Here is a 72,089-nt window from a genome sequence, read left to right on the forward strand (position 1 = left end):
TGTGTGTGTGTGTGTGTGTATGGACTCAGCAGTGTGTATGTGTGTGTGGACTCAGCAGTCTATGTTTGTGTGTGTATGGACTCAGCAGTCTGTGTATGGACTCAGCAGTATGTGTGTGTGTGTGTGTGTGTGTGTATGGGCTCAGTAGTCTGTGTGTTTGTGTATGGACTCAGTCAGCATTCTGTGTGTGTGTAAGGACTCAGCAGTCTGTGTGTGTGGCTGTGTGTGTGTGTGTATGTACTCAGCAGTCTGTCTGTGTTTGTGTGTGTGTGTGTGTGTGTGTATGGACTCAGCAGTCCGTGTGTGTGTGTGTGTGTATGAACTCATCAGTCTGTGTGTGTATGGACTCCGCAGTCTGTGTGTTTGTGTGTTTGTGTGTGTGTGTGTGTATGGACTCAGCAGTCTGTGTGTGTGTGAGTATGAACTCAGCTGTCTGTGTGTGTGTATGGACTCCGCAGTCTCTGTGTGTGTATGGACTCAGCAGTCTGTGTGTCTGTGGGTGTATGGACGTGTATGGACTCAGCAGTCTGTGTGTATGTGTGTGTGTGTATGGACTCAGCAGTGTGTATTTGTGTGTGGACTCAGCAGTCTTATGTGTGTGTGTGTATGGACTCAGCAGTCTGTGTGTGTATGGACTCAGCAGTCTGTGTGTCTGTGTGTGTGTGTGTGTATGGGCTCAGGAGTCTGTGTGTGTGTGTGTGTGTGTATGAACTCAGCAGTCTGTGTGTGTGTGTGGGCTCCGCAGTCTCTGTGTGTGTGTGTGTATGGACTCAGCAGTCTGTGTGTGTGTGTGTGTGAGTATGGACTCAGGAGTCTGTGTGTGTGTGTGTGTGTGTGTATGAACTCAGCAGTCTGTGTGTGTGTGTGGGCTCCGCAGTCTCTGTGTGTGTATGGACTCAGCAGTCTGTGTGTCTGTGGGTGTATGGACGTGTATGGACTCAGTGTGTATGTGTGTGTTTGTGTGTGTGTATGGACTCAGCAGTGTGTATGTGTGTGTGGACTCAGCAGTCTATGTTTGTGTGTGTATGGACTCAGCAGTCTGTGTATGGACTCAGCAGTATGTGTGTGTGTGTGTGTGTGTGTATGGGCTCAGTAGTCTGTGTGTTTGTGTATGGACTCAGTCAGCATTCTGTGTGTGTGTAAGGACTCAGCAGTCTGTGTGTGTGGCTGTGTGTGTGTGTGTATGTACTCAGCAGTCTGTATGTGTTTGTGTGTGTGTGTGTGTGTGTGTATGGACTCAGCAGTCCGTGTGTGTGTGTGTGTGTATGAACTCATCAGTCTGTGTGTGTATGGACTCCGCAGTCTGTGTGTTTGTGTGTTTGTGTGTGTGTGTGTGTATGGACTCAGCAGTCTGTGTGTGTGTGAGTATGAACTCAGCTGTCTGTGTGTGTGTATGGACTCCGCAGTCTCTGTGTGTGTATGGACTCAGCAGTCTGTGTGTCTGTGGGTGTATGGACGTGTATGGACTCAGCAGTCTGTGTGTATGTGTGTGTGTGTATGTCTGTGTGTATGTGTGTGTGTGTGTATGGACTCAGCAGTGTGTATTTGTGTGTGGACTCAGCAGTCTTATGTGTATTTGTGTATGGACTCAGCAGTCTGTGTGTGTATGGACTCAGCAGTCTGTGTGTCTGTGTGTGTGTGTGTGTATGGGCTCAGTAATCTGTGTGTGTGTCTGTGTGTGTATGGATTCAGCAGTCTGTGTGTGTGTATGGATTGAGCAGTCTGCATGTGTGTATGGACTCAGCAGTCTGTGTGTGTGTGTGTGTCTGTGTGTGTATGGACTCAGCAGTTTGTGTGTGTATATGGACTCAGCAGTATGTGTGTGTGTGTGTGTGTGTGTATGGACTCCGCATAGGATAAATTTGGAGGAATTTATGTATTTGCACGCCTTGCAAGAACCACATTTGTGGGTGCCCTTCGTCTGTGATAACCAACATGGCAGAGTGGTGGGAGATTCCAGATGGCTATGGACAAGGGCATCTCTTAGGTTTTTGGGTCTTCGTGCCGTAAGGCTGGAGTAGGGAGTAATATTATATTGTAGTTCCTTATCATGTACCAGAATTGGCCAGTGGCTGGTGAGAATTTCTCTCACGGGTTCCCAATACTGGTCAAAAGTGCCGATGCATCTTATAGTCTGTTTAGGTGGTTTGGGTCTAGAGGAACAAAGGCAGGTGGATCTATCCATATTGCTAACCTTTTGGTAGGCACTTTTTAGAATTCTATTAGGGTAACCCTATTCTTTGAATCTTGATTTAATGTCTTTCGCTTCTTTCTGGAAGGCAATTTCACTGGAACAATTTCTCCGGGCCCTTAAGTATTGGCCATAGGGTATGCCAGCCTTGAGTTTAAAAGGATGGTGACTCTGCCAGTGCAGCAGGCTGTTGGTAGCCGTGGCCTTTCTATGTAGTTCAGTGGATATTATACCGTCGATATCAAGTATAATTTTAAGGTCCAGGAATTCTAATGTCTTCTCATTAATGACCGATGTAAATTGTAAGCCAATGTCATTGTCGTTTAGGATATTGACCAGTTGTTGAAATTTCGGGATGGATTCTGTCCAAAAGAGAAGCACATCATTGATGTATCTGTGCCAATTCAGTATGAATTGGCTGTGCTCATATCCAATTTTAGACAATATTGTTTCCTCCCACCAGCCTAGATACAAGTTGGCATAGCTGGGGGCACAAGCCGTCCCCATAGCAGTGCCCATCATTTGTAAGTAATATGTTCCGTTAAATATAAAGTAATTAAGTGTCAGTACAAAAGTTAGTAGATCCAGTAGAAATTGTTGATGTTGTGCAGAGAATTTGTTGGACTTCTCTAAAAAGTCAGATGTGGCTTTGATGCGTATATTGTGGGGAATGTTGTTGTATAGTGATACCACATCTAGACTGGCGAGAAGTGTGTAGGGCGGGACTGTGAGGTTTTCTAATGTAAGTAAAGTCTGTTTAGTGTTGTGGCAAACCTAGCCACTAGTGGACTAATATATAAGAAAGGTTGTCTGTAGGCTGCACTGTGGGTTTACATGCATTTTTACTGTGTATTTAGGCTATGGTAATTCGCATGCTGGCAGCCGTAAGCTACCAGCATGCAAGTACTTCGTTCGACGAACAGCGGCTATCCGGGCCGTTCGTGGAACGAATGCGGGCTCCCCTGATAGACCACACACTTAGAGGCGTGTGGCACTTGTTAACCGATTGCAACAATGTTGCAATCGGTAATTAGAAGCACTCCTAGGTGGCCGTCGTTCGGCTACCGACCATGCGGCGGTCGGCCATCTTGGATTCGCTATTCTTCAGCGGTGTTTGGTCATCGAGCGCCTGGAACTGAAAACAGCTACTCGACGACATGAACACTGCTGGACTTCCAGACTGTTCGGTAGGATCGTTCCCCTAAGTGTAATCGACAGTTTGAGGGGAACTTCAATGTAAACTGTATTTGTTGCGGCGTTCGGTCATTTCAGCTGGGATCTGAGCGGTATTCGCACAAAAGATGCGCTCAGACCCCAGCTATCTACCGAACGTTCAGTTATGTCAATGTACCGTACAAAACTTATAAAAAGGATTTTAAGGTGAATTGTCGGTTTTGCTACACGAGGGGATAATCCACTTAATCGTCCATTTTGGTGGGAGTATCCCTCTCGTGTAGCAATGCACCCTGGGAGAATTACACTGCATTATGGGAGAAATCCCCTGAAACTTCTGTCAGGAAACCCCTTGCATGGGGAACTGTATAAATTTACAAGCCTGTGAATAAAGCCAGTTAGTTGACTCCCAAACTGTGTTTCATCCGGTTATTGGGAGGATTTGGGGATATTGCCTTACTTTTCAGCGCTGACTGTGGATTTACCTGTAAGACCAGCGGAGATCGTGGATTCTAATATTGCACTCCGCTACAAGTGTCTTGTAGAAAGGAAGCTAAGTTGGTGACGAATGGATGTAATAGATTTTCAAGAAACCTGCTGGCATTTTCTGTTAGACATTGATTCCCAGAAATGATGGGTCTGCCTGGTGGATGGGTAAGGTTTTTGTGCACCTTAGGCAGACAATAGAAGGTCGCAATGGTAGGTGAGTTCTTAGGCAGAATGTATCTTAATTCGTCTATAGTTATAATGTTATTGGTCAAAGCATTATCTAGTAGAGTACGAAGGGAATTGAAGTAGAAAGGGGTGGGATCCCCCTCAAGTTTGCTATAACACAAGGAATTATTTAAGTGTGACAAACACATGGCAATGTAGTTGTCCCTTTCCATTAGGACCACATTGCCTCCCTTATCGGATGGTTTAATAATGATGTTCTTATTTTGGCTCAATTCTTTGAGTGCATTTTGTTCCCCCCTAGAGAGATTATTCTGTTGAATTGTGGGTATGGGCAGGGATTCGATTATATCGGTGGTCATTTTGACAAATAGGTCCACATTTATATCATCCCTCAAATTTGGAGTAAACCAACTCAATGGTTTAAAGTTGGTAAGTGGGGGTGTGGTCTCTTGTTCAGTAAGGAGCTGCACTAGAGTTTGAAGATGTGTGAAATCTTTGTTTGCAAGCCCCAGTTCCTTGGCTTCATTATTATTTTTTTTATTATGTAGTGAACATAGAGCCAATTTACGGCCAAATAAATTGACATCCTTCAGCCATTCAAACTTGTCCGCACTAGGTGTGGGTACAAATAAGAGCCCTTTGTTTAATATGTGGTCAGATTGAAGTTTAAAATTAGAGAGATTAATGACTTTCATGTTGGTTGTGTCAAACTGATCTAGTTTCTGGAGTTACTGCAATTGGATTTGTAACCCCATCTCTGTCGGTCTCTGTGGCAGAACCAACCTCACCACTGTGGACTGGAGAATCCTGGTTGCTAGCCTCTTGCCCAGGGATTATGGTCCCTGGGAGATATTGCCCTTTAAGGGACTGAATTGGGGCTCATGGACTGCTACCATAATGTACTGACCCTTTAAGAATGTCAGGATTCACACCGTGATCTCCAGACTGCCAGAAGGGGTCGCCCCTTTATTGCCCGAAGAGGGATTTGAACCTGTGTACTCTGCAGTTCTGGACATGCTCTCTAACCGCTGAGCCATTTCAGGACTTTGGATAACTCCCGTCTATACTTTAATTGCCTGCAGCACTAGGGGGCTGGACTTCACCTGGCTCAGACCTGTCAGTAACTCTCCAGCTGTATCTAATACCTAATTAACAAGGTATAAGACACTGCTCCTCCCTAAGGGCAGTGTCAGTTCAATGACTCTGGTTAGAGAATTGCTATTCCAGTATTGTCCTGACCTTGGATTGCTACTCGTTTGTACCCTGACCTCTGGCATCCCTTGACCTCGGCTATTTACTCGTATCTCCTGATTTTTGGCATCCTCTGACCATTGGCTTACCTACGACTATTCTCCTGGATTTCCTTTTCTGTACTGCGACTTCAAGCATTCACCTGCACAGCCCCCGTGCACAGATTCACAGGCCAGGTGAGTTCTACCTTGACCACCTTGGCCTGTGTCTAATTGCAAGGGTGAGCATTTATCTCTGCATATTGGACTCCCAGCAAGGTAAGCCTGACAAAGAACTACTTTTGGGCATGTGAATTGTATAATACTGTTCCTAGCCCTTTAAATACTTTGGGGAAAGATTGGTACTTTAAATGGGCACTTCGGACCCAGTCGAAGCAGTCGAAGCTGTCGAAGCAGTCGAAGCTGTCGAAGCTGTCGAAGTGCCGAAGTTACCGAAGTTGTCGAAGTGGGCGGTATCGGACAAAGGACCACGTGGCGGCGGCCATTTTAACGTCGAACACCGCCGACCCTTACCATCGACTCCACTTCGACACTTCGACTAAAGTCGAAGTACCGGTGGCACTTCGAACGGGACTTAGCCGTTTTTATGCCAGAAATTGACCGACCGCACAGCCCAAATCCATGGAACTGTTTTGGGCAGGAAAATGTGCTTGCGGTCGGTCATAAAGGGACCTCCAGCTAACTATTGATCTACTGGAGGGATTTGAACAATTTTTGAGAGTGTTCCTAATTGAAGTATGCTGAGTAAGAAAATGTATGTTTATTTGTGACATGTATATTTTAGAAGTTACAAATATTGTGTAAAAAGTATATTTTAAACTGTATGAATAATGGGATTATGTGTTACACTAAGGGGAGGGGATGTGTGGGTTGCACCCGTGATACTATTGCTTATTTTATGCTTCCCCCTGGGTGTGGCCTGTATGTGTACACTTGTAATAAAAGCCAGGCTGGATGTGCCAGTCCAGAGTTCCTGCTTAACCCTCAAAGTGAAGTGTCGTCTCATTATTGGGGGAGGATTCATTGTATGCTGTTCCAGTTTGACTGCTAGGAGTGCAAACCTTATCGTATGGTTCCTATTCAACTGTTTACAGCATTCAGAGGCTTGAGAGGATTCATATGCTTCTCAGATCCGGTGATTGTGCTTGGAGTCCTCAGGAAACACTAGGAGCATCCTTTAACGGAGGAACCCAGTCGGGGTGCCAGGCGATCCGTTACAGTCTCGGAGGCGTCCCCTCTGTGGTAGGGGCCAAGCTTGATCTAAAAATTAAGTGGAGCCCGATGAGGATGCTGTAGTAGATAGGGGAGGAGTATCCAGAAAAGCAACAGTTTTGTTTAAATCTTTTAGTAGTCCCCTTTTTGAAGGGTGGGGATTTCTTGAGGGGCCTGAGGATGAGTTTTTGCTTGAGCCTGAATCTGTATCTGACCATTCTGTATCTAATTGCTACTTTTTCTATTAAACCGTGTGTTAGGTCTTCTGGTTTGTCTGAATATTTTGCCTTCCTTGAAATCGTTGAAATCTCTTTGAAATTGAAAGTGTTTCTTTTCTTTTATATGTACTGTAAAGTGGTCTATATTGCTTTGAAGTTTATTTTCCATTAAGGTGTACTCTGAGTTTGTCTGAAATTCTTTGACCTTGGTAATTTAGTTTTGCAATTCTTTATTTACCTTTTCAAAATTCTCCTCCTCTAGTTTAACGAGGAACTGCATTAATCTGTAAGAGCAGTTGATAAGTATATCGTTCCACTCTTTAAGTTTATCCTCCGTATTAACTTTATCGGGTGTGGAAATCTCCGGTCTAAGGCCTCTTGGTACCAACTTTTGGTCCAAATAGTGGCGTAGACTGGTCACTTCCCAATACCCTTTTATTTGTAGCTTGTATAGTTGCTGAATGGAAAAGAAAGTATTATTGATATCATTGGGATTACTTAATCCCAAGGGTTCCAAAGAAAAGACATTATTTATGTCATTGGGTAGTGCTGTTTGTAACGGATCGCCTGGCACCCCGACCGGGTACCTCCGTTAATGGATGCTCCTAGTGCTTCCTGAGGACTCCAAGCCCTCTGGCAGACACCACAATCACCGTATCGGAGAAGCATATGAATCTTCTCAAGCCTCTGAATGCTGTAGACAGTTGAATAGGAACCATACGAATAGGTTTTCAATCCTAGCAGTCAAACTGGAACAGCATACAATAAATCCTCCCCACATAATGAGACGACACTTCACTTTTTAGGGTTAAGCAGGAACTCAGGTCTGGAACACCCAGCCTGGTTTTTATTACGGTTGTGCACATACAGGACACACCCAGGGGGAGGCATAAAACAACCAATCAAGTAACAGTACAACCCACACATCCCCTCCCCTCAGATAAGCAATTAACATAATTACTACATACAGTAAAAATACAGTTTCCACACATACTCTGTAACTTTAAAACCATACATCACATTCACATAAAAATGCATATCCACAATCAATCCATTCAGGGGAACAACATATTAAAAAATGGCATGAATCAGACCAGGGGTTCAAAAGTTAGTAAAAGTATCTTTTGTTCCCCCTGGCTTGCAGTATTTTAATCAAACAGTAAAACAGCAAACAGTAAAAGTAAAAACATCCCCACAATGCACCCTGGCTTCCTCCCTTCTGCCCTGGAGATAATTGGAGAAGTAATCCAATTATCTCCCAGGTCAAAGACAAAACTCCATTACACATGTGGGGACCTAAATACAGGATTATGTTTTAAAATATATAAAGTCACTTTTATACATTAAACACAGACATGTAACATATCCCCAGATAGCTCAGGTCTGCGTGCACATTATTAGGTGAATGGCACGCAGACCACACAAATACAGTTTAATTGCCATGGAGCCAAAGTCTTTCCCATAGTCTTTCATTATATGAATAGGCTCTATGGCATAGCTATCTGGGGGTATCACCGCTCACACAGGGCAAGTACCGAATGGCCCCACTGTGTTTAAAGGGCCAAAATGAGTGACATACGTTTTGTAAAAGGGCCCAATCTCCCAGGGCCATAGTCCAAAGGCAAGAGGCGGGCAAGCAGCCCCCTCCAAGGACACGTGGCGAGGTCGGCTTCACCACACTTCTCCCCTTTACCCCCCAGACTAACAGGGTATCTGACCTCCTGCCGGTCAGTGCCCTGGTTAGTCCAGCAACCCACCCACAAAACAGAAACAGCAGTACAGCCCACCCACAATAACTGGTTACTACACCTGGGTAGAGGAGAACTTTGTCCAGGTCCAGGTGTCTCACCACGGCTGTGTGGGGGACTGGTAGTCTGCCTTGGTGGGTTGCTGAGTGGGCAGAGACCAGCAGTACTCTGCCCTGGTGCCAGCACTACCACTGAAGTAGCCTGATTGGAGCCTGGTTGTGGGAGGGGGAGACCGACCGTCTCACCTCTGGGTACACAGCTCTGGGGCTGGGGGACAGGACCGACCGTCCCTACCCCTTGGGCTGTAAGTGCAGAGACTACGGTCCCATCTGCACAGTTGCAGGGCTCAACATCTCCCCTTGGTGGGTTAGGCTGCCGCTGGAGAGAGGGTGTAACAAGCTCCTCTCTCTGGACTGTCAACTGCCGCTGGGGAGAGGGGTTAACAGGCTCCTCTCCGTGACACTCTCTCTGCTGGTGGAGAGGGGGACCAGCTGTCTCCCCTTTCATTATTTTGTCCTGCTGCTGGGGTGTGAGACTGACGGTCTCTGCTCCCTGCAGGACACACTGCCGCTGGGGAGGAAGGACGACACCTTCAGCTCCCTGGGGTACACACTGTCGCTGGGGAGGAAGGATTGCACCCTCAGCTCCCTCGGGTACATACTGCTGCCGGGGAGGAAGGATTGCACCCTCAGCTCCCTGGGGTACACACTGCCGCTGGGGAGGAAGGACGACACCTTCGGCTCCCTGGGTTACACACTGCCGCTGGGGAGGACGGACGACACCATCAGCTCCCTGGGGTACACACTGCCGCTGGTGAGGAAGGATTGCACCTTCAGCTCCCTGGGATACACACTGCCGCTGGGGAGAAAGGATTGCACCTTCAGCTCCCTGGGGTACACACTGCCGCTGGGGAGGAAGGACGGCACCTTCAGCTCCCTGGGGTACACACTGCCGCTGGGGAGGAAGGACGGCACCTTCAGCTCCCTGGGATACACACTGCCGCTGGGGAGGAAGGATTGCACCTTCAGCTCCCTGGGGTACACACTGCCGCTGGGGAGGAAGGACGACACCTTCAGCTCCCTGGGGTACACACTGCCGCTGGGGAGGAAGGACGACACCTTCAGCTCCCTGGGGTACACACTGCCGCTGGGGAGGAAGGATTGCACCTTCAGCTCCCTGGGATACACACTGCCGCTGGGGAGGAAGGACGGCACCATCAGCTCCCTGGGATACACACTGCCGCTGGGGAGGAAGGATTGCACCTTCAGCTCCCTGGGGTACACACTGCCGCTGGGGAGGAAGGACGACACCTTCAGCTCCCTGGGACACACACTGCCGCTGGGGAGGAAGGCTTGCACCTTCAGCTCCCTGGGACACACATGCTGCTGGGGAGGAAGGACGGCACCTTCAGCTCCCTGTGATACAATCTGCTGCTGGGGAGGAAGGACGGCACCTTTTGCTCCCTGGGACTTACTCTGCCGCTGGGGAGGAAGGACGGCACCTTTAGCTCCCTGGGACTTACTCTGCCGCTGGGGAGGAAGGACGGCACCTTTAGCTCCCTGGGTTAAACACTGCCGCCTCAGGGGAAGGCGGCTAACCTCCTCGGATGCAGCCTCTACTCTGCTGCTGTAACACTCTTTCCGCTGAGTATACTCTCCGTCCATCCTTGATTTTCGCTTAGCCATGACTTGGTTCCAGATCCCCTGGAATATCTCCATGGATACATAACCCCCATACTGGGCCACTCGCTGCCTCACCTCGGCCAGCCCATAATCCTCAGTGTCAGAGCCTTCCATACTTGTCTGCTCCAAGTCGCTGGATACCTCTGCTGCCAGGGGCGCTGCACGAGTGCTAATGTTGCCCTCAATTTGTAACTCCAAGGAATTGGTGTTGTCTGTAGCTGTCCTTCTGGCAGTAGGAACGATCCCGCCGCTTGCCACCAATTGTAACGGACCGTTTCACTTACAAGAGGATAAAACCCAGTTTAGGCGATATCCCCCTTTTCCATAGACCAGCAGCTACTGCAAGCACCAATCTTCCGAACTGCAAACTGTACAAATCTTCCAACTCCCGAACTGGAAACACACGAACCCTGGAATAGCTGAACAGGAAAAGCATATAATCCGCTTACACTCCTGGCAGTCAGCATACAATCCAATTCCCCCAAAAACGAGACGACACATCGGTTTGAGGGTCAAGCAGAATCTCTGGTCTGGAACACCCAGCCTGGTTTTTATTACGGTTGTGCACATACAGGACACACCCAGGGGGAGGCATAAAACAACCAATCAAGTAACAGTACAACCCACACATCCCCTCCCCTCAAATAAGCAATTAACATAATTACTACATACAGTAAAAATACAGTTTCCACACATACTCTGTAACTTTAAAACCATACATCACATTCACATAAAAATACATATCCACAATCAATCCATTCAGGGGAACAACATATTAAAAAATGGCATGAATCAGACCAGGGGTTCAAAAGTTAGTAAAAGTATCTTTTGTCCCCCCTGGCTTGCAGTATTTTAATCAAACAGTAAAACAGCAAACAGTAAAAGTAAAAACATCCCCACAATGCACCCTGGCTTCCTCCCTTCTGCCCTGGAGATAATTGGAGAAGTAATCCAATTATCTCCCAGGTCAAAGACAAAACTCCATTACACATGTGGGGACCTAAAATATATAAAGTCACTTTTATACATTAAACACAGACATGTAACATATCCCCAGATAGCTCAGGTCTGCGTGCACATTATTAGGTGAATGGCACGCAGACCACACAAATACAGTTTAATTGCCATGGAGCCAAAGTCTTTCCCATAGTCTTTCATGATATGAATAGGCTCCATGGCATAGCTATCTGGGGGTATCACCGCTCACACAGGGCAAGTACCGAATGGCCCCACTGTGTTTAAAGGGCCAAAATGAGTGACATACGTTTTGTAAAAGGGCCCAATCTCCTAGGGCCATAGTTCAAAGGCAAGAGGCGGGCAAGCAGCCCCCTCCAAGGACACGTGGCGAGGTCGGTTTCGCCACACTGTTGGATCAGCAACCCCAGCTAGTAATGTTGTCATTAGGATTGGGAGGATAAGGAGAATAGGAATGGGTACTAAAACCCTGGGTTTAAATGTCAAAAAAGGGGGGGGAGGGGGGGATATATAAGTGGATTTCTCCTACTTGGGGGTTAACCCCTAGTGAAATAAATTCACCAAAAACACAAAATAATAGAAGGAACGTAGAGAGAAAGGACAGGAAAAATAAGTAGAAATAATCCTGATAGAGTGGGTTTCCCTCAATCTGGAGGGAAACTAAAGTGGGAAAAAGCAGGTAGCTAATTCCTAACAATAAAACTTAGCTTTTAATTATAACTAAAAATAAAAGTAGCGGTTGGTATAGTGACCCACCAAAACACAAATATAAATATATATATATAAAAATGTGGCAACACCAGGAGACAGTGGAGCAAAACAGTGAGCCACTGTGACTTACTAAGTCGAAAGGGTTATACTGTTAATGATACAAAGCCACCAAAGTGTATACAGCGGTGTAAGCTGCTAACTAAATTCCTGCTACTGAGTATATATAGCCGAGCGTCTGTTCAAGCGGTATGATCATTAGATAGATGAGCTTGCCGTTTTTAAAACACTATTTAGAGACATTATAGCGGTAAAGTAGCTGTATGGGTATAATTGACAGATTTACAAAACACTTATGTCAGATATTTTGTAGAGCGTGGTGCAAGCGGTCTGTAATGAAATAAGCTTGCCGTTTTTAATGCACATATATACAGACGTTTAGGTAGTAAGTAGCTGAGTCGGTATATTAGCCAAATTGACCAAACAACTTTTGGCAGATTCTCAGACTGCTAAACCAAGGTTCTGAGAGAAACCGGTAAATTTGCAGTATTTAAATCGCTAATACTGGTAAAGCGTGAAAGGATGACTGAGCTCCTGAAAAGCTCAAATGCAAAACTGATAATCAAAAGGGGAGGGGGAGAAACTGCAGATAATATGGTGTATAGTAAAGGAGACTATCTGCCTGTCACTAGTGACCCTAGCAACTCGTGCCTTCGAGGGCACCCCTTAGCGCAAAGCCTGATTTCTCCTGATCACTAGTGCAGTGATATAAAGTCCCAAACTCCCAGCAGAAAGCCATGACAGGTGTATAGTCGCCATTTGGGCAGTCGGAATCCAGGACAAACCACCCCCATATCCTAACCCAATAACACACAGACACTAAGTAATATGGGGAAATTTGTCCACAGCTTTATTAACCAATAATTAATAATAATATTAATAATAATAATAATAATAATAATAATAATAATAACGATAATAAATTAACAGATAAACATGGGTCATTGCCCCCCATACTCCGCCCCCTCGCATCCTGTTCCTTCGGCTACCATACAAAAGGCAATGACCCCCATATAATAACACATATACATATTTATAACATACACCAACATTCCAAGTGCCAACCATCCATTAACCACGGCAGGGGTATACCCGGATACCCCTGCCCCACCAGGTTCTGAGCCACCTCCAGGACTCGAAACCTCTCAACCACCGATGACCACAATCTGTTTATTCCACCTCACGTTCATCCAGGGAAGCCTATTTCCTCTCCTTCAGCTCCCCGTCCCACCACAAGCTCAGACCTTGACCCCTTAAGCTGTCTGAGCTCCGCCACCCCGAAGAAACAGAGCCATCCGTATACCATCCTGCCAACCCAAGTTGAGCAGGTCCAAACACACATCCGAGAGGTGAACACCATCCGAGCGGTAGTATCCCGGCAACCCTTCCTCCAGCTCAAGGTGCCTTACCACCACACCCCCTACCTTCTGGACAAAGCTTGCCATCAAGCTATTCACTTTATTTCTGCACCTATCCATAGCCACCGGATCCCAAGCGTGCCGCCACCGGCGCCTCGGGACAATCTCCGACCAGACCAACATGACCCCCGGAAGCAGGCCCCTCAACTTATTGATGTCCTGCTTCATCCACTTCACCAGCCGGCGTTGCGGCGTAAGGCCCAGGTCATTACCCCCAATATGTAGGACCAGTAAGTCTGGCGTGCATCCCGTCGCCAGCATCCCAAACAGTGTACCACAAACATCCCCCCAGCAAAAACCCCGATACCCAAACCAGCGAACTGCCAACTGGCCTCTCGGAAAACCCAGCTGCTGGCCTTGCGCTCGAGCTGCGGCCCTCCTCTCGGCCCAGAAGACAAACGAATGGCCCACGATCCATGCTTCACGCCCTGGGGGGGAAAAAACAAATGATGAGGGAAGTCCGACAGAGACCCCCACCCCAGCCCAAACAACACAGTGAACCATTTCAGTACAGCCAGTTACAAGTCTATTATTCCCTTTTTTTTTTTTTTGCATAAAACGGTCCCCAAGTCCATTACTCCAACAGACCCAACCGGACATAGGAACGGAATCTTACCGATTCCCACCTCCCGATCCGCTTCACCACCTCGTCCCCCAATCCCAACCGAGCCGCCTCCGTGGCCGCCCCAATACTGAACGAGTGCGTTCCAAATCGTTCAGCACGAAGCCCTAACTTGCCCAAGCCCAACCGAAAAACTTTAGTGAACTGGAACCGAGAGAGGGACGATCCGTCGGCATGTACCAACAAGGAACCCCCCATCGCTGGCCTCCGCGCCAGGTACTCTGCCGTAGCAGCCAACGGGCACAAAGCCGAGCCCGGCAAGGCCCCCAGTGCCACGTCCCGGCCCACGCCGCGGACGTCCGTTTTGGATCTGCCAAGGTGCACCACCACCTTCCCATCCAAGACACGAACCCCCGAAAATTGCAGGCCCCCCTGCACCATCTTATTAGCGCTCACCAATTCCCCAATTCGGAATGCCCCAAAAAACGCCAAAAGAAACGCCACCTTGAACAGCGAAGCCTCGAACCCATCGAAACAGATCTCAGGCAATAAACCCACCAAATCCCCCAGTAGCTGAACCGACACCGGGCGCCTGGTATCCGGCGACCTGCGTCCCTCGCGATAACCCTTCAGGGCTTGCCTGATGACGAAGGTCTTGGTAAAGTCCTCCTTCCCATGCCACCTAAACCAAAATGCCATCGCCGCCATGGACCTGTCTACCATGGCAGGCGACGCCCCTTTTGCCAGCAACTGACAGGTGTACCACAGGAAAGCATCCCGCAGGGCATCCCCGTCGTCCATGGCCAACCCGTCCAGCGACCGCTCCCACAAGCCCCAAACCTTACTGTACGAGGCCCAAGTGGCCGGTGCCAGAGAAGCCTTCACAAGTCCTCCAAGCAGGATGCTCCCAGCTGCCAAATCGCGTCCGGGCAAGCCTGCCCTTCCTCCGATGCCCCGGCGCCACCAGCCAGAATCGGGACCACTGAAAACGAGACAGAGCATCAGCCACCTCATTCAAATAGCCGGGAACATGGCGCGAGCGAAAAACAACATTCCGAGACATACACAGCAATACCAGTCGCCTAAGCAGCTTCACCACCGGCCTCGAGGCCGCAGACTGACGATTCATCGCGTGAACCACTGCCATGTTATCCGAGAAAAAGACTACTTTCCGATCGCGCAGCCTGTCGCCCCACAGTGCCATCGCAACAACCAACGAGAACAACTCAAGGAAATCCAAGTTGCGCATAAGAGGGCTCGAACCCCAAGAGTCCGGCCACCTCTCCGCACACCAGCAGCCACCAAAATATGCCCCAAAGCCCACACTGCACGATGCATCCGTGAAAAGCTCAAGCTCGGCCGACGACTGGCCCTCCTGTCGGAACAACACCGTCCCATTAAAGTCCCGCAAGAAGGCATCCCAGATGCCCAAGTCCGCTCTCATGGCCGCCGACACCCGGATGAAATGGTGCGGGGACCGAACCCCCGCGGTAGCGGCCGACAAACTGCGACTGAAGACCCTTCCCATTGGAATGACCCGACACGCAAAATTGAGCAGCCCAATCAAAGACTGGAGCTGCCGCAGAGTAACCTTGCGCGCCCCGGCCACAGCAGCCACCGCCCCTCGAAGCCTGTCCAGCTTATCCCGGGGCAGCCGACATTCGCCCAACCCAGAGTCAATCTCCAGACCCAGGAAACTCAGACACGTGGTCGGGCCTTCAGTTTTATCCGCCGCGAGCGGAACCCCGAAGTGGCCCGCCACCCACTCAACCGTCCGCAGCAGGCGCAGGCAATCCAAGGAATCAGCCGGCCCCACACACAGAAAATCATCCAGATAATGCACAATAAAACGATTCCCCGCTTCCACCCGTACCACCCATTCGAGAAAAGTGCTACATTTCTCAAAATAGGAGCACGAAATGGAACAACCCATGGGCAGGCACAAGTCAACGAAGTAGGCCCCTTCGAAGAAACACCCCAGTAGGTGATGACAGTCCCGGTGGACCGGCAGCAGCCGAAACGCGGCCTCAATGTCCACTTTCGCCATCAGAGCCCCACGCCCGGCCCGCCGGACCAGATCGACCGCCCGGTCGAAAGATGCATATGACACCGAGCACAAGTCCTTATGAATACCGTCATTCACCGACTAACGGGTGAGGGACTGCCGCTACTACTCCCAGAACCCGGGCCCCCCCGCTGCCCAACCACTACGGAGGATCCCAGTCCCCGGCCTCCCCTATTCCTCTGCCTAACTGCCTCCGGAACCCCCTTTCCCGCACCCACCGCCACTGCCCCCTTACCTTTTCCCCCATGCTTACCAGACCCCGTCGGCCCAGACCTACCCACCACCCCTTCGGGGGACCCGCTCTCTGACCTGGCCGCATCCCGAGAACCCCCACCGCCCTTGGAACTCACTCCTTTCGAACCACATTTACGCTTAGGGGCCCCAGGACCCTCCCCCCTTGCGACTATGGCCTGGGCGCCCCCCACCGGCCTACTCCCGCCCCCCTCCATGGCAGAGCTCCCCCTAGCGACCTTCCCGCCAAGAGGGCCCCGGCCGGAGCCCTCTGCACTTGCCTGTTGCCTCCTAGGCCGGCCATGCGGTCTCCCGGATCCAGCCTCATCATCATCGTCACTCTCCGATGGGGGGAAGCCCTCCTAGACCTCCCCTCCGTGGGTCCCGCACCACCAGGGGGCCGCCCGGCCACCTCGGACCCGAAAGCAGCAGCACCCCCGTCCACGACATCCTTCTGCCGCCGAGTGCTCATCCGAGGCTCCGGCCGCACGCGGGGAGGCAAGGCCTCGACCACGCGGCTACCGGGCCTGCTGCCGGCCGCAACCGAAACTCCACTGCTTCCGGGGACAATTTCACCGGGCCCCGCGCCCGGGCTTAGCCTCCTCGGGGGCCTCCGGGCCCGGACCGGTCTCCCGCCATCACCGTCCCGATCCGCCGCCTCCGCCAGGGCAGGGCCTAGCTGTGCCCGTAGCCAGTCCACACCCTGATGTCGTGCTGCCAACCTGATCCCCTCCAGCAAACGCTCCACATCGTCCATTGGCCCTGCAGAGGAGACAAAAGAAATCCAACCAAGCAAGTCCGCGCACACCGAGGTGAACACAAACTCAACCAGGTAGAAAGTTAGAATGACACCTAAAATGGCTGCTCATTTAAATAGCCAATCCTACTTACCCATAATTCCAACCCTTGCTTACTTCCTCCTAAGCCCACCTCCTAACCCCTGTCAAGGCCTTTTTCCGCTTAGCTGCGCTCTAGCTACATGGGGCTACAAAACAGGCTAGAGAGAAATTTAGCTGAACTTGCTTCTAGATAGAGCAGATGAGTCAGTGTTGCCGTGTGTCTAGTCCTGTTAGAAAATCTTGACAGGGACAGAATGTGACACTGATGATGCAGTGTGCTGGATAACGCCAGGTGAGAGCCCCTGATGTACGTTTCGCCACTCTGGCTCTTCAGAGGGGAACTGAGCTCCTGTTCAAGTTCAGTTTAAATAGGAGGAAGGGTTGGATCTCATTGGTCCAGTAAAAAATTAGTGGGTCAATGAGAAGTCCCAAATGATTAAGGTGGGAGGGGTAAAGGATTTAACCCTTTGAGTGCTGTTTTTGGATTTAACCCTTTGAGTGCTATTTTTGGTAAAATTCAACCAATGTCTTTTAAAAATTAGAAATAGAGAGACTTAGAGATTGCTAAATGACTAGCGTTATCCATACATGGAGGAGAAGTGGAGATTGGTAAATTGCCAAGTGAATTTAAATACCAAGATTGCTTAGATACATTAGAATATGGAGAGCATTGACAATTTTGCTTAGAGTGTACTAAACAGTGTATGGACTCAGCAGTCTGTGTGTCTGTGCGTGTGTATGGACTCAGCAGTCTGTGTGTCTGTGGGTGTATGGACGTGTATGGACTCCGCAGTCTGTGTGTATGCGTGTAGTGTGTATGTGTGTATGGACTCAGCAGTCTGTGTGTGTATGGACTCAGCAGTCTGTGTGTCTGTGTGTGTGTGTGTATGGAATCAGCAGTGTGTGTGTGTGTGTGTGTGTGTGTGTGGGGGCTCAGTAGTCTGTGTGTGTGTCTGTGTGTGTGTATGGACTCAGCAGTCTGTATGTGTGTATGGACTCAGCAGTGTGTGTGTGTGTGTATGGATTCAGCAGTCTGCATGTGTGTATGGACTCAACAGTCTGTGTGTGTGTGTGTATGGACTCAGCAGTCTGTGTGTGTGTGTGTATGGACTCAGCAGTCTGTGTGTGTGTGTGTGTGTATGGACTCAGCAGTCTGTGTGTGTGTGTGTGTGTGTGTGTGTGTGTATGGACTCAGCAGTCTGTGTGTGTCTGTGTGTGTATGGACTCAGCAGTTTGTGTGTATGGATTCAGCAGTGTGTGTGTGTGTGTGTGTGTATGGACTCAGCAGTCTCTGTGTGTGTGTGGACTCAGCAGTTTCTGTGTGTGTGTGTGTGTGTATATGGACTCAGCAGTTTGTGTGTGTGTATGGATTCAGCAGTGTGTGTGTGTGTGTATGGATTCAGCAGTGTGTGTGTGTGTATGGACTCAGCAGTCTGTGTGTGTGTGTGTGTATGGACTCAGCAGTCTGTGTGTGTGTATGGATTCAGCAGTCTGTGTGTGTGTGTGTGTGTATGGACTCAGCAGTCTCTGTGTGTGTGTGTGTATATGGACTTAGCAGTCTGTGTGTGTATATGGACTTAGCAGTCGGTGTGTGTGTATGGGCTCAGCAGTCTGTGTGTGTGTGTGTGTATGGACTCCGCAGTCTCTGCGTGTGTATGGACTCAGCAGTCTGTGTATCTGTGCATGTGTATGGACTCAGCAGTCTGTTTGTCTGTGGGTGTATGTGTGTGTATGGACTCAGCAGTGTATATGTGTGTGTGGACTCAGCAGTCTATGTGTGTGTGTGTGTATGGACTCAGCAGTCTGTGTGTCTGTGTGTGTGTATGGAATCAGTAGTATGTGTGTGTGTGTGTGTGTGTGTGTATGGGCTCAGTAGTCTGTGTGTGTGTCTGTGTGTGTATGGACTCACCAGTCTGTATGTGTGTATGGACTCACCAGTATGTATGTGTGTATGGACTCAGCAGTCTGTGTGTGTGTATGGATTCAGCAGTCTGTGTGTGTGTGTGTGTGTATGGACTCAGCAGTCTCTCTGTGTGTGTGTGTGTGTATATATATGGACTTAGCAGTCTGTGTGTGTGTATGGACTCAGCAGTCTGTATGTCTGTGTGTGTGTATGGACTCAGCAGTCTGTGTGTGTCTGTGTGTATGGACTCAGCAGTTTGTGTGTGTATGTGTGTGTAAGGACTCAGCAGTCTGTTTGTCTGTGGATGTATGGACGTGTATGGACTCAGCAGTTTGTGTGTGTGTATATGGACTCAGCAGTCTGTGTGTATGTGTGTGTGTGTGTTTGTGTATGGACTCAGCAGTGTGTATGTGTGTGTGGACTAAGCAGTCTATGTGTGTGTGTATGGACTCAGCAGTCTGTGTGTGTATGGACTCAGCAGTCTGTGTGTCTGTGTCTGTGTGTATGGAATCAGTAGTATGTGTGTGTGTGTGTGTGTGTGTGTGTATGGGCTCAGTAGTGATGTCGCGAACACAACATTTTCGGTTCGCGAACGGCGAACGGGAACTTCCGCAAACGTTCGCGATCCGGGCGAACCGCCATTGACTTCAATGGGCAGGCGAATGTTAAAACCCACAGGGACTGTTTCTGGCCACAAAAGTGATGGAAAAGTTGTTTCAAGGGGACTAACACCTGGACTGTGGCATGCCGGAGGGGGATCCATGGCAAAACTCCCATGGAAAATTACACAGTTGATGCAGAGTCTGGTTTTAATCCATAAAGGGCATAAATCACCTAACATTCCTAAATTGTTTGGAATTGTGGTGGAATCTCGGTAAAAATAAATTTAGTAGGCCGAGATTACCACGTGGCATGTGTACGTGCATATGCTGACGTATCGATCAGTTAGTTGCACGTGGCAAGATACGATCAGTAGTGTACGGAGCATGTGCAAGAATACAGGATATAGTATTCCCCCTCCTCCATTGTGCTGGACAAGCCATGCGGTCAAACAGGAAGTTAATTCTTATTTGGGTTGATTGGTTAAGAGAATGTGCGGGTGGAGCTTAATATGGGAGGAGTTATATGCCTATATAAGGAGCCTGCACTATTGTCCGGGGCTCAGAACTTGCTGTATTTTGGTGACATTAGTCCCTCTGAGTCCCGATCGGTGATCCAATAAAGAATCTCTTCCTTCCTGAAGAAACCTGTGTCCATCTCTCTGTGCTTGGCTTCCGTCAGTTTCTCCGGTATCATTTGGTGCATTGGCCGGGAAGCTCATCGTTCAACGGTAGCTGAGAGGCAGAGGCGTGAGACGGTCTATCTTTGCCCACGTTCTCTACGGCTGCACCCCTGAACTTCTGCGTGGACCTCCCTTCGTCTCGGCGCCACTGGTCTGTTGTCCAGGAGATCATCGGCCTCTACGTGAGAAGTGCTGGGGTGTCCCCGTCGATGAGTGTGAACTCAGGTTCAGGAACGAGGAGGTAAGACAACTGCTGTTTTAGACGGCAGGACCCGCTAGGGGTATACCGATTGTAACGGATCACCTGGCACCCCGACTTGGTACCTCCGTTAATGGATGCTCCTAGTGCTTCCTGAGGACTCCAAGCACTCTGGCAGACACCATAATCACCGAACCGATGCAGCATATGAACCTCCTCAAGCGTATGAATGCTGTATACAGCCGAATAGGACAAACCATGCAAATAGGTCTCCACTCCTAGCAGTCAAACTGGAACAGCATACAATAAATCCTTCCCCCAATAATGAGACGACACATCACTTTGAGGTTAAAACAGGAACTCTGGACTGGCTCATCCAGCCTGGCTTTTATTACAATACTGCACAAACAGTCCCCACCCAGGGGGAGGCATAAAACACCCAATCACACACATGGTTCAGCCCACACATCTCCTCCCCTTAGATAATACTTAACCCAATTATATAGTACACACTTTTCCCCAATTCCTGGATGTACCCCAAATACATATGATACAACCCTAAAACAGGTATCCCCTGATAGCCCTGATCTGGGTGGGCAACATACTCAAAAATCACCCAGATCGGACCAGGGGTTCGGGAGTTATGAGCAGGCAAAGTTTTGACCGACCGCATGGGTAAAGTATCCGAAAACAGTTCCATGCATTTTGGCCCTGCGGTCGGTCACAAACAGGTGAATGAAACACACGAATTACTGGTGTTATAGAGACTAAGGGGGATTCGTATGAATCCCCTAGTTCGTACGTTTCTTTCTACCGAACGGCGGGTCATTCGGTAGTTTCCCCACGAAATCCTGGAAGTCTGGAGGTCTCAGCGGTGTTTGCCTAGTCGAGTGTCCGATTTCAGTTCCAGACACTCGACGGCAAAACACCGCTGTTCGGCAGTTAAAGATGGCCGCCGCCACGTGGTGGTTTTCCTGAATGGCGGCCACCCAGAGGACACAGCACACATTACATGATTGCCAATTACCCGTTTGCAACATTGTTGCAAACGGTAATTGGAGGCACACTTATTCCTGGGTGGTCTGGTTGTTCGGTAGTTTCCTCAATACAATGAATGGAGTGATTCTACCGAACAATCAGATGAATGCTGCATACAAATCACCCAGGTTAAACTTAACACATATATAAATACATATATAATATTACAGGCTGTACACTAGGATATGCTTCACAGTCTTAAAGGGACAGTAGTCCCAAAAGTCCCAATGTGTCCATAGATGCTGTTAAAAGGGCCAGTAGCAGCAATATACAGTATAACAAGCCCAAATATAAATCTTTAAATGTACCAGTTTTCCAGGGGCCATAGTCAGCGGGTAAGAGGCAGGCAGCCAGGCCCCTCCAATGTCCAGTGGCGAGGTGGGTTCCGCCACATTTCTCCCCTTTCCCATTTAGACTATCCAGACTCCAGACCTCCAGTCGGTCTGGGGCTCTGATAGTCGGCTGGCTGTCCTTACAGGGGGTAGTTGTCCAGATGGCCCCCTGCCACTCGTGTCCAGTTGTAAGTCCAAGGCTTGGGGAAAAAGTAACCAGGGTGTCCTCTCTCCTGGTTGAACACAGCTGTGGTTGGGGAAAAACGACTGTCTCCCCTTCCGATATTTTGTCTGGCTGTTGTGGACTAGGACCGACTGTCCCTATCCCCAGTGGTGTAGGTGCAGAGACTACGGTCCCATCTGCACGGTTGTGGGGTTTACTGTCTCCCCTTGGTGTGCTAAGCTGCCGCTGGGGAGAAGGGGTAACAGGCTCCTCTCCCTGTGATGACCTCTCTTGTAGTAGGGGAAAACAACCTGCCTTCTCTTCCAATACATTGTCCTGTTGTTGGGGGCCAGGACAGACTGTCCATATCTCCAGTGGTGCAGGTGCAGAGACTACTGTCCCATCTGCGCTGTTGTGGGGTTTACTGTCTCCCCTTGGTGGGCCAGGCTGCCGCTGGGGAGAGGGGGTAATAAACTCCTCTCCCTTACCCACTTCCAGCCGCTGGGGAGAGGAAACAACAAACCCCTCTCCCTGAACCGTAGACGGCCGCTGGGGAGCAAGAACATCTCCTTCAGCTCCCGGTAGCTTGGGCACAGAGACCACGGTCCCATCTGTGCTGGTGTGGGGCTTACTGTCTCCCCTTGGTGTGTTAGGCTGCCGCTGGGGAGCAAGGATGGCACCTTCAGCCCCCTGTAATACACACTGCCGCTGGGGATCTGGGCCAACTGCCCAGCCTCCCTGTAGGGCCGGCAGAGAGACCACGGTCCCATCTCCACCTGCCATCTGTGGGTCTTCCCAGGACCAGTCGATAAGGTCCCCCATTTCTGGGGCTGGTTGGGCAGTAGGAGGTACTAAATGCAGGTCTCCTACTGGCGGGCTTAGTTGTTGGGGAGGGGGAACAAAACTCACCGCTCCCAATGGTGTACAGTCCAGAAGCCCCATCAGGTTAGAGACAGGCGGTGTCACTGGATCATATAAGTCCGCATAATTCTGTTCGATCTCCCACTGCTCTGGTGGTACTTGTGGGGTATATGGTAACTGACTGGCGCTGAACAGGTGTTGGTAATCCTGCTCCAGCTCCCATTCCTGGACAGCCAGTTCAGTCAAGTCTGGCCTTAGGTCCTCGGCCATAGGGAGATCCAGCACGGCTTCTCTGTAGTCAAATATGTCCCAAAGCCGTGACTCTGCCGCACTCCCAAATTCTGGTTCTGCAAATGTCCCCCATAATAAGCCAGGGCCATTATAATCCTCGCCCTCGGGTTTGCCAAATTTGGCCATTCCAGGCACCCGCTGAACCGCGTACCAACGTAGCGCTTGGTATGCGTCCTCGAGACCCAGTTCTCTCCATGCCAGTGAATCAAGTTGCATCACCCATTCCTCCTGAGCCTGTTCTCCCAGCATAGGTATCCGTAGGGCCACTCTATCTTGTAACCGCTGCTCCTTGCTGGGAAGACGCTCCCCTCGCCAACGCTGGACACCCTCTAGGGTTTCTTCCCACATCTCTTGTCGTGCGCTGTCACTGCAGTCCAACCTGGTTGCCTCTACTATTGGCTTTACCAGTGGTGCTAAGAGGTTCTGTAACCTCCGGTTAAACTCCTCTTCCACCTGGAGCACTGTCCAGGGACTCGCTGGTTCTATGCCACTCCATAATAATTCCTGTGTCTCCAGGGTGTTGTTCCTCTCACACCAGGACGCCATCCCACCGCTTGCCACCAATGTAACGGATCACCTGGCACCCCGACTTGGTACCTCCGTTAATGGATGCTCCTAGTGCTTCCTGAGGACTCCAAGCACTCTGGCAGACACCATAATCACCAAACCGATGCAGCATATGAACCTCCTCAAGCGTATGAATGCTGTATACAGCCGAATAGGACAAACCATGCAAATAGGTCTCCACTCCTAGCAGTCAAACTGGAACAGCATACAATAAATCCTTCCCCCAATAATGAGACGACACATCACTTTGAGGTTAAAACAGGAACTCTGGACTGGCTCATCCAGCCTGGCTTTTATTACAATACTGCACAAACAGTCCCCACCCAGGGGGAGGCATAAAACACCCAATCACACACATGGTTCAGCCCACACATCTCCTCCCCTTAGATAATACTTAACCCAATTATATAGTACACACTTTTCCCCAATTCCTGGATGTACCCCAAATACATATGATACAACCCTAAAACAGGTATCCCCTGATAGCCCTGATCTGGGTGGGCAACATACTCAAAAATCACCCAGATCGGACCAGGGGTTCGGGAGTTATGAGCAGGCAAAGTTTTGACCGACCGCATGGGTAAAGTATCCGAAAACAGTTCCATGCATTTTGGCCCTGCGGTCGGTCACAAACAGGTGAATGAAACACACGAATTACTGGTGTTATAGAGACTAAGGGGGATTCGTATGAATCCCCTAGTTCGTACGTTTCTTTCTACCGAACGGCGGGTCATTCGGTAGTTTCCCCACGAAATCCTGGAAGTCTGGAGGTCTCAGCGGTGTTTGCCTAGTCGAGTGTCCGATTTCAGTTCCAGACACTCGACGGCAAAACACCGCTGTTCGGCAGTTAAAGATGGCCGCCGCCACGTGGTGGTTTTCCTGAATGGCGGCCACCCAGAGGACACAGCACACATTACATGATTGCCAATTACCCGTTTGCAACATTGTTGCAAACGGTAATTGGAGGCACACTTATTCCTGGGTGGTCTGGTTGTTCGGTAGTTTCCTCAATACAATGAATGGAGTGATTCTACCGAACAATCAGATGAATGCTGCATACAAATCACCCAGGTTAAACTTAACACATATATAAATACATATATAATATTACAGGCTGTACACTAGGATATGCTTCACAGTCTTAAAGGGACAGTAGTCCCAAAAGTCCCAATGTGTCCATAGATGCTGTTAAAAGGGCCAGTAGCAGCAATATACAGTATAACAAGCCCAAATATAAATCTTTAAATGTACCAGTTTTCCAGGGGCCATAGTCAGCGGGTAAGAGGCAGGCAGCCAGGCCCCTCCAATGTCCAGTGGCGAGGTGGGTTCCGCCACACCGATTGTGCGGTAGGCCCAAAGGGGTTTTTGAATCTGTATCTGCCCCCTCTGTCGGAGGGAAGGAGCGAAGGCGCACCGCTCGATCGAACGCTCTTTAGTCAGACCGTTTGATTTGGTTAGTCAGGCGGGGTCCTGGTGTAAATAGCCCTAGCCGGACACCGGTGTCTTGTCTAGACTAGCGTTCTAGGGTGTATATTTTGTTCGCTAGGTCGGAGGGACCGGGAGACTAAGCGGCGTCTGTGTAAATCCGGTTCGCTAGTTCTCATCCTATCTGGGCTAAGTGGGAAGGCGTGTAAATTTGGAACCCACTAGACTTTTGATAGTACGACTAAGAGGCGTCTGTGTAAATTCGGTCCTCTAGCTCGTTGTATAGTGCGACTAAGAGGCGTCTGTGTAAATTCGGTTCTCTAGCTCGCTATATATGTGGTGATTGGGCAGTGTGGCTAACCAAAACGTATGTAGATTGTTTTTAGGTAGTCCATTCAAGGTACTGGCCAATAGTTTAGTTGGGAATTGTAAATGTGTTAGCGATTGTTTAGTAAGGTGTATATCTTGTTAGATAGCGCGAGCTCAGCCGTCTAGCGAGAGTGTTAATAGTGTGTTGCTGTATTATAGTGCACGGTACCATAACCCTGTATATTTACTGACATTGTATAATAAGTACTAATCATTGTCGTCCATTGCATGTTTAACACCATAACCACTAATAATTGTATTGTGACCTTAACTTGTGCTTTGACCTATGCTAACCGTACTGTAACCGCTATTTGTAAAAGACGATGTTACTGGGGTGTGTTATAGACGGGTAATTCGTATATAGAGAATTATAGCGTGGGTGACTGTATAGTTACGCCAAAGGGCATAATATTGATTATATAGTGACTGGTGTAACAGCTGTGTGTGTACGGGAATTCCCTGAGTGTTTATTGTTATTGTGTACGTTTCACTTGGTAACCGTACCACGTGGTGCTGTTGCCAGAGGAAACGGGTGTGACTGTTGAATAGTACGCGTGTATAGTATTCGTTGTCGACGACGTTCCATTGTTTAATATGGGTGCGTCGCAGTCAACAATTCCGGATCCCTTAGGATGTATGGTTAAGAATTTTAAAAAGGGATTCAAAGTTTGTGATTTTGGGGTAAAGATGTCTCCTGTACGTTTGGTCACTTTGTGTACTAGGGAGTGGCCTACTTTGGTTGCGGCATGGCCGCCACGTGGCAGTTTGGATCCAACTCTGGTACAGCGCTTACACGTGGCTGTATCAGGTAGGCCTGAACTTTACGGCCAGTTTCCTTATATTGACTGTTGGAGACAGGCCGTAAATGACTCGCCAAAATGGCTCCAGACATGCCACGAGGAGCAGTGTCGCCTCATGGTAGCTAGGACTTGTTCGTCCACTAGGACTGGTGTTAGGCCCATTTTGGACACGCCCCCTGAGTCCGAGATCCCTTTGCCGCCCCCTTACTTTCCGTTAAGAAGAAGTGACGCAAACGCAGGAAGTCCTGCACCCCTCCCCTCATTACCCTCATCCACTTCCGCTTCCTCCTCCAGTACAGGATCCACCCCCCCTCGTACTAAATCTCCCCTTCCGGAACCAGAACCCACCCCCATTAAAAACGAATATCCTGATTTGGCGCCACTTCAGACTTCCGGTCAAGCTTCATCTAGCTCGGCTCGAAGTGTTTTATTTACGACCTTTTCACAAAACCAACCTCCCACATCCCCATACCCTATCTCTCCCCGACCGGAACCCATGACTGACGCCTCTCTACGTAGCCCTATCCAAACCCGACAGTTGACTGGTGCCCAACAATTAAAGCACTATCAGATGCCTCTTCGCCTAAACCCCGGGTCAGCTTATATCGATGCCGCAGGTCAAATGGCACACGCTGACCCAGTCTTCGTATATGTCCCATTTACCACTACCGACCTTTTAAACTGGAAGACCCATAATTCCTCGTATACTGAGAAACCACAAGCCATGACTGATCTGTTCACCTCAATAGTACAGACGCATAATCCGACATGGGCTGATTGCCAGCAGTTACTAATGACTTTATTTAACAATGAGGAAAGGACAAGAATAAATCAAGCAGCCATTAAAGCATTAGAAGATAGAGCCCGTGCTTTGAACCAAGCTAATCCAGCAGCATGGGCCGCAACACACTATCCCAACACTGATCCCGATTGGAACGTAAATGGTGCTGATATGGTTCAACTCAGAGCCTATAGAGACGCTATAATTGCTGGCATGAAAGCAGGAGGAAAGAAAGCCATTAACATGTCGAAGACAGTTGAGGTGATTCAGAAAAGCGATGAAGCGCCCAGTGTCTTTTATGACCGATTATTGGAGGCGTACCGCTTGTACACCCCCTTTAATCCGGAAGACGCAGACAATTCCCGAATGGTTAACTCCGCCTTTGTCAGCCAAGCATACGGAGATATTAAGCGCAAGTTACAAAAGTTAGAAGGGTTTGCAGGTATGTCCATCACCCAACTAATGGAGGTAGCAAATAAGGTTTACATGAACAGGGATACAGAAAGCAAGAAAGAGGAAGAGCGCAAGATGCGTAAAAAGGCTGATATGCTAGCGGTAGCGATCGCAGGCGTAGATAGACGGGGCCCGGATAGAGGCGATAGTAAGTGGAATGAGGAACCTCTAAGTAGAAATCAGTGCGCTTACTGTAGGGAGGAAGGGCATTGGAGAAATGAGTGTCCGCGAAGAGAACAGTCTGAGAGAGACAGACCTAGGTCAGGTTACGGAAACTTTAGAGGCAGAGCGAGAGGTAGAGGAGGCCCCGGAGGGAGTAATGGTTATAGAGGGAGTAATGGGAACAGAGGAAGTGTTAGGGAAGACAGGTATATTCCAGCAGCGCAAAGGTCCCGCGATAGAGAAGGTAGGGACTTCGTAGGATTGGCTGACACGGTCATGGAGGACTATTGATACCGACCGGGCTCCATCCCCCTTGGTCGAGCGGAGCCTATGGTTGATGTATCAATAGGGGGGAAAAGGAGTGCGTTCATGATCGACACTGGTGCTGAACATTCAGTGGTGACTAATCTAGTTGCTCCTCCATCTGGAAGGACTATTACTGTGATAGGAGCAACTGGAAGAAGTGCTGAAAGACCGGTTCTTAAAAGTCGACTCTGTACATTGGGAGGCCACGTAGTAAAACACCAATTCCTTTATATGCCTGAATGTCCAGTCCAATTGCTGGGACGTGATATGCTATCCAAATTACAAGCGCAGATTACGTTCCTACCAAATGGAACAACATCTTTAAAGTTTAATGGACCTTCAGGTATTATGACTTTATCCGTACCAAAGGAAGAAGAGTGGCGACTTTATACAGTGTTGACTAGCCAAAACCCTAGGAGTGATGAGACATTGTTTAACATACCAGGAGTTTGGGCAGAGAACAACCCACCAGGACTGGCCCGCAATATTCCACCTATAAAAATTGAACTGAAACTTGGGGTTTATCCAGTAAGCCTAAGACAATACCACATCCCGCAGAAGGCTAAGAAGAACATCCAATCTTATCTGGATAAGTTCATACGGTATGGTATCCTAAAATTCTGTACTTCCCCCTGGAACACCCCATTGCTGCCTGTTCAAAAGCCCGGTACAGATGAGTATCGACCTGTGCAGGACTTAAGAGCAGTCAATGATGCGGTTGTTAGTATACATCCAGTTGTACCCAATCCATATAACCTGCTTGCTTTAATTCCGGGCGGGGCTACTTACTTCACAGTCTTAGATCTCAAAGATGCCTTCTTTTGCCTCCGAATTGCCGCAGAAAGTCAATGTATTTTCGCTTTCCAATGGGAGAATGCTGTAACGGGCTCAAAACGCCAAATGACTTGGACAAGACTGCCCCAAGGGTTTAAAAATTCACCTACCCTATTTGGTTCAGCCCTAAGTCAAGATCTACTGGATTTCGAGTCTATCCCAGGAGAGTGTGTATTGTTACAGTATGTAGATGACTTGTTGATAGCAGCAGTTACAAAAGAAATCTGTCAGCAAGCAACGCACGATCTACTACATATTCTCTGGAAGGCAGGATACAAGGTGTCTAGAAAGAAGGCTCAGTTGTGTTTGCCAACTGTCAAGTATCTGGGATTCCATATCTCTGAAGGTCAAAGAATTATGGGGCCAGAGAGAAAAGAAGCTGTCTGCCAAATACCAATACCCAAGAATAGAAGACAAGTGCGAGAATTCTTGGGGGCAGCAGGCTTCTGTAGGATATGGATTCCCAGCTATGCGATACTGGCAAAACCTCTGTACGCAGCTATCAAAGGTACAGAGCACGAACCCTTCCTATGGACCCAAGAACAGCAAACGGCATTTGAAGATGTGAAGAAGGCTTTGATGAGTGCCCCAGCATTAGGTCTACCTGATCACACACGACCATTCTACTTATATGTACACGAGCAAAGAAGAATGGCTGTGGGAGTATTGACACAGTACTTGGGATCATGGCAAAGACCTGTTGCCTACATGTCTAAGCAACTGGATGCAGTGGCCAGCGGACTTCCACCTTGTCTAAGAGCCGTAGCTGCAGCCGCCCTGCTAGTAGCTGAAGCCGATAAACTCACTCTGGGTCAAGAACTTTATGTACGAGTCCCACATGCAGTACAGACGTTGTTGGATTACAAAGGAAATCATTGGTTTAGTAACAGCCGTATGACCAAGTATCAAGCAATGTTGTGTGAAAACCCAAGAGTGCATTTAGAGACTGTAAACACCTTAAATCCAGCTACCCTTTTGCCACAACCTACTGAAAGTCAACATGATTGTTTGGAAGTAATGGATGAAGTATTTTCAAGTAGACCAGATCTTCGTGATTTTCCCATCCAGAACCCCGATGTTCAATATTACACCGACGGCAGTAGTTATGTGAAAGAAGGGATCCGCTATGCAGGATATGCAGTAACAACAATAGACAAGGTGATAGAAGCTCGGCCACTGGCGAAAGGAACATCAGCACAAAAGGCAGAATTAATAGCACTAACACGAGCGTTACAATTGGCTGAAGGTTTAAGAGTGAATATCTATACGGACTCTAAGTATGCGTTTTTAACCACTCATGCCCACGGAGCTTTGTATAAAGAAAGAGGACTACTGAATTCAGAAGGCAAAGAAATCAAATACGCAGCCGAAATCCTACAACTATTGGAAGCAGTGTGGGAGCCGAAAGAAGTCGGTATCATACATTGTCGAGCGCATCTGAGAGGAGATGGTGATGTAACCAAGGGAAATCGGATGGCAGACAGTGCAGCTAAGCGTGCTGCTGAATCAGGAAGACAGGAGTATGTGGGGCATATAGCTGCTCTAATACCAACCCCACTGTCCCAATGGACTCCAGTTTATACAGCTCAAGAAGAGGAGTGGTTAAAGACTGAACCGGGAAAGTATCTGGAGAACAAGTGGTATCAGCTAGAAGATGGAAGAATAGTTATACCAGCATCGCTAGCGGTAGAAATTGTCCAAAATTATCACAACGGGACACATTCTGGGAGAGACAGTACTGAAGAATCTCTCAGGAAACATTTCTACATACCAAGATTGTCCAACTTGACTCAGGCCATTGTACGCAGATGTGTAACGTGTGCTAAGAATAATGCAAGACAAGGACCAGTAAAACCACCAGGAGTCCAGTTTATGGGGGGACTCCCCATGTCCGATCTACAAATAGACTTTACAGTGATGCCTAAATCGGGTGGACATCGTTACCTGCTGGTAATTGTGTGCACCTATTCAGGCTGGGTAGAAGCATGTCCTACTCGTACAGAGAAAGCAGGAGAAGTTGTAAGATTCCTGCTACGAGAAATAATACCCCGATATGGACTACCCTGTTCTATAGGATCGGACAATGGTCCAGCTTTTGTTCACCAGTGCCTACAACAACTGACTCATATGCTTGGTATAAAGTGGAGGCTTCATACTGCATATAGACCCCAGAGTTCTGGTAAGGTAGAGAGAATGAATAGAACTATAAAGAACCAGTTGGCTAAAATGTGTCAGGAAACCCAACTTAAGTGGAACGTTCTCTTACCTATAGCTCTATTGCGAATCCGCAGTACCCCTACCAGAAGGATGGGCCTCTCTCCTTTTGAAATTATGTATGGGCGACCACCTCCCGTACTTGGTAACTTAAGGGGGGATTTGAGTCAGTTGGGAGAAGGAATTACCCGGAAGCAGGTTGTAGAGTTGGGTAAGACTATGGAGGAGGTACAGAAATGGGTACAAGATAGATTACCTGTGAATATTTATCCCCCTGTTCATAGTTATCATCCAGGAAACCAAGTGTGGATTAAAGAGTGGAATAATGTACCGTTAGGGCCCAAGTGGAGAGGTCCTTATGTTGTTCTTTTGTCTACCCCTACAGCGATAAAAGTAGCAGAAGTGACTCCGTGGATACATCACTCCAGGGTTAAACCAGCAGCAGTCGATTCTTGGCAAGCTACAGCAGATCCAGAGAATCCCTGCAAGATCCGGTTAAAACGCACTACTCAGTCGGAGTAACGAGGAATTATTGTGGATTACAAATTTTATTGTTACAGGTGTGAGTGAGAAGGCCATAATAAAGCCTGTCCGCTTACCATCACATAGTGTATAAGCCAGGAAAGTCTCGAAGGGACACCTGTGAAGACGAGCAGAACTCCATTCCCTGCAGCCCTCACATCCTGGAAGCTGAGGTTCCATCGCACGGACGAAGACTGAGGATGACGGCGAAAGATGTGCTTTTGATTGTGTTTATTTACATGTGTTTTTATATTCAGGAAGGTAGAGGTACCGACACTCCTAGCTGTGAGGTATGCATTAAGACTACGAGAACAGGTAACCATATTTCCCAAACCCTAATCTGGCATTCACAATACGAGTGTAAAGGAGATGTATCGAGATGTAGATACTTAAATATAGATTATAGTGTGTGCCATTTAGGAGTAGGAGAACCTAAGTGCTTCAGTCCGGAGTATCAACCTCGTACAATTTGGTTGACTCTCAGGAATGGAGATCCTCAGGGGACCCTAATTAATAAGACGGTGTTAGAATCCGTACATTCTTCGGGTGTTCTGCTATTTGATGCGTGTAAAGCGATATCGAGTGGTAGAAAGCCGTGGAATGTATGTGGGGATCTTAGATGGGAGAGGACGTATGGGTCTAATGATAAATATATTTGTCCCAGTAGTAAAAATAAATATGTAAGTCCTAGATGCCCAAATAAAGACTATAACTTTTGTCCATATTGGTCTTGTGTGGGGTGGGCGACTTGGGGACAGACAGTAGACAAAGACATGATAGTGACTAAGTTGCCGACTAGCCCATATTGTAAGTCTATGGAATGTAACCCAGTCCATATACTTATTAATAACCCCGACAAGTTCTTAGATAAGTATGGCAATTTATTTGGGTTTCAGATATACGGGACGGGTTTAGATCCTGGGACATTATTGTTTATAGGAATAGAGACTGATACGGTATCCTCCCAGACTCATCAAGTATACCATTCCTTTTACGAAGAGATGAGTATAGATAATAAGATCCCCCATAACGCTAAGAACCTGTTCATTGACCTAGCTGAAAGTATTGCCGGTAGTCTTAATGTTACCAACTGCTATGTGTGTGGAGGTACTAACATGGGAGACCAATGGCCTTGGGAAGCAAAGGAGGTAATGTCCGGTTCTGAGGCAGTTGACCAACTAATATCTACACAAGCCGATTATCATATGAGTGTTAGAGGTAAATCTGAGTGGAGATTAAAGACCTCCATCATAGGTTATGTTTGCATAGCAAGGAAAGGAATAATGTATAATACTTCTGTAGGAGAATTAACTTGTCTAGGGCAAAAAGCTTATGATGATGATACAAAGAATACAACTTGGTGGTCGGCTTAAAATGTCTCAGAACCATCTAACCCGTTTGCTAGATATGCCAATTTAAAGGATGTGTGGTTTGATCTATCCATCACATCAACCTGGAGAGCCCCAGCAAATTTGTACTGGATCTGTGGTAAGAAAGCCTATTCGGAGTTGCCACAGGACTGGGAAGGGGCATGTGTGTTGGGTATGCTCAAACCATCCTTCTTCTTGTTACCGATTGAAACAGGTGAGACTTTAGGTGTTAAAGTGTATGATGTGAATCATAGGAAGAAAAGGGGACCCATAGAGATAGGTACCTGGGAAGATAATGAATGGCCTCCCCAGCGTATCATAGACTATTATGGGCCAGCCACGTGGGCTGAGGATGGTACTTTTGGTTATAGAACCCCTATTTATATGCTCAACCGCATTATAAGATTACAGGCGGTGGTTGAGATTATCACAAATGAGACATCACAGGCGCTCAATCTTCTAGCGAAGCATAACACCAGGATGAGGACAGCAGTCTACCAAAATAGATTAGCCTTGGATTACCTTTTGGCAGTAGAGGGAGGTGTATGTGGGAAGTTTAACCTAAGCAATTGCTGTCTTCAAATAGACGACGAAGGGCAAGCAATAGCTGAGCTTACTAGCCATATGGTTAAACTAGCGCATGTGCCTACTCAGGTATGGAAAGGGTACAATCCAAGTAGTTGGTTTGGTAGCTGGTATGAGTGGTTTGGAGGGCTTAAGGCAGTGGTAGGTGGAGTCCTACTGATTTTACTGTTGTGTCTACTCCTACCGTGTCTTATACCCTTAGTAGTTAGGTCTGTGCAAAGCCTGATAGGAAGTATAGCAGAGAGGAAGGCTGCTGCACAGATAATGGCGATATATAAGTATAAGGCTCTAGATCAAGGAGAACCAATGCAGGAAGACGAGTGTTAAAAGATTCACATCATAAGATAAGTCTGGTCTGGTTCAAGGTAACTTGCGGTGTAAGCAAACCAAGGTTAAGTGATGCCTCAAGTAATTGTAAAATATCAAGAGGCATCAAAGGGGGGAATGTGGTGGAATCTCGGTAAAAATAAATTTAATAGGCCGAGATTACCACGTGGCATGTGTACGTGCATATGCTGACGTATCGATCAGTTAGTTGCACGTGGCAAGATACGATCAGTAGTGTACGGAGCATGTGCAAGAATACAGGATATAGTATTCCCCCTCCTCCATTGTGCTGGACAAGCCATGCGGTCAAACAGGAAGTTAATTCTTATTTGGGTTGATTGGTTAAGAGAATGTGCGGGTGGAGCTTAATATGGGAGGAGTTATATGCCTATATAAGGAGCCTGCACTATTGTCCGGGGCTCAGAACTTGCTGTATTTTGGTGACATTAGTCCCTCTGAGTCCCGATCGGTGATCCAATAAAGAATCTCTTCCTTCCTGAAGAAACCTGTGTCCATCTCTCTGTGCTTGGCTTCCGTCAGTTTCTCCGGTATCAGAATAACGTGCTTTAAAACATCAGGTATGATGTTGTATCGATCAGGTAGTGTAAGGGTTAGGCCCGCTTCACAGTGACAGACCAAACTCCCCGTTTAACGCACCGCAAACAACCGCAAACAGTCCATTTACACAACCGCAAACTGCCCATTTGCACATGTTTTAGTGCAAACTAGTCTAACTACTAATATAGTTGAAACATGCTACTTTTATTCATGCCAGACAACCATGCAGGCCAGACTAACAAACATGCCAGGGCCAATCATAGTTAACCACCTCAGATAGTAACATGGCTCCCTCTATATACCGTGTAAACATGGCTCCCTCTATATACAGAATAACATGGCTCCCTCTATATACAGAGTAACATGGCTTCCCTCTATATAACGTGTAAACATGGCTCCCTCTACATACAGAATAACATGGCTCCCTCTATATACAGAGTAACATGGCTTCCCTCTATATAACGTGTAAACATGGCTCCCTCTACATACAGAATAACATGGCTCCCTCTATATACAGAGTAACATGGCTTCCCTCTATATACAGTGTAAACATGGCTCCTCTCTATATACAGAGTAACATGGCTTCCCTCTATATACCGTGTAAACATAGCTCACTCTATATACAGAATAACATGGCTCCCTCTATATACAGAGTAACATGGCTTCCCTCTATATACCGTGTAAACATGGCTCCTCTCTATATACAGTGTTAACATGGCTCCTCTCTATATACAGAGTAACATGGCTTCCCTCTATATACAGTGTAAACATGGATCCTCTCTATATACAGTGTAAACATGGCTTCCCTCTATATACAGTGTAAACATGGCTCCTCTCTATATACAGAGTAACATGGCTCCTCTCTATATAAAGAGTAACATGCAGGGGTCAAGTCCTGGGGGAAAAAGTGTGGGAACTCACCCAAGATTCCGCCTCCTCCCCCCTTAAAAAAAATTACACTCCTATGCATATAGTGCAGTGCAGGGTGTGTATAATGAATGTAGTGTGTTTGTAGTGAATGCAGAGTATGGATAATGAATGTAGTGTGTTTGTAGTGAGTGCAGTGTGTATTATGAATGTAGTGTGTTTGTAGTGAGTGCAGTGTGTATAATAAATTTAGTGTGTTTGTAGTGAGTGCAGAGTGTGTATAATGAAGGTAGTGTGTTTGTTGTGAGTGCAGTGTGTGTATAATGAATATAGTGTGTTTGTAGTAAGTGTAGAGTGTGTATAATGAATGTAGTGTGTTTGTAGTAAGTGTAGAGTGTGTATAATGAATGCAGTGTGTTTGTAGTGAGTGCGGATTGTGTATAATAAATGTAGTGTGTTTGTGGTGAGAGCAGAGTGTGTATAATGAAGTGTTTGTAGTGATTGCAGTGTGTATAATAAATGTAGTGTGTTTGTAGTGAGTGCAGAATGTGTATAATGAATGTAGTGTGTGTGTAGTGAGTGCAGTGTGTATAATGAATATAGTGTGTAGTGAGTGCAAAGTGTGTATAGTGAATGTAGTGTGTTTGTAGTGAGTGCAGAGTGTGTATAATGAATGTAGTGTGTTTGTAGTGAGTGAAGAGTGTGTATAATGAATGTAGTGTGTGTAGTGAATGCAGTGTGTATAATGAATGTAGTGTGTTTGTAGTGAGTGCAGAGTGTGTATAATGAATGTAGTGTGTGTAGTGAATGCAGTGTGTATAATGAATGTAGTGTGTAGTGAGTGCAAAGTGTGTTTAGTGAATGTAGTGTGTTTGTAGTGAGTGCAGAGTTTGTATAATGAATGTAGTGTGTTTGTAGTGAGTGCAGAGTGTGTATAATGAATGTAGTGTGTTTGTAGTGAGTGCAGAGTGTGTATAATGAATGTAGTGTGTTTGTAGTGAGTGCAGAGTGTGTATAATGAATGTAGTGTGTTTGTAGTGAGTGCATAGTGTGTTTAATGAATGCAGTGTGTTTCTAGTGAGTACGGAGTATGTATAATGAATGCAGTGTGTTTCTAGTGAGTGTAGTGTTTTTTAGTGAGTGCAGTGTGAATAATAAATGTAGTGTGTTTGTAGTGAGTGCAGAGTGTGTATAATGAATGTAGTGTGTTTGTAGTGAGTGCAAAGTGTGTATAATGAATGCAGTGTGTTTGTAGTGAGTGCAGAGTGTGTATAATGAATGCAGTGTATGTAGTGTGTTTGTAGTGAATGCAGAGTGTGTATAGTGAATGTAGTGTGTAGTGAATGCAGAGTGTGTATAATGAATGCAGTGTGTGTAGTGTGTTTGTAGTGAATGTAGTGTGTATAGTGAATGTAGTGTGTATAATGAATGTAGTGTGTATAATGAATGCAGAGTGTGTATAGTGAATGTAGTGTGTTTGTAGTGAGTGCAGAGTGTGTATAATGAATGCAGTGTATGTAGTGTGTGTGTAGTGAATGCAGAGTGTGTATAATGAATGCAGAGTGTGTATAGTGAATGTAGTGTGTGTAGTGAGTGCAGTGTGTACAGTGAATTTAGTGTGTTTGTAGTGAGTGCAGAGTGTGTGTAGTGAATGTAGTGTGTTTGTAGTGAGTGCAGAGTGTGTATAATGAATGCAGTGTGTGTAGTGAAAGTAGTGTGTTTGTAATAAGTGCAGAGTGTGTATAATGAATGTAGTGTGTGTGTGCTGGATTATGTGTGTGATTGTGTGTGTGTGCTGGATGATTGTGTGTGTGTGTGTGTGCTGGATGAAGTGTGTGTGTGTGTGCTTAATGAAGTGTGTGTGTGTGTGCTGGATGATGTGTGTGTGTGTGAGCTGGATGAAGTGTGTGTATGTGTGTGTGCATTGGATGATGTGTGTGTGTGTGTGTGTGCGTGCTGGATGATGTGTGTGTGTGTGTGTGTGTGTGTGTGTGCTGGATGAAGTGTATGTGTGTGCTGGATGAAGTGTATGTGTGTGCTGGATGAAGTGTGTGTGTGTGTGCTGGATGAAGTGTGTGTGTTTGTTTGCTGGATGATATGTGTGTGTGTGCTGGATGATGTATGTGTGTGTGTGGGCTATGATGTGTGTGTGTGCTGGATGAAGTGTGTGTGTGTGCTGGATGAAGTGTGTGTGTGTGTGCTGGATGAAGTGTGTGTGTTTGTTTGCTGGATGATGTGTGTGTGTGGGCTATGATGTGTGTGTGTGTGTGTGTGTGTGCTGAATGATGTGTGTGTGTGCGCTGGATGATGTGTGTGTGTGTGCGCGCTGGATGATGTGTGTGTGTGTGTGTGCTGGATGATGTGTGTGTGTGTGTGCTGGATGATGTGTGTGTCAGTGTGTGTGTGTGTGTGTGTTTGTGTGCTGCATGGTGTGTGTGTGTGTGTGTGTTGGATGAAGTGTGTGTGTTTTTTTGCTGGATGATGTGTGTGTGTGCTGGATGAAGTGTGTGTGTTTGTTTGCTGGATGATGTGTGTGTGTGTGCTGGATGATGTATGTGTGTGTGGGGGCTATGATGTGTGTGTGTGTGTGTGTGTGTGTGCTGGATGATTGTGTGTGTGTGTGTGCTGAATGATGTGTGTGTGTGCGCCGGATGATGTGTGTGTGTGTGTGCTGGATGATGTGTGTGTCAGTGTGTGTGTGTGTGCTGGATGATGTGTGTGTGTGTGTGCTGGATGATGTGTGTGTGTGTGTGTTGGATGATGTGTGTGTGTTGGATGATGTATGTGTGTGTGTGTGTATGTGTGTGTGCTGGATGATGTGTGTGTGTGTGTGTGCTGGATGATGTGTGTGTGTGTGTGTGCTGGATGATGTGTGTGTGTGCTGGATGATGTGTGTGTGTGTGTGTGTGTGTGTGCGCTGGATGATGTGTGTGTGTGTGCGCTGGATGATGTGCGTGTGTGTGTGTGCTGGATGATGTGTGTGTGTGTGTGTGTGCTGGATGATGATGTGTGTGTGTGTGTGCGTGTGCTGGATGATGTGTGTGTGTGTGTGTGTGCTGGATGATGTGTGTGTGTGTGCTTAATGATGTGTGTGTGTGTGTGCGCTGGATGATGTGTGTGTGTGTGTGTGCGCTGGATGATGTGCGTGTGTGTGTGCTGGATGATGTGCGTGTGTGTGTGTGTGCTGGATTATGTGTGTGTGTGTGTGTGCTGGATTATGTGTGTGTGTGTGCTGGGTGATGTGTGTGTGTGCTGGATGATGTGTGTGTGTGTGCTGGATGATGTGTGTGTGTGTGCTGGATGATGTGTGTGTGTGTGCTGGATGATGTGTGTGTGTGCTGGATTATGTGTGTGTGTGTGTGTGTGCTGGATTATGTGTGTGTGCGCTGGATTTTGTGTGTGTGCGCTGGATTATGTGTGTGTGCGCTGGATTATGTGTGTGTGTGCTGGATGATGTGTGTGCTGGATTATGTGTGTGTGTGTGTGTGCTGGATTATGTGTGTGTGCGCTGGATTATGTGTGTGTGCGCTGGATTATGTGTGTGTGTGCAGGATGATGGGGGGGGAAGCATTTGTTTTTTAAACTTTATGTGTTTATGTTTTTCTTACATTATTCCCCCCTCCCTGCTTCTTACCTTGTCAGGGAGGGGGGAGATCGCCTGGTTGTCCAATGGAGGGAGGCAGCCGCTGCACACAGGGGCCATCACACGCTGTGTTCTTCTCCAGCTCTAACTCTCGCGAGAGCATTGCCATGGTAACCCGTGGCAACTCTTTTACAGCTGCGGGTCTCGCTGGAGAAGAACACAGCGTGTGATGGGCCCCTGTGTGCAGGTAGCAGGGCAGGTCCTGCAGGACTGGGAACGGGAACGGCGTTCCTGCTTTGGAAAAAGTGCAGGAAATCCGTTCCTATGCGTTCCTGCAGGACTCGAGCCCTGGTAACATGGCTTCTCTCTATATACAGAGTAACATGGCTTCCCTCTATATACCGTGTAAACATGGCTCCCTCTATATATACAGTGTAAACATGGCTCCTCTCTATATACAGAGTAACATGGCTTCCCTCTATATACAGTGTAAATATGGCTCCTCTCTATATACAGTGTAAATATGGCTCCTCTCTATATACAGTGTAAACATGGCTCCTCTCTATATACAGAGTAACATGGCTTCCCTCTATATACCGTGTAAACATGGCTCCCTCTATATACAGAATAACATGGCTCCCTCTATATACAGAGTAACATGGCTTCCCTCTATATACCGTGTAAATATGGCCCCCTCTATATACAGTGTAAACATGGCTCCTCTCTATATACAGAGTAACATGGCTTCCCTCTATATACAGTGTAAACATGGCCCCTCTCTATATACAGAGTAACATGGCTCCCTCTATATACAGTGTAAACATGGCTCCCTCTATATACAGAGTAACATGGCTTTCCGCTATATACCGTGTAAACATGGCTCCCTCTATATACAGAATAACATGGCTCCCTCTATATACACAGAGTAACATGGTTTCCCTCTATATACCGTGTAAAAATGGCTCCCTCTATATACAGAATAACATGGCTCCCTCTATATACAGAGTAACATGGCTTCCCTCTATATACCGTGTAAACATGGCTCCATCTATATACAGAGTAACATGGCTCCCTCTATATACAGAGTAACATGGCTTCCCTCTATATACCGTGTAAACATGGCTCCCTCTATATACAGAATAACATGGCTCCCTCTATATACAGAGTAAAATGGCTTCTCTCTATATACAGAGTAACATGACTTCCCTCTATATACCGTGTAAGCATGACTCCCTCTATATACAGTGTAAACATGGCTCCTCTCTATATACAGCGTAACATGGCTTCCCTCTATATACAGTGTAAACATGGCTTCCCTCTATATACAGTGTAAACATGGCTCCTCTCTATATACAGTGTAAACATGGCTTCCCTCTATATACAGAGTAACATGGCTTCCCTCTATATACCGTGTAAACATGGCTCCTCTCTATATACAGAATAACATGGCTCCCTCTATATACAGAGTAACATGGCTTCCCTCTATATACCGTGTAAACATGGCTCCCTCAATATACAGAATAACATGGCTCCCTCTATATACAGAGTAACATGGCTTCCCTCTATATACCGTGTAAACATGGCTCCCTCTATATACAGTGTAAACATGGCTCCTCTCTATATACAGAGTAACATGGCTTCCCTCTATATACAGTGTAAACATGGCTCCCTCTATATACAGTGTAACATGGCTCCCTCTATATACAGTGTAAACATGGCTCCTATCTATATACAGAGTAACATGGCTCCCTCTATATACAGTGTAAACATGGCTTACCTCTATATACCGTGTAAACATGGCTCCCTCTATATACAGAGTAACATGGCTCCCTCTATATACCGTGTAAACATGGCTCCCTCTATAAACAGAATAACATGGTGTGGTGGAATCTTGGTAAAAATAAATTTAGTAGGCCGAGATTACCACGTGGCATGTGTACGTGCATATACTGGTGTATCGGTCGGTTGGTTGCACGTGGCAAAGATACGATCAGTAGTGTACGGAGCATGTGCGAGAATACCGGATATAGTATTCCCCTCCTCCATTATGCTGGACAAGCCATGCGGTCAAGCAGGAAGTTAGTTCTTGTTCGTTTTGATTGGTTAAGAGAATGTGTGGGTGGAGCTTATTATGGGAGGAGTTATGTGCCTATATAAGGAGCCTACACTATTGTCCGGGGCTCAGAACTTGTTGTATTTTGGTGACATTAGTCCCTCTGAGTCCCGATCGGTGAACCGAATAAAGAATCTCTTCCTTCCTGAAGAAACCTGTGTCCATCTCTCTGTGCTTGGCTTCCGTCAGTTTCTCCGGTATCAATGGCTCCCTCTATATACAGAGTAACATGGCTCCCTCTATATACAGAATAGCATGGCTCCCTCTATATACAGAGTAACATGGCTTCCCTCTATATACCGTGTAAACATGGCTCCTCTCTATATACAGAGTAACATGGCTCCCCTCTATACAGGGGCGTACCTGGAGCATTTGGCACCCGGATCCTTTATTTGGCACCCCTCCCCCAACTTTGAAATGTAAAAAACAACTGCAATTTTTTTAAAATGTATGTTTATGCATGTGTGTATATTGTGTGTATAGTGTGTGTGTATAGTGTGTGTGTAGTGTGTGCAGTGTGTATAGTGTGTGCATATGATACCGGAGAAACTGACGGAAGCCAAGCACAGAGAGATGGACACAGGTTTCTTCAGGAAGGAAGAGATTCTTTATTCGGTTCACCGATCGGGACTCAGAGGGACTAATGTCACCAAAATACAACAAGTTCTGAGCCCCGGACAATAGTACAGGCTCCTTATATAGGCACATAACTCCTCCCACATTAAGCTCCACCCGCACATTCTCTTAACCAATCAAAACTAATAAGAATTAACTTCCTGCTTGACCGCATGGCCTGTCCAGCACAATGGAGGAGGGGAATACTACATCCGGTATTCTTGCACATGCTCCGTACACTACTGATCGTATCTTGCCACGTGCAACCGACCGACCGATACGTCAGCATATGCACGTACACATGCCACGTGGTAATCTCGGCCTACTAAATTTATTTTTACAGAGATTCCACCACATTCCCCCCTTTGATGCCTCTTGATATTTCACAATTACTTGAGGCATCACTTAACCTTGGTTTGCATACACCTCAGGTTACCATGAACCAGACCAGACTTTTCCATGATGTAAATCCCTCAACACTCATCTTCCTGCATTGGTTCTCCCTGATCTAGAGCCTCATATTTATATATGGCCATTATCTGTGCTGCAGCCTTCCTTTCTGCTATATTTTCTATCAGGCTTTGCACAGACCTAACTACTAAGGGAATAAGACATGGCAGGAGTAGACACAACATTAAAATCAGTATGACGGGGGCGTGGCCTGACGCTGGAGCTGAGCAGACGCATGTAGGAGCAGCACCTCGCAGAGAAACCTGAAACGGCAAAAATCAAGCGGAATACTGAGCGACAAACACCTCTTACCACGAGCACAAGTGCACGATGTCCCAAAGACCCAAAGTCAAAATGGGGAAGTCGGAACGAGCCTCCTTTTTCGGAGCAAAATCGGCGGCCTCCAAACAGCGTGAGGAAGAAGAGCCTTTGCAAGATGGTGGCGGCCTCACTCGACTCCTACAAAGAGTGCAGAGGATCAGCCACCTACCATGAGAGGAATACGAGAATTAATGACAGAATTCTCGGATAATATACAGAAGAACTTGCAAATTCAAATACAAGCCATGAAGACGGACTTGCAAAAATATATACAAGACATTGGGAACCGCACAGCCCAGATGGAGTCCAAGATGGACGAATATGCGGAAGCACATAACAGCTTGGCAGACAAACTGCAGGAATTTGAAGAAAGCCTGGAAACGCATAGGCTGAAACTTGCTGATATGGAAGACAGGGCGAGAAGGAACAATCTCCGGTTTAGGGGAATTCCAGAAGCCGTTACTAATGCCGAGTTACAAAATTATCTGTCAGACATGTTCCAGACCCTGGTCCCAGAAATACACCCGGATCAACTGATCATAGACAGAGTACACAGACTACGCAGGCCGAAACACCTGCCACAAACGGCGGAGAGAGATGTGATCACCAGAATCCACTTCTTTCACGCAAAAGACAGGATCATGCGCGTCAGTAGAAACCCAGGCATGCCAAAAGAATACAGCACCATAAAAATCTTTGCGGATCTATCAGCAGATACACTGATGTTCAGAAAATCGATGTCGCCGATTACCTCCACCCTGCGTGAACATAACCTGAGTTACCGATGGGGTTTCCCGGCTAAGCTTCTGATCTCCCATCAAGGAGCAATACACTCTATTACCAACCTGAAGCAGGGGACACAGAGGCTGGGCGACTGGGGGCTTCCTATGCCAGCCTTAGAACCAAGTACGACAACAAGGGTACCAAGAAAGTCGCCGGAGTGGACTGTCAAATGAAGGACTGGTACCAGCTCGGAATACACGTAACTAATACTGATCTATAATGCACAGTTTGATGTTCTGCTGTTGATCCATGTTAGAAGTGTATGGAGTAGCTCTAGATGTACGATAATCTACTAATTGTTGATGTATATAATGTGGTATAGTTTCACATAAGCAGCTACGACTGCTGGTTAGATTATGACACTGCCCAATATGCCTTGTAGAGGCCCTTCCACGGGGTCATTAATATAAATACTGTATAGAGACAACATGATATGGTGTAGAGAGAATACACTAAACGGGTTGTTAGACTAAATCAAGGTTGAGTGTAAGTTTACCTTTACTGTTAAACAGTTTGCTTAGATATGAGTTAAAATAGCCCTCTGGTTTCGCGGTGAAGAACACTGTGTGATATTTTCACCTCCACTACCCCCACCACGAGTGCCTACCCACTGGGTCAGGTGACAAGGCTCCGGATCTTGGGGCCGAGTTGGGTATGTTGCCCACTAGTTCTTGCATCCCCTCCCTACCTGCCCGCTTACCCCTTGCCCCGCCCTCTTCTTGCTCCCGTTAGTCACGAAACTAATAACCCGAATAAGCTGCATTATAGCGGATATGCAATATTGATGTACGGCATTGATACTTCTATTAATACTGACATAGTGATCTACTCCATCAGAGCCCCCACCCAACAACGCATCAATGGTAAAAATTCTGACATATAATGTTAAGGGGTTAAATTCCCCGGGAAAGCGCAGGCTATTACTGCAGAACCTTAAAAAAGGTGGAGTAGACATCGCGTGTGTTCAAGAAAACCCGAACTCCCTCAATCTTTACTAACCTATACCCTACACAATACCACGCTCTTTCAGACAATAAGACAAAAGGAGTCTCTATTTTTATACATAAGGACATAGCGTTTCGGGAGCAAGCAATCTCCATAGATACACAGGGAAGGTATATCGTTCTAGTGGGACTGCTCAATAATACACAATATACGTTGGCATCGGTTTACTTCCCTAACACTGGAGCGGAGAGGTTCCTGAGGCACATACTAAATGAAATTGACAAATTGAGACAGGGAGGTTTGGTGTTGTGTGGAGACTTTAACTTTATAACGTCTCCGGACATAGACTCAACTGCTAATCCACAAGGGGCTAGACGAGCAAATATAATATCCATAAGCAAGAAACTGACCAAACTATTATCACTACACAACCTATATGATAGTTGGAGAGTACTCCACCCCAAGGAGCGGGACTACTCCTTCCACTCTAAAGTACACAATACATATACCCGCATCAACACCCTCTACGTAGACCAATCCACGCTTGCACAGGTATCCAGGTGTGACATGGGAAATATAACCCTAGAGCCCAGTGACCCTAGAGTTGCATGGTCGTAGGAGGAGGGGGGAAGGAGCGATGACGTAGGACGTGCACGGAGGAGCACGTCCGCCTCGTGGAGATGCTGACGCGCTAGGGGAGTGAAGCAGCGTGAAGCCCCTGATGTCTCGTGCAGCCGCGCTTGAATCTGCTTGAATCTGCCTAAGCTAAGCTAAACCCGGTAAACCCGCAGGCCGCAAGTCGAACCTGCAAGTGGAAAAATCGCCGCTTGCCTGCAGCCCAGCCGAGCCTTACTTGCAGCCACAGCCGTACCCCAGCTTGACTCCAGCTTGATTCGTCATCCAGATACCGCCGATATTGCCGACGAGGTGAAAGCTGATCCACCATCCGGGTACTGCCGACACTGTCGATACTGCCGACACTCCCGACGCTATGGGGGGTTGAGGCAGCGGAGAGTCTGACCTCAGTTTCAACGAGTCTGACCGGTGGCGCCCAGACGAGGGCAACTGGAGATAAGACTCCCCTAATTGTAACTACAACGCGACAGACACGTGAGTTTTGGGAGTCAGGGGTGCGAATTAGAAGGCATAGAGGTATTACTGTAACTGCTGAAAAACGGAGGGTCCGTTATTAAAATCGGAGCAATGTAAAAAAAAAAGGGGGCAGTGAGCAATATAAAAGGCTATAAAAAAGGGGTGCTCCTAGAGACTTTAAGGCTATAAGTCTCAAGACAAAAAGGAAAAAGGACTTTTAACTCAGGGCATATGAGCAATATCTTGAAGAAGCTGAAACTATAATATATAATACTAATACATAATAAACTGCATAAGACCGCCTAAGATATCTGGCTAAGAATAAGAAGCACCCTTTTTGTGTACTTTTTTGGGCACTCCTGTTGGAGACAGAAAGAAATACTTGGGAGGAGCAGAATAAGAGAGGTGAATTAGCTGTTGCTGCTGCTGCGGTTGCATTACTCAATACAAAGGGCAGTGAGCTGAGGGAAAGCAAAGGAGAAGTAAGGGAGAAGGAAAAAAAAAAGAAGAAAAAAAAAAGGAGAAAGAAGAAAGAGACAGAAAAGAAGAGATAAAGGGGACTTCCGCAAAATATTTAAAATAATAAATAAATAAAGAAGCGTCAAGAGACATGAAATATAGAACATAAAGAAAGAAATAGAGAAAAGAGAGAAAAAGAAAGAAAAAGGGGGAATAATAAAGACTAAGTGAATCTGGACTAAGGAAGATATTAAGCTGCATAGCGCTTCTCATTATAAGTAAGCATAATTAAGCACCTGGTTAAAGAGGGATTAAAAGAGGAGAAGAAAAGGGAGAAAGAAGGGAGAAAGAGAATTTTTTTTCTTTTGCCATGGCATCAAGGAAAGGTCAAGACAGTAAACAGCTTACTAAAAGAGATAGAGAAAAGAAACAAGAAGGCAAGACAGACAGGAGGCTCTCTTTTTCAGCGTCACAGCTAACTCAGAAACAGGAAATAGATCATCAGAATGCATCGGATTCTTCATCTCAATCTCCTAAAGAATCTGAGAATTTGTCACCAAAGAGCCTAACAAAAAAGAAATTGTCTTCTAAAGAATATAGTGCGGAAGAACTACACAGCAATCTTGAGTCTTGCTTTGAACGACAACTAGACAAGATTAAGACTGGAATCCATGAGGGTCTTATGGAATTTAAAACAGAGTTAATACAGTTGGAAAAAAAATTTAAGCAATATGAAGAAAAATTGGAAGCTCTGGAATTTCAGCAAGTCTCTGCAGAAGATAATATGAGAAAAGCAAATCAAAAAATAGCTGATTTGGAACTCAGAATTGCAGATCTGGAAGATAGGTCTCTTCTCGACGTAATAATTTAAGAATCCGTGGTATTTCAGAATCTGTTAATAACGATATATTGCAAGAACATATAACGGAGCTCTTTGTGCAATTAGCCATACAAATGACAAATCCATTACATTTTTTGGAAAGATGCCACAGAATTATGAAACCAGATTTCGTGGCACAAGGTGAGCCTAGGGACGTAATGATCTGCTGCTCGACATACAAAATGAAAGAACAAGCGTTAAAAGCAGCTAGACTCATCAAATTGAATGATCCATATAATAATATCATGATTTTTCCGGACATCTCATATTATACCAGGGTGAAAAGAAAACCGTTCGCACTATACACAAAGATTCTACGGCAGAAGAATATTAGATACTCTTGGAGGTATCCGTGCAAATTAATAATCTCTCATGAAGCAAGGACATACGCTTTCTCAGATGTCACGGCAATTGCAAAGTGGATTAGACAGCAGAACTTTGATCAGACTAATCTAACAGAGGGAGACAAAGTATGAAATGGAGAAGAAAAACAATAGAATTTTAAAGGTTTTTTTTTTTTCCCCTCTAACTCAGAAGACATAAAAAGAAAATAGAAGGACACTATTGTTATCTTAACCCTGAAAATATAAATCAGTTATCAGATATCCTTGAGGAGATAGACATTCACATTGGACACTCTATTTGTTTATATGTTATAAACCTTTATTGGTATTAGGAGGATAAATGGAAATTAGGAGGAACAAATGTAATACAGAGGTGAAGTTGGTGCATTATAAATTACAAATGGTAGTGGGAGGACAAACGTTGCACAGAAGGATCAAAGGAAATATAGAGGCACTATAATAAGTATATGTATGTAAAAGAGAGTTGATTTAAATGAGGTCACTTAATATATACAAAGATAAATAAGAATACATTTGAATATTAAAGGGCACGGGTAGAAAGGGAATAGAAAGAGAATGATATTCACTAGAGATTGATCACTGTTTATGATTATAAATGGCACGGAATATAAAGGTGGAGGTACAATATTGAGGCTAATAATGTTCACAAGAAAAAGGTATAAATTGAGGCTAATAATGTACACAAGAAAAAGATACTGATAGATAGATACTGATATGGGTCACAGAACGGAATATGGATGAGAGTAAAGATATAGAGAAGGATAAATGCTTATAAATTGAATATATATAAAGATTTGATTTTTTTTTTTTTTCTCTCTCGCCCTCTCGTGAGATGATGTTTGATAGTAGCGGGATAACTAGGACTGCTTTTTTGAAAGTTAACTTGATGTAATATGATTAGGAAGGAAAAAAAAAAAAAAAGAGAAGAAAGGGAAAACTCCCCAAAGAGGGCGGTTCAGCATCAAAATACTGATCCGGATTAGGATCTACTTGGAGGCCCTGTGAAAAAAAAAGGGTTAATCACAGGACCATCCACACTTCCTTAAGGGATGTCTATTCGACATTTAGTGTCTTTTGTATGTGTTTTATGTTGTTTGGTTTGTCATAAGTTGACACAGGTGGCTAGGAAATACAAAACTCAATTACATAGGGTAAAAGATAAGGTAATAAAATATCGAAAGAGAAGGAAAAAAGCAGGATCAGAAATATATGATTAGTGTTGTCTCAATAAATGCACAGGGCTTGAACTCTCCTCAAAAAAGGAGATTATTATTTGAACGGGCAAAAAAAGAGAATGCGCAAGTGGTAGGAGTACAAGAGACCCACTGGCGGAGAGATGATAAGATAACATTCAGTTCTAAAGATTTCTCCACCTCATTCTGTTCGTCGTATAAAGATAAAAAAAAGAGGGGAGTTGCTATTTTTTTCTCTTCGGCATTAAATCTCTCCACAAAGTACGTGAAAACGGACAAAATGGGTAGATGGATTATTTTTATAGGGACAATAGAAAATCAATTATGTACAATTGCGAATATCTATGCCCCAAATACTTCCCAGATACCGTTCCTTCACAAGTTTTTGTACAATTAGAAAAAAATCAAGCAAGGACGTACTATTGTCATGGGTGATTTTAACCTGACTATTGACCCTAACTTAGACAGAAGCTCTGAAAAGACCAAAAGTCCCTCTAGAAATATCATTAATCTGGCAAAAACATTTCGTAATATTATTCAAAATGAAGGGCTTTATGATTGCTGGAGGATTTTTCATCCCTCAGAGAAAGATTTCACGTGTTTTAGTAAGACGCACTGTTCATACTCAAGAATAGATTTTATATTTGGAGATCGAAGCTTATTGGAACATGTGCAGTCTACAAATATAGGCACGGTCACGTGGTCGGATCATAACATGGTAAAAATTAAGCTAAAGAATAATATCTTAAAGCAAAGACCAGATTGGAAATTAAATAATAAGTTATTAATTACTAAAGTAAATAGGGAACAGATTGCCAATGAGATAGATATGTACTGGGAGGAGAATGACAATAATGAAGTGTCCTCGGACATAAAATGGTGCGCATTTAAAAGCGTTATCAGGGGCCATTTAATTAGTCTAGAAGCTAAAGATAAGAAAAATAGACAAGAATCCTTATCTAGTTTATATATTGAACTAAGTGAACGCCATAAGGAAAATATTGTTGCCCCGGGAAGAACCAGGTCAAATCAGATCAGGATCATAGAAAATAAAATCAATGACATTTTGATGTCTAGAATAAATAGAAACTTACAGATTATGAGAACAAACTACTATTATAGGGGTAACAAGGCGGATAAGATCCTTACTAATAAAGTGAAGAATCAACAAAAAAATAAACTAATTACAAAAATAAAACAGGGAAACGATACTATATTAGATCCTAAGAAAATTGGAATGGTATTTAGAGATTATTATTATAATTTATATAACTTGCCGACGATATCATCCCAAGAGGATATAAATAATTACCTCCAGAGTATTCATATCCCTAGACTTAACGAGCTACAATTAGAGCTATTAAACGCAGAGATATCTCTGCAAGAAGTCCTGGATTCAATAGATTCTATGAAAAAAAATAAGGCCCCAGGCCCAGACGGGTTTACGGATTCTTTTTTTAAAATGTATAGGGATAGACTGGCCCCGGGGATGGCGGAATGTTATAACTTAGCGATTAACACCGGCAAATTACCTAAGGAAATGCTGGAAGCAAATATTACTCCTATTCTAAAAAATAACAAAAATCCAGAAGAAATAACGAATTATCGACCTATTGCCTTATTAAATAATGATTATAAAATTTATGCCTCAATTATTGCCAATAGAATTAAGAATATAATCTCTTTCCTGATTGCGGAGGATCAGGTAGGCTTTATACCAGGCAGGATGTCCTCAAATCATATCAGGAGGATATTAAATATATTTACTAAAATCCATGAGAATAAAACTCCTTTCTTAGTGATGGCCTTAGATGGAGAAAAGGCATTTGACAGGGTCGGTTGGAATTTTATGAACTTAACACTAAAAGCTTTTGGATTTGCTGGCCAGATCCTATCAGCGATAATGGCCTGCTATTCCTCACCATCTAGTAGGATAGTAGGAGGGGGGATTAAGTCAGAGTGGTTTACGTTATCAAATGGCACACGCCAAGGCTGCCCTCTTTCTCCACTATTATACATCCTAACGGCGGAACCTCTAGCATATGAAATACGCAACAATACGGATATAACTGGGTTCAAAAAAGGGGACAAGGAATTTAAGATAAGTCAATATGCCGATGATACCTTGATAACGTTAACCAACCCCGGCAAGTCAGTCCCAGTTGCCATGCAGGTAATTGAAAGATATAGTTTCCTGTCAAATTATAAACTTAACGTTCAAAAAACACTGGCATTATCCTTCTATATGGAGGGAAGAGAATTGCAACAGCTAAAAGAACATTTTGCCTTCAAATGGGAAAAAAAGGGATTTGTATATCTTGGAATTAACATAGTGAAGGATCCAGAGAACACAATGAAGGCCAATATAATTCCCCTTATTAGAGAATGTACTCACTCTCTGAAACAATGGAACGCCTTGCAGTTATCATGGTGGGGAAGGGTTAATTTTATTAAGGCATATGTCTTCCCTAAGTTTATTTACTTATTGAGGATGATTCCTTTACAGATTCACCCCCAACGGCTTAGACTTGTGAATAAACTATTCAGGGATTATATTTGGTCTGACAAGAAACCTAGAATTGGCCAGGATCTTCTATATTTGAAGTATAAGGAAGGAGGGATTGGTTTTCCAAACATTTTTTTGTACCACCAAGCATCACAGTTGATGCATACTCTTCCTTTAATTAGGCAGCATCCGTGCTCACAAGATTGGTTTAAAATAGAAGGGGCAGATATTACAGATCCATATGATAATATTAGATTAATGTGGCCGACAAGAAAGAACAGTAGAAATAAAAATATACGTTGTAGTACGGATAATCTGATAACTAGATCGCTCTTAAAGTTCTGGCTACATTTCAAAAAACTTTTAGACCTGAAAAACAAAGTCTTACCTGCTCTTACTTTTAAAAATTTAGACATATGGATGGAAAACATGGATACGTCCGAATGGACCAGATTTGGAGTAAAAAAATTAGCGGACCTTCTAGTAGATGGGAAGATTATGCCCTTTGCTGAGATACGCAGAATATATGGTATTTCGTTCTCACAATCGTTTAATTATATTAGAATCAAAAGTTTTTTGCAAAGCGCCCTTGGAAGAAATATGTGCTCTTTCTCATTATCTAAATTAAATGCGCTGATAGATTCAGAGAAAAATACTAAATTACTAACGAGATGCGTTGAGATTATAAAAAATGATAAAAAGACCGGTTTACCCTATAGCTAAAAGTAAATGGGAAAGAGATTTGGCAATAAAAGTCGATATAAAGGAATGGTATAAGGCTTTACAATCAGTTTACTCCACGATACACTGTCTAAATATCAGGGAAGCACATTTTAAAATACTTAATAGATGGTATATGACTCCTAATAAGATTCAGAAATTCACAAAAGAGGGGACATCTAAATGCTGGAGATGTGGAAATGAGGGAGCAAATGAATTACATATATGGTGGGACTGTGCACCAATTAAGGAAGCCTGGGTTCAATTAATGGATCACATAAATATATTTTTGGACTTGAACCATTCTTGGACCCCAGAAAATTTGCTCTTACATCTGAATCTACCACAATTAACTAAAGATAAGAGAGATCTTTTGATTCAGGCCTTGATGGCCTTTAAAATGGCCATCACCAAAAATTGGAAGGGGACAATAGTAGATCCATGGCCACAAATCAAAGCATCCATTATTGCTCAATGTAAAATGGAAAGGGGAATAGCCTCTAATTTAAGTATTAATATTAGACAATATGAGATCTGGGATGATTGGCTAAAGGTCCTCGAGAATTAAACGCTGAAATATAAACACTGTGCTGTAATTAATCGGTAACTTCTGATTGGTAATTTCTGAAGGAGTGGAAATGTAATCTAATCTTATGTAATTTAAGGGTAGAGTTGAATGAATAGGGTAGGGTGGTCAACTTTGTTATATGTTTTCGAGTCTCTATGTATGTCTTTATTTATTGCACCTGTTTGTATACATTGTATGATAGGTATGACATGTACGCAATGTATGATATGCTTATATGTGATGTTTATATAAAAGAAAAACTAATAATAAATAAATTTATATAAAAAAAAAAATAGCCCTCTGGTTTCGCGGTGAAGAACACTGTGTGATATTTTCACCTCCACTACCCCCACCAAGAGTGCCTACCCACTGGGTCAGGTGACAAGGCCCCGAATCTTGGGGCCGAGTTGGGTATGTTGCCCACTAGTTCTTGCATCCCCTCCCTACCTGCCCGCTTACCCCTTGCCCCGCCCTCTTCTTGCTCCCGTTAGTCACGAAACTAATAACCCGAATAAGCTGCATTATAGCGGATATGCAATATTGATGTACGACATTGATACTTCTATTAATACTGACATAGTGATCTACTCCATCAGAGCCCCCACCCAACAACGCATCAATGGTAAAAATTCTGACATATAATGTTAAGGGGTTAAATTCCCCGGGAAAGCGCAGGCTATTACTGCAGAACCTTAAAAAAGGTGGAGTAGACATCGCGTGTGTTCAAGAAAACCCGAACTCCCTCAATCTTTACTAACCTATACCCCACACAATACCACGCTCTTTCAGACAATAAGACAAAAGGAGTCTCTATTTTTATACATAAGGACATAGCGTTTCGGGAGCAAGCAATCTCCATAGATACACAGGGAAGGTATAGCGTTCTAGTGGGACTGCTCAATAATACACAATATACGTTGGCATCGGTTTACTTCCCTAACACTGGAGCGGAGAGGTTCCTGAGGCACATACTAAATGAAATTGACAAATTGAGACAGGGAGGTTTGGTGTTGTGTGGAGACTTTAACTTTATAACGTCTCCGGACATAGACTCAACTGCTAATCCACAAGGGGCTAGACGAGCAAATATAATATCCATAAGCAAGAAACTGACCAAACTATTATCACTACACAACCTATATGATAGTTGGAGAGTACTCCACCCCAAGGAGCGGGACTACTCCTTCCACTCTAAAGTACACAATACATATACCCGCATCGACACCCTCTACGTAGACCAATCCACGCTTGCACAGGTATCCAGGTGTGACATGGGAAATATAACCCTAGAGCCCAGTGACCCTAGAGTTGCATGATAAATTTCAGTACAAGGGTAGGGGGAACTGGAGACTGAATGAATCCTTACTGCAAGATAAAAACTATGTAGGCCAGGTGACCACTGAACTCACAAATTATTTCCAGACTAATTCCGAAGGGGAGACTCCTGAGGCTACGATATGGTTGGCTCATAAAGCCGTGGTACGAGGACTGTTTATCAAGCACTCCTCCTACCTTAAAAAACGTAGACAACTGAATGAGAGAGACTGCCAAAAGCAACTGGCCGTTATCACCGCCCAAAACAAGCAAATGCCCTCACCTGCCCTAGCCCAACAAATAAAAACCTTGACGGACAAACTTACCGAAATACAAGCAGCAAAAACATCATACTTTCTACTCAAAATGAAGGCGACGTCCTACCATCACTGCGGGAAAGCCAACAAACAATTAGCTAATAGACTGAGAGAGAAACTAGCTGCAGCTAAAGTAGCATACATACAGGGCCCTGATGGTACCAAAATTCAAAACCCGTCAGATATCACTCAGGAGTTTGCAAAATATTACTCTAACTTATATAATTTAGGAGACAAACCCAAAACTCCCCCCATACAGGAGGAAAATGTCAGGACGTTTCTGTCTCAACTCAATCTCCCAAAAATTAATCAAACCCATTTAGATATACTACTCCAACCTATCACACTAGAGGAAGTACTTCACACGATAAAGCAACTCCACCCAGGTAAATCTCCAGGAGCAGACGGCCTCTCCAATTTATATTACAAGACGTTTGCAGAGGTGTTAGGCCCGAGACTAGTCAAAGTATTCCAGACAGCCACAGATACAGGGCAGCTCCCTCCCGAGATGCTGCTAGCAACAATAGTTACGCTACCAAAGCCTGGAAAGCCTCCAGATCAATGTAAAAACTTCAGGCCAATATCATTATTAAACACTGATGCTAAGATATACGCAAAGATCTTGGCCTCCAGGCTGGGCAAAATATTACCCTCAGTTATTCATGACGACCAAACAGGGTTTGTGGGGGGGAGACAGGGACTCGACAACACCCGGAAACTGTCCCTAATCATGGAAACGATGCGGGGGTCCGGCCCGGGCGGACTACTCCTAGCTTTAGACGCTGAAAAAGCGTTTGACCGCCTGAGCTGGACCTTCCTGCGGCAGGTTCTGTCGGTCTTTGGTTTCCCGCAACAGTTCATCCAACAAATATTTGCCTTATACTGCCGACCCCAAGCCCAAGTATTGCAAGCGGGGTTTAAATCAGATCCTTTTAGGATCACAAACGGCACTCGTCAGGGGTGTCCTCTGTCACCCTTGTTGTATGTACTGGCATTAGAGACATTATTGGTGGCCATTAGATCGCACCCAGATATAAAAGGAGTGACCTGGCAGGACAGGCAGATTAAGATTAGTGCATTTGCCGATGATATCCTGTTGTATATCGGCCAACCCGATAGCTCCCTTCCCCACATCATGCACCTTATTAAAAAATATGGGGAACTTTCTTATTACTCCCTAAACGCAACCAAAACTCAAGCGCTGGGGCTAAGATTAGACCCACTGGTTCTAGTGCAGCTACGCAAAGAGTACCAATTCGAGTGGAGGAAGCACGATATCAAATATCTAGGTCTGACGTTCACTAGGAAGGCCTCTGACATGTTCCCTACTAATTATACCAGAGTCTGGAATGAGTGCTTGTCTATATTACGGGGTTGGAGTAGGCTGTTTCTTACCTGGACAGAACGCATTGTTGCACTTAAAATGTCTTTGTTACCAAAATTGCAATATGTGTTTAGGAACCTCCCCCTGAGGGCACCACAATCCTACTTTAAAGCTATACAGTCTACGCTCATTCAGTTTATATGGGGCAAAGGTCGAGCAAGGGTTTCTAGTCAGTTATTATCAGCCCCTACAGGCCAAGGAGGAATGGCATTCCCGAATGTCAAAGCCTACTACCAGGCCGCGGTGCTGGCACCCCTAATGATCCACCTAGTGAAAGGCAAATGTCCGCAATGGGTGACTTTAGAGAACTTAGCCATTAAACCTTTTATGGTCACTAACCTGATATGGTTACCCAAAAGGAGCAGACCTAAAGTCCCACTGATGCCCCTCCAACTTCAGCTAGCACTACAGATATGGGACTCACATCGAGTGAAATTTGAAACAGCTTATCCCCTCTCAATGGCGACATCCATCGAAGCCATAACTTACTGCATCCCAACCTTCCACGCCACCCCATGGAAAGAGAAAGGCATTGCCTACCTATACCAGGCCTATGACCCCGGGGGGCTGATGAGTTTTGACTGCCTGAGTAGAAAATATGACATCCCACGCACTTCACAATACTCCCACATTCAGCTTAAATCATTTTTACACAAATTGAACAAGGACAACAAAGTAGTACTTAAAAAGCAGGGAGAACTCTCGATTTGGGAACAAATAGGTACTACAGGCAAAATACCTTCAACCTTTAAACCACTCTCAGGTTGCTATAAACTTATTCTGCCATACCAACCCCTTTCTGGCTCCACACAGGCAAACCACTGGGAGCTGGACCTTCAGTCCTCCATTGATGAAGATCAATGGAATAATATCATGTCTTCTGTTAGGAAACTGGTCAACTCTGCTTCCCTTGTGGAGCAACACCAGAAAACAATATATAGGTGGTATATGGTGCCGTTACATTTAAAAAAACTGTACCCACACACCTCTTCGACATGTTGGAGATGTAAACAAGACAGAGGTTCAGTCCTGCATATATGGTGGCGATGCCCTCGCCTCACCAGGTACTGGAGCGACGTTCGAAATCTCATTGCTGACCTTACAAAAGTTAACTTACCCTTTGACCCCATGACTTTTTTGTTATTGGATATCCCCAGGGAACTACCAATAAAATTGAGGAAACTAATGTATCACATCCTACTGACAGCTCAAAAATTAATAGCCAGAACCTGGAAGACAACTGGTACTCCTAATCTTCCAACTCTAATTCAAGATGTAGATAACCAAGCGATCTATGAAACCAGCTTTGCAGGGGTGCGCCCTGGTCCACGCCGACTGGATGGGGCATGGAACCAATGGCGCTCCTGGAGACTGGATAATCCACTGCTCCCAACTTAACACGAGATGCAACAACTTCAGTGCACGTAACTCTCTAGAATGAGCAGCCTAGCACGAGGGTAGTCAGACAATGGGCAGCAATGAGACAAGTCGATAGGCATGCACAGAAACAGGGTTAGAGGTGCAGACTAACAAAAGAGTACTTAGATCACTGTGTACCAATAAATCAATGTACGCCAAATGTAAATAATGTGCCAGTATCAACAGTGTAAATGCTTATTCCTTTGTACAACATGTGTTATAAGGTATCGTGACTGTACTCCCTCCCCCAACCCCCCCCCCTCCTATCTTCCTTCTGTACCCAACCCCCCTCCCCCCTCCTATTTATGTTTATGAAAAAAACAATAAACTACAAATTTCAAAAAAATCAGTATGACTCCGCCTACCAATGCCTTAAGCCCTCCAAACTGCTCATACCAGTTACCAAACCAACTACTTGGATTATACCCTTTCCATACCTGAGTAGGCACATGCGCTAGTTTAACCATATGGCTAGTAAGCTCAGCTATTGCTTGCCCTTCGTCATCTATTTGAAGACAGCAATTGCTCAGGTTAAACTTCCCACATACACCTCCCTCTACTGCAAGTAGGTAATCCAAGGCTAATCTATTTTGGTACACTGCTGTCCTCATCCTGGTATTATGCTTCGCTAGAAGATTGAGCGCTTGTGAGGTCTCATTAGTAATTATCTCAACCACCGCCTGTAACCTTATAATGCGGTTGAGCATATAAATTGGGGTTCTATATCCGAAAGTACCATCCTCTGCCCACGTTGCTGGCCCATAATAATCTATAATACGCTGGGGAGGCCATTCATCATCTTCCCAGGCACCTATCTCTATGGGTCCTCTTTTGTTCCTATGATTCACATCATACACTTTAACACCTAAAGTCTCACCTGTTTCAATAGGTAACAAGAAGAAGGATGGTTTGAGCATACCCAACACACATGCCCCTTCCCAGTCCTGTGGCAACTCCGAATAGGCCTTCTTACCACAGATCCAGTACAAATTTGCTGGGGCTCTCCAACTAGATGTGATAGATAAATCAAACCATACGTCCTTTAAATTGGCATATCTTGCAAACGGGTTAGATGGTTCTGAGACATTTGAAGCCGACCACCAAGTTGTATTCTTTGTGTCATCATCATAAGCTTTTTGCCCTAGACAAGTTAATTCTCCTACAGAAGTATTAAACATCATTCCTTTCCTTGCTATGCAAACATAACCTATGATGGAGGTCTTTAATCTCCACTCAGATTTACCTCTAACACTCATCTGATAATCGGCTTGTGAGGATATTAATTGTTCAACTGCCTCAGAACCGGACATTACCTCCTTTGCTTCCCAAGGCCATTGGTCTCCCATGTTAGTACCTCCACACACATAGCAGTTGGTTACATTAAGACTACCAGCAATACTCTCAGCTAAATCTATGAACAGGTTTTTAGCGTTATGGGGAATCTTATTATCTACACTCATCTCTTCATAAAAAGAATGGAATACTTGATGAGTTTGGGAGGTCACCGTATCGGTCTCTATCCCTATAAACAATACTGTCCCAGGGTCTAAACCCGTCCCGTATATTTGAAACCCAAATAAGTTACCATATCTATCTAAGAATTGGTCAGGATTATTTATAAGAATATGGACTGGATTGCATTCCATTGACTTACAGTATGGATTGGTAGGCAACTTAGTCACAATCATATCTTTGTCTGCTGTCTGTCCCCAAGTTGCCCACCCCACACAAGACCAATATGGGCAAAAGTTATATTCTCTATTTGGGCATCTAGGACTCACATACTTATTTTTACTACTTGGACATATATATTTATCATTAGACCCATACGTTCTCTCCCATCTAAGATCCCCACATACATTCCACGGCTTTCTACCACTTGATATCGCTTTACATGCATCAAATAGCAGAACACCCGAAGAATGTACGGATTCTAACACTGTTTTATTTATTAGGGTCCCCTGAGGATCTCCATTCCTGAGAGTCAACCAAATTGTACGGGGTTGATACTCTGGATTGAAGCACTTAGGTTCTCCTACTCCTAAATGGCATACACTATACTCTATATTCAAGTATCTACACCTAGACACATCTCCTTTACACTCATATTGCGAATGCCAAATTAGGGTCTGGGAAATATGGTTACCTGTTCTTGTAGTCTTAATGCATACCTCACAGCTAGGAGTGTCGGTACCTCTACCTTCCTGAATATAAAAAGACATATAAATAAACAATATCATTAGCACATCTTTCGTCGGCTGCATCCTCAATCTTCGTCCGTGCGATGGCACCTCAGCTTCCAGGATGTAAGGGCTGCAGGGAATGGAGTTCTGCTCGTCTTCACAGGGGTCCCTTCGAGACTTTCCTGGCTTTTTAAATTACACGTCGGTGAGCGGACAGGCTTTATTATGGCCGTCTAAACACTCACTTACCAATCTCTGAAACAATAAAATTTGTAATCCACAAGATTTCCTCGTCACTCCGACTGAGTCGTGCGCTTTAACCGGATCTTGCAGGGATTCTCTGGATCTGATGTAACTTGCCAAGAATCTACCGCTGCTGGTTTAACCCTGGAGTGATGAATCCACGGAGTCACTTCGGACACTTTTATCGCTGTAGGGGTAGACAAAAGAACAACATAAGGACCTCTCCACTTGGGCCCTAACAGTACATTATTCCACTCTTTAATCCACACTTGGTCTCCTGGGTGGTAACTATGAACAGGGGGATAAATATTCACAGGTAATCTATCTTGTACCTATTTCTGTACCTCCTCCATAGTTTTACCCAACTCTACAACCTGCTGCCGGGTAATTCCTTCTCCCAACTGACTCAAATCCCCCCTTACCAAGCACGGGAGGTGGACGCCCATACATGATTTCAAAAGGAGAGAGACCCATCCTTCTGGTAGGTGTACTGAGAATTCGCAACAGAGCTATGGGCAAAAGAACGTTCCACTTAAGCTGAGTTTCCTGACACATCTTTGCCAACTGGTTCTTAATAGTTCTGTTCATCCTCTCTACTTTACCAGAACTCTGAGGTCTATATGCCGTATGAAGTCTCCACTTTATACCAAGCATATGAGTCAGTTGTTGTAGGCACTGATGAACAAAAGCTGGACCATTGTCCGATCCTATAGAGCAGGGTAGTCCATATCGGGGTATTATTTCTCGTAGCAGGAATCTCACAACTTCTCCTGCTTTCTCTGTACGAGTAGGACATGCCTCTACCCAGCCTGAATAGGTGCACACAACTACTAGTAGGTAGCGATGTCCACCAGATTTAGGCATTACTGTATAGTCAATTTGTAGATCGGACATAGGGAGTCCCCCCATATACTGAACTCCTGGTGGCTTGAATGGTCCTTGCCTTGCATTATTTTTAGCACACATTACACATCTTTGTACAATGGCTTGAGTTAAGTTGGACAATCTTGGTATGTAGAAATGTTTTCTGAGAGATTCTTCTGTACTGTCTCTTCCAGAATGTGTCCCGTTATGATAGTTTTGGACGATTTCTACCGCTAGTGATGCTGGAATAACTATTCTCCCATCTTCTAACTGATACCATTTGTTCTCCAAATACTTTCCAGGTTCAGTCTTTAACCACTCTTCTTCTTGAGCTGTATAAACTGGAGTCCATTGAGACAGTGGAGTTGGTATAAGAGCAGCTATATGTTCCACATATTCCTGTCTTCCTGATTCAGCGGCACGCTTAGCTGCATTATCTGCCATCCGATTTCCTTTGGTTACATCACCATCGCCTCTCAGATGCGCCCGACAATGTATAATACCGACTTCTTTCGGTTCCCATACTGCTTCCAATAGTTGGAGTATTTCAGCTGCATACTTGATTTCTTTGACCTCTGAATTCAATAGTCCTCTTTCTTTATACAAAGCTCCGTGGGCATGAGTGGTTAAAAACGCATACTTGGAGTCCGTGTAGATGTTCACTCTTAAACCTTCAGCCAATTGTAACGCTCGTGTCAGTGCTATCAATTCTGCCTTTTGTGCTGATGTTCCTTTTGACAGTGGCCAAGCTTCTATCACCTTGTCTATCGTTGTTACTGCATATCCTGCATAGCGAATCCCTTCTTTCACATAACTACTGCCGTCTGTATAATATTGGACATCTGGGTTCTGGATGGGAAAATCACGAAGATCTGGTCTACTTGAAAATACTTCATCCATCACTTCCAAACAATCGTGTTGACTTTCAGTAGGTTGTGGCAAAAGGGTAGCTGGATTTAAGGTATTTACAGTCTCTAAATGCACTCTTGGGTTTTCACACAACATTGCTTGATACTTGGTCATACGGCTGTTACTGAACCAATGATTGCCTTTGTAATCCAACAGCGTCTGTACTGCATGTGGGACTCGTACATAAAGTTCTTGACCCAGAGTGAGTTTATCGGCTTCAGCTACCAGCAGGGCGGCTGCAGCTACGGCTCTTAGACAAGGTGGAAGACCGCTGGCCACTGCATCCAGTTGCTTAGACATGTAGGCAACAGGTCTTTGCTATGATCCCAAGTACTGTGTCAATACTCCCACAGCCATTCTTCTCTGCTCGTGTACATACAGGTAGAATGGCCGTGTGTGATCAGGTAGACCTAATGCTGGGGCACTCATCAAAGCCTTCTTTACATCTTCAAATGCCGTTTGCTGTTCTTGAGTCCATAGGAAGGGATCGTGTTCTGTACCCTTTATAGCTGCATACAGAGGTTTTGCCAATATCGCGTAACTGGGAATCCATATCCTACAGAAGCCTGCTGCCCCCAAGAACTCTCGCACTTGTCTTCTATTCTTGGGTGTTGGTATTTGGCACACAGCTTCTTTTCTCTCTGGCCCCATTATTCTTTGACCTTCAGAGATATGGAATCTCAGATATTTGACAGTGGGCAGACACAACTGAGCCTTCTTCCTAGACACCTTGTATCCTGCCTTCCAGAGAATGTATAGTAGATCGTGTGTTGCTTGCTGACATATTTCTCTTGTGACTGCGGCTATCAACAAGTCATCTACATATTGTAATAATACACACTCTCCTGGGATGGACTTGAAATCCAGTAGGTCTTGACTTAGAGCTGAACCAAATAGGGTAGGTGAATTTTTGAACCCTTGTGGCAGTCTTGTCCAAGTCATCTGGCGTTTCGAGCCCGTTACAGCATTTTCCCATTGGAAAGCGAAGATACATTGGCTTTCTGCGGCAATTCGGAGGCAAAAGAAGGCATCTTTGAGGTCTAAGACTGTAAAATAGGTAGCCCCGCCCGGAATTAAAGCAAGCAGGTTATACGGATTGGGCACAACTGGGTGTATACTGACAACCGCATCATTGACTGCTCTCAAGTCCTGCACAGGGCGATACTCATCTGTACCGGGCTTTTGAACAGGCAGCAATGGGGTGTTCCAGGGGGAAGTACAGAATTTTAGGATACCATACCGTATGAACTTATCCAGATAAGATTGAATATTCTTCTTAGCCTTCTGCGGGATGTGATATTGCCGTAGGCTCACTGGATAAACCCCAAGCTTTAGTTCAATTCGAATAGGTGGAATATTGCGGGCCAGTCCTGGTGGGTTGTTCTCTGCCCAAACTCCTGGTATGTTGAATAAGGATTCATCACTCTTAGGGTTTTGGCTAGTCAACGCTGTATAAAGTCGCCACTCTTCTTCCTTTGGTACGGATAATGTCATAATACCTGAAGGTCCATTAAACTTTAAGGATGTTGTTCCGTTTGGTAGGAACGTAATCTGCGCTTGTAATTTGGATAGCAAATCACGTCCCAACAATTGGACTGGACATTCAGGCATGTAAAGGAATTGATGTTTTACTACGTGGCCTCCCAATGTACAGAGTCGACTTTTAAGAACCGGTTTCGCAGCACTCCTTCCAGTTGCTCCTATTACGGTAATAGTTCTTCCAGATGGAGGAGCAACTAGGTCAGTCACCACCGAATGTTCAGCACCAGTGTCAATCATGAATGCACTCCTTTTTACCCCTATTGATACATTGACCATAGGCTCCGCTCGACCATGGGGGATGGAGCCCGGTCGGTATCAATAGTCCTCCATGACCGTGTTAGCCAATCCTACAAAGTCCCTATCTTCTCTATCGCGGGACCTTTGCGCTGCGGGATAGTATCTGTCTTCTCTTACACTTCCTCTGTTATTACTATTACTCCCTCCGGGGCCTCCTCTACCTCTCGCTCTGCCTCTAAAATTTCCATATCCTGCCCTGGGTTGGTCTCTCTCGTACTGCTCTCTTTTTGGACACTCGCTTCTCCAATGCCCTTCTTACCTACAATACGCGCACTGATTCCTACTCAGGGGTTCCCTATTCCACCTACTATCGCCTCTATCTGGGCCCCGTCTATCTACGCCTGCGATCGCTACCGCTAGCATAGCCGCGTTTTTACGCATCTTACGCTCTTCCTCTTTCTTACTCTCTGATTCCCTATTCATGTAAACCTTATTCGCTACTTCCATTAGTTGGGTGATGGACATTCCTGCGAACCCGTCTAACTTCTGTAGCTTGCTCTTAATATCTCCGTAGGCTTGGCTGACAAAGGCAGAGTTTACCATTCGGGAATTCTCAGTGGCTTCCGGATTAAAGGGGGTATACAAGCGGTATGCCTCCAATAATCGGTCATAAAAGACACTGGGCGCTTCATCACTTTTCTGAATCACCTCAGCCGTCTTCGACATATTTATGGCTTTCTTCCCTCCGGCTCTCATGCCAGCAATTATAGCGTCTCTATAGGCTCTTAAATGGACCATGTCTGCGCCATTAACATCCCATTCGGGATCAGCATTAGGATAATGAGTTGCGGCCCATGCTGCTGGGTTAGCTTGGTTTAAAGTACGGGCTTCTTCCTCCAGCGCTTTAATGGCCGCTTGGTTTATCCTAGTCCTCTCCTCGTTGTTAAACAATGTCATTAATAATTGCTGGCAATCAGCCCAAGTTGGATTATGCGTCTGGACTATCGAGGTGAACAGGTCGGTCATGGCTTGTGGTTTTTCAGTATACGAGGAATTGTGGGTCTTCCAATTCAAGAGATCGGTAGTCATGAATGGGACATATACGAAGATTGAGTCAGCATACACCATTTGACCTAAATCATTAAGGTATGCTGACCCAGGAGTCAAACGGAGTGGCATCTGATAATTTTTAGGCTTTTGGGTACCAGTCAGTTGTCGGGTTAGTACAGGGCTTCGTTGAGGGGCGTCAGTTAGGGGTTCCGGTCGAGGGGTAGTAAGGCATGAGGATGTAGAAGCTTGATTGTGGGGAAGGTCGGTGAATAGAATATTCCGAGCCGGGCTAGAGGAAGCCTGACCGGAAGCTTGAATTGGCGCCAAATCAGGATATATGGGTTTAACGGGGGTTGATACCGGAAGGGGAGGTTTAGTAACGAGTGGGATGGATTCTGAGCTGGAGGAGGAAGTAGATGGGGACAACGGGGGAGGGGGTGTGGAACTTCCTGTACTTGTATCACTTCCCCTTGCAGAGAAGTAAGGGGGCGGCATAGGGATCTCGGATTCAGGGGGCGTGTCCAAAATGGGCGTAACCATGGCCCTAGTGGACAAACGAGTCCTGGCCACCATGAGGCGACATTGCTCCTCGTGGCATAATCGGACCCATCTTGGCGAGTCGTTTACGGCCTGCCTCCAACAATCAATGTATGGAAACTGTCCGTAAAGTTCAGGCCTACCTGATACAGCCACGTGTACACGCTGTACCAGATTTGGATCTAAACTGCCACGTGGCGGCCATGCCGCAACCAAAGTAGGCCATTCCCTAGTGCACAAAGTGATCAAACGTGCAGGAGACATTTTAACCCCAAAATCACATACTGTAAATACCTTTTTAAAATTCTTTATCATACAACCTAAGGGATCCAAAATCGTCGATTCCGACGCGCCCATACTTATCAATGGAGCGACGTTGACAACGAATGCTATACACACACTCTATTCAACAGTCACACCCGTTTCTTCGGCAACAGCACCACGTGGTACAGTTACCAAGTGAAACGTACACAATAACACAATAAAAACACTCAGGGAATTCCCGTACACACACAGCTGTTACACCAGTCACTAAGTAATCGATATTATGCCCTTTGGCGAAACTATACCATCACCCACGCTATAATTCTCTATATATGAATTACCCGTCTATAACACACCCCAGTAACATCGTCTTTACAAACAGCAGTTACAGTACGGTTAGCATAGGTCAAAGTACAATTTAAGGTCACAATACAATTATTAGTGGTTATGGTGTTAGACATGCAATAGACGACAATTATTAGTACTTATATACAGTGTCAGTAAATATACAGGGTTATGGTACCGTGCACTATAATACAGTTACACACTATTCACACTCTCGCTAGACGGCAGAGCTCACGCTATCTAGCAAGATATACACGCTACTAAAAAATCTTTAACACATATACAATCCCAACTAATCTATTGGCCAGTACCTTGATGGACTACCTAAAACTATCTACATCCGTTTTGGTTAGCCACACTGCCCAAGCACCACATATAGCGAACTAGAGGGCGGAATTTACAACAGAACCCTTTTAGTCTATCTACTCTATCAAAAGTCTAGTGGGTTCCAAATTTACACGCCTTCCCACTTAGCCAAGATAGGTTGAGAGCTAGCGGACCGAATTTACACAGACGCCGCTTAGTCTCCCGGTCCCTCCGAGCTAGCGAACAAATTGTACACCCTAGAACGCTAGTCTAGACAAGACACCGGTGTCCGGCTAGGGCTATTTACACAGAACCCCGCCTGACTCCAAACCAAATTAAACGGTCTTACTAAAGAGCGTTCAATTGAGCGGTGCGCCTTCGCTCCTTCCCTCCGACAGAGGGGGCAGATTCCATACACAGATTAACCCCTTATGGGCCTACCGCACAATCGGTATACCCCTAGTGGGTCCGCCGTCTAAAACAGCGGTCGTCTTACCTCCTCGTTCCTGAACCTGAGTTCACACTCATTGACGGGGACACCCCAGCACCTACTACGTAGAGGCCGATGATCTCCTGGACAACAGACCAGTGGCGCCGAGACGAAGGGAGGTCCACGCAGAAGTTCAGGGGTGCAGCCGTAGAGAACGTGGGCAAAGATAGACCGTCTCACGCCTCTGCTTCTCAGCTACCGTTGAACGATGAGCTTCCCGGCCAATGCACCAAATGATACCGGAGAAACTGACGGAAGCCAAGCACAGAGAGATGGACACAGGTTTCTTCAGGAAGGAAGAGATTCTTTATTCGGTTCACCGATCGGGACTCAGAGGGACTAATGTCACCAAAATACAACAAGTTCTGAGCCCCGGACAATAGTACAGGCTCCTTATATAGGCACATAACTCCTCCCACATTAAGCTCCACCCGCACATTCTCTTAACCAATCAAAACTAATAAGAATTAACTTCCTGCTTGACCGCATGGCCTGTCCAGCACAATGGAGGAGGGGAATACTACATCCGGTATTCTTGCACATGCTCCGTACACTACTGATTGTATCTTGCCACGTGCAACCGACCGACCGATACGTCAGCATATGCACGTACACATGCCACGTGGTAATCTCGGCCTACTAAATTTATTTTTACCGAGATTCCACCACACATAGTGTATGCAGTGTGTGCATAGTGTGTACAGTGTGTGTATAGTGTGTGTATAGTGTGTGTGTATAGTGTGTGTGTATAGTGTGTGTGTATAGTGTGTGCAGTGTGTGTATAGTGTGTATGCAGTGTGTGTATAGTGTGTGCAGTGTGTATAGTGTGTATATAGTGTGTATGCAGTGTGTGTATAGTGTGTGCAGTGTGTGTATAGTGTGTGCAGTGTGTGTATAGTTAGTGCAGTGTGTGTATAGTTAGTGCAGTGTGTGTACAGTGTATGCAGTGTGTGCAGTGTGTATGCAGTGTGTGTAGAGTGTGTATAGTGTATGCAGTGTGTGTATAGTGTGTGTATAGTATGTGCAGTGTGTATAGTGTGTGCAGTGTTTACAGGGAGTGCAGGATTATTAGGCAAGTTGTATTTTTGAGGATTAATTTTATTATTGAACAACAACCATGTTCTCAATGAACCCAAAAAACTCATTAATATCAAAGCTGAATGTTTTTGGAAGTAGTTTTTAGTTTGTTTTTAGTTATAGCTATTTTAGGGTGATATCTGTGTGTGCAGGTGACTATTACTGTGCATAATTATTAGGCAACTTAACAAAAAACAAATATATATCCATTTCAATTATTTATTTTTACCAGTGAAACCAATATAACATCTCAACATTCACAAATATACATTTCTGACATTCAAAAACATAACAAAAACAAATCAGTGACCAATATAGCCACCTTTCTTTGCAAGGACACTCAAAAGCCTGCCATCCATGGATTCTGTCAGTGTTTTGATCTGTTCACCATCAACATTGCGTGCAGCAGCAACCACAGCCTCCCAGACACTGTTCAGAGAGGTGTACTGTTTTCCCTCCTTGTAAATCTCACATTTGATGAAGGACCACAGGTTCTCAATGGGGTTCAGATCAGGTGAACAAGGAGGCCATGTCATTAGATTTTCTTCTTTTATACCCTTTCTTGCCAGCCACGCTGTGGAGTACTTGGACGCGTGTATCATTTGGTGCATTGGCCGGGAAGCTCATCGTTCAACGGTAGCTGAGAAGCAGAGGCGTGAGACGGTCTATCTTTGCCCACGTTCTCTACGGCTGCACCCCTGAACTTCTGCGTGGACCTCCCTTCGTCTCGGCGCCACTGGTCTGTTGTCCAGGAGATCGGCCTCTATGTAGTAAGTGCTGGGGTGTCCCCATCGATGAGTGTGAACTCAGGTTCAGGAACGAGGAGGTAAGACGACCGCTGTTTTAGACGGCGGACCCACTAGGGGTTTTGGATACCGATTGTGCGGTAGGCCCATAAGGGGTTTGAATTGTGTATGGAATTGGCCCCCTCCAGTGGAGGGAAGGAGCGAAGGCGCACCGCTCAATTAAACGCTCTTTAGTAAGCCCGTTTAATTTGGTATGGAGTCAGGCGGGGTCCTGTGTAAATAGCCCTAGCCGGACACCGGTGTCTTGTCTAGACTAGCGTTCTAGGGTGTATATTACGTTCGCTAGGTCAGAGGGACCGGGAGACTAAGCGGCGCCTGTGTAAATTCGGTTCGCTAGCTCTCAACCTATCTTGGCTAAGTGGGAAGGCGTGTAAATTTGGAACCCACTAGATTTTTGATAGAGTAGATAGACTAAGAGGGTACTGTTGTAAATTCCGCCCTCTAGTTCGCTATATGTGGTGCTTTGGCAGTGTGGCTAACCAAAACGGATGTAGATAGTTTTAGGTAGTCCATCAAGGTACTGGTAGATTAGTTGGGAATTGTATATGTGTTAAAAGACCACTCTAGGCACCCAGACCACTTCAGCTTAATGAAGTGGTCTGGATGCCAGGTCCAGCTAGGGTTAACTAATTTTTTTATAAACATAGCAGTTTCAGAGAAACTGCTATGTTTATCAATTAGTTAAGCCTTCCCCTATTTCCTCTAGTGGCTGTCTCACTGACAGCCGCTAGAGGCGCTTGCGTGATTCTCACTGTGAAAATCACAGTGAGAGCACGCAAGCGTCCATAGGAAAGCATTATGAATGCTTTCCTATGTGACCGTCTGAATGCGCGCGCAGCAATTGCCGCGCGTGCGCATTCAGCCGACGGGGAGGAACGGAGGCGGAGAGGAGGAGGAGAGCTCCCCGCCCAGCGCTGGAAAAAGGTAAGTTTTAACCCTTTTCACCTTTCCAGAGACGGGCGGGAGGGGGTCCCTGAGGGTGGGGGCACCCTCAGGGCACTCTAGTGCCAGGAAAACGAGTATGCTTTCCTGGCACTAGAGTGCTCCTTCAAAGATTGTTTAGTAGCGTGTATATCTTGCTAGATAGCGTGAGCTCTGCCGTCTAGCGAGAGTGTGAATAGTGTGTAACTGTATTATAGCGCACGGTACCATAACCATGTATAATTACTGACACTGTATATAAGTACTAATAATTGTCGTTTATATTGCATGTCTAACACCATAACCACTACTAACTGTTCTGTGACCTTAAATTGTACTTTGACCTATACTAACCGTACTGTAACTACTGTTTGTAAAGACGATGTTACTGGGGTATGTTATAGACGGGTAATTCAAATATAGGGAATTATAGCGTGGGTGACTGTATAGTTTCGCCAAAGGGCATAGTATCTATTATTTAGTGACTGGTGTAACAGCTGTGGGTGTACGGGAATTCCCTGAGTGTTTTTGTTGTGTACGTTTCACTTAGTAACTGTACCATGTGGTGCTGTTGCCGAGGGAACGGGTGTGACCGTTGATAGAGTGTGTGTATAGTATTCGTTGGAAACGACGCTCCATTGTTAAGTATGGGCGCGTCAGATTCGACGATTTTGGATCCCTTAGGATGTATGTTAAAGAATTTTAAAAAGGGATTTACAAAATGTGATTTTGGGGTAAAAATGTCTCCAGCACGCCTGATTACATTATGTAGTAGGGAATGGCCTACTTTGGTTGCTGCATGGCCGCTACGTGGCAGTTTAGATCCTAATCTGGTACAGCGTGTACACGTGGCTGTATCAGGTAGGCCTGAACTTTACGGACAGTTTCCATACATTGATTGTTGGAGGCAGGCCGTAAATGACTCGCCAAGATGGATCCGAGTATGCCACGAGGAGCAATGTCGCCTCATGGTGGCCAGGACTCGTTTGTCCACTAGGGCCATGATTACGCCCATTTTGGACACGCCCCCTGAGTCCGAGATCCCTATGCCGCCCCCTTACTCCTCCTCCACGGGAAGAGGAAGAGGAGGTGCTACTGGAAACACTACACCCCTTTCCCCGTTGTCCCCATCTACTTCCTCCTCCAGTTCAGAGTCCAGTCCCCTTGTTACAAAACCTCCCCTTCCGGTACCTACTTCCGTTAACCCCACATATCCTGATTTGGCGCCATATCAAGCTTCCGGTCAGGCTCCCCCTAGCCCGGCCCGGAATATTTTATTCACAAACCTTCCCCATAGCTTCCCCATCCCCATGCCTTACCACCCCTCGACTGGAACCCCTAACTGACGCACCTCAACGAAGCCCTATACTAACCCGACAACTGACCGGTACTCTCAAACCCCGACATTATCAAATGCCACTTCGTTTGACTCCCGGCTCAGCACACCTTAATGATGAAGGCCAACTACTATACGCTGACCCAGTCTTTGTATACGTCCCCTTTACGACTACCGATCTCTTTAATTGGAAAACCCATAATTCCTCATACACCGACAAACCTCAAGCCATGAACGACCTGTTCACCTCAATAGTCCAGACGCACAATCCTACTTGGGCTGATTGCCAGCAATTACTAATGACATTATTTAATAACGAGGAAAGGACTAGGATAAACCAAGCGGCCATTAAAGCGCTGGAAGAAGAAGCCCGTACATTAAATCAAGCTAACCCAGCAGCATGGGCCGCAGCCCATTATCCGAACACTGATCCCGAGTGGAATGCCAATGGCGCAGATATGATTCATTTAAAAGCCTATAGAGACGCTATAATTGCTGGCATGAAAGCCGGAGGAAAGAAAGCTATTAATATGTCTAAGACGGCTGAGGTGTTACAGAAAAGTGATGAATCGCCCAGTGTCTTTTATGACCGATTATTGGAGGCATACCGCTTGTATACCCCCTTTAATCCGGAGGCCCCTGAGAATTCCTGAATGGTTAACTCTGCCTTTGTCAGCCAAGCCTACGGAGATATTAAACACAAGCTACAAAAGTTAGAAGGGTTTGTAGGGATGTCCATAACCCAACTAATGGAGGTGGCTAATAAAGTTTATATGAACAGGGAAACGGAGACTAAGAAAGAGGAAGAGCGCAAGATGCGTAAAAAGGCGGATATGCTAGCGGTAGCGATCGCAGGCGTAGACAGAAGAGGAATGGATAAGGGCGATAGTAAGTGGAATAGGGAACCCCTGAATAGGAATCAGTGCGCATACTGTAGAGAAGAAGGGCATTGGAGAAGTGAGTGTCCACAAAGGGAACAGTGTGAGAGAGACCGACCCAGGGCAGGATATGGTAATAATAGAGGCAGAGCGAGAGGTAGAGGAGGTCCCGGAGGGAGTAATGGTAACAATAGAGGAATAGAGGATAGATATTATCCCGCAGCGCAGAGATCCTGCGATAGAGAAGATAGGGACTTTGTAGGATTGGCTGACACGGTCATGGAGGACTATTGATACCGACCGGGCTCCATCCCCCTTGGCCGAGCAGAGCCTATGGTCGATGTATCAATAGGGGGAAAAAGGAGTGCATTCATGATTGATACTGGTGCTGAACATTGGGTGGTGACTGACCTAGTTGCTCCTCCATCTGGAAGAACCATCACTGTAATAGGAGCAACTGGAAGGAGTGCTGCAAAACCGGTTCTTAAAAGTCGACTCTGTACATTGGGAGGCCACATAGTGAAACATCAATTCCTTTATATGCCTGAATGTACAGTCCAATTGCTAGGACGTGATTTTCTGTCAAAACTACAAGCGCAGATAACGTTCTTACCAAATGGAACAACATCTTTAAAGTTTAATGGACCTTCAGGTATCATGACACTATCAGTACCAAAGGAAGAAGAGTGGCGACTTTATACAGTGTTGATTAGCCAAAACCCTAAGAGTGATGAATCCTTATTCAATATACCAGGAGTTTGGGTAGAGAACAACCCACCAGGACTTGCTCGCAATATTCCACCCATTCAAATTGAACTAAAACTTGGGGTCTACCAATACCCAAGAATAGAAGACAAGTGCGAGAGTTCTTGGGGGCAGCAGGCTTCTGTAGGATATGGATTCCCAGTTATGTGATATTGGCGAAACCACTGTATGCAGCTATAAAGGGTACAGAACACGATCCCTTCCTATGGACCCCAGAACAGCAAAAGGCATTTGAAGATGTGAAGAAGGCTTTGATGAGTGCCCCTGCATTAGGTCTACCTGATCACACACGTCCATTCTACTTATATGTACACGAGCAAAGAAGAATGGCTGTGGGAGTATTAACACAGTACTTGGGATCATGGCAAAGACCTGTTGCCTATATGTCCAAACAACTGGATGCAGTGGCCAGTGGTCTTCCACCTTGTCTAAGAGCCGTAGCTGCCGCCGCCCTGCTGGTAGCTGAAGCCGATAAACTCACTCTGGATCAAGAACTCTATGTGCGAGTCCCGCACGCAGTACAGACGTTGCTAGATTACAAAGGCAATCATTGGTTCAGTAACATCCGCATGACTAAGTATCAAGCAATGTTGTGTGAAAACCCAAGAGTGCATTTAGAGACTGTCAATACCTTAAATCCAGCTACCCTTTTGCCACAACACGATTGCCTGGAGGTGATGGATGAAGTATTTTCAAGTAGACCAGATCTTCGTGACTTTCCCATCCAGAACCCTGATGTCCAATACTATATGGACGGCAGTAGTTATGTGAAAGAAGGGATTCGCTATGCAGGATATGCAGTAACAACGATAGACAAGGTGATAGAAGCTCGGCCACTGTCAAAAGGAACATCGGCACAGAAGGCAGAATTGATTGCACTAACACGAGCGTTACAATTGGCTGAAGGTTTAAGAGTGAATATCTACACGGATTCCAAGTATGCGTTTTTAACCACTCATGCCCACGGAGCTTTGTATAAAGAAAGAGGACTATTGAATTCAGAGGGTAAAGAAATCAAGTACGCAGCTGAATTATTACAACTATTGGAAGCAGTATGAGAACCGAAAGAAGTTGGTATTATACATTGTCGGGC

This window comes from Pelobates fuscus, chromosome 11 (assembly GCF_036172605.1).
Source record: "Pelobates fuscus isolate aPelFus1 chromosome 11, aPelFus1.pri, whole genome shotgun sequence".
Lineage (NCBI taxonomy): Eukaryota > Metazoa > Chordata > Amphibia > Anura > Pelobatidae > Pelobates > Pelobates fuscus.